Here is a 72,089-nt window from a genome sequence, read left to right on the forward strand (position 1 = left end):
CAGAGTAGGAAAAGAAGAAAAGTCTTAAAATTTATCATTTGAAAAGCAGCCAGTCGGTATGTTGAGCTAACAGTTAACAAAGCTTAAATGAGCCCAAACCACTCTGTTAAATGACAGTGCAAAGCAGCTCAATGGATTTTGGCAGCACAAAGGTGACTGCTGAGACAGTATACACATTCCACTGTGAAACAGACACTGCAAATTAAAAATCTGAGCCTACTTCTGTAGAAATTAATGGGAATTTTGTCACTGACTTCAAAGGGAGCAAGGTCAGAAATCCAATTTCTTGCTATGTTGACTCTACTGTCATTAGTGGCAAAGGGTGAAGGAGGAGGGCAAAGGAATGACTTTTTACTTGGATCTTACCAGCTTTGCTTTTCCCTAAATACTTTTATTTTAATTTTTCAAATTTTATTTACCTCTGAGACATACCTTGAAATGATAAGTACATGTCATCATAGATTGCTACCTTTCTAGGTGGAGACTGAATTAGCCTGACATCTCATAATTTTTTTTTCTTCCTTTGCTTTCTTTTTAAATAGCTATTTATAGTCAGTGACAGCTAGAAGAGAAATGTAGAACAGGACATCAAATGCCCAGTCTGTTTACTTAACCATCACATGTTCACTCATTGTAGAGAAATGATGGGCACCTTGTCTCTGTGTTTGCCTAGCTACTGTTGGATTGTGGGACACTGATATAAAAGGAAGCTTTGAAAACAGATATTTTCTTTTTTTTTCTTATGAATATATGACCTTACATCAAGACCAAGTAGAAAATAAGGGAAGAAAGAAAAAAAAAAGAATAATAAAAGATGAGATGAATATTCTGGCTGGATTAGACACAGCAGCTCATAATTAATTTAGCTTCTTGCTCCATTCAGTTGTAGTGAGAACCCAGACACCTAGTTTGTATACTTTGGGGCCATTTCAGGTCACCAGTGTGGCACTATCTTTCATATCATAGCCAAGAAAAAGTCTGTAAATATATGTCATAGGCTTGCAGAATGACACTTGATTCATTCTTACATGGTACTGCTTTAGAGACTATGTATTTTCCTCACTTAATTGCTTGACTTTTTCACTGCTATTGGACTTTAACAGTGAAACAAATCCAAGTATGTGCCTCCTGTGGCACTTTTCTGTTTAAATCATTTGCCCATTACTTTCTTGAACAATCAGAAACTCTTCTTGGCCAAATACATACTTAACAGCTTGTCCTTGTGTTATCTCGGTAGGGGTGAGATTTATTGCACGGAGGAGGAATCACAGTACCGCCATCTTACAAGACATGGTCAAAAAGTCACAGTTACAAGGAAAAAAGGACAACCTTGCCCGAAAAAAATTAAATCCTGTGTTTTTTACAGAATAACAGAATGGTTTGGGGTTGAAGAGACCTTTAAAAGTTATCTATTCTATCTCTGTATCATAGGTAGAGACATCTTTCTCTAGATCAGGTTGCTCAAAGTCCTGTCCAGCTTGTCCTGAAACAGTTCTAGGTTGGAGCATCCACAGCTTCTCTGGACAGCCTGTTGCAGTATCTCACCATCTTGTATACAGTAAAAAGTTTCTTCCTTTTATCTAAACTAAATCTACGCTCTTTTAATTTAAAAACATTATCTCTTGTCATATCATTGTAGGCCTTCATAAAAAGTCTGTATTTTTCCTACAAACACCCTTTAAGTATTGAAACATCGCAGTAAGGTCTCCCTGAAGCTGTCTTCTTCAGATTAAACCACCCCAGTGTCAGTGCCATTAAGTGATTGATTTTTCCTGAGGTTGGCCATCGGCTTTCTGAATCTGTGCTTTCCCTCCCCTCTTCTCCTTCACCCAAGAAAATTTTGTGGAAACCAGGTTATTCCTATTTTTTCTGACAACATTGTCATCTGCTTACTAACTCTATCCTTTGCTATACTGCCTACATGGAATTAAAATTGTTCAGATTATTTATTTTTTTTGCCTTACTTTAAAAAATGTAAATCACAGAATCAAACTCTATAGTTTTCATATTAAAGATTCAGCTCATAAAGGATGCAGCCTTATTAGAATAAAAATAAAAGAAAAAAAGATATATTTTAGATGTTACTTCAACTTTCTACTCATCAGACTGTTTATTCTCTCTCTTCTGCCTTGTGGATTTTGTAATTCTAAATGTTGGAACTCTCTGGAGCATGGACAATATGATACCAAATTTATGCCTGGCATAATCTAACACAAAATTTTGACTGTCCAAAGAAAATGACAGCTTACTCTTTTTTAATGAGGGAATGAAACATTAAATAGTGACAGAGTACCAGCTTGAGGAATGAAAAATTACATGCAAACAGTTACCAAAACCAGCACTTTTCAACAGGTTCAGAAATATCCTGTGAAGTGTGACGCACTTGAGTGCTTTCTGGAATAACATCTCATGTTTCATGAGGCACTGGAAAGCACAGCCACCTGCTTTTGAAACTCTGTATGGAAGAGAGGATCAATGCTTTTGATGAAAATTCCCCCTCCTGGGACTGCAAACTGGTGTGTGATTAAAAATAATTCACCTGAGTTTCACACAGAAAGGAAAAGCTTGCAAGGGAATGTAACTGCCTTTGGCACAGACCCTGGCTGCTTTCACCTAAACACAGACCTTTAATGGCAACTGTTCTACTTCATCACACACATGCCCTTTTTCTCAGTGAAAGAACTTCTATCATTCCCTTGGGCCGATTCAGACCCAGAGCATTTGCCCTGAATGTTGCACTCACAAGGTCTAGTGACACACTATGCAGCAGTGCCTAAACTCTAGTAAAATGTTTGCAGAACATGTGTCTCAACCAAATATATTTATTCTAAAATATGTTTTCAAAGCCAACAGGTTTTATGGAGAGTACAGTTCTGATGAAACTTTTTGAGGAGAGGAAACCTGAAATCACCTGAATATAAAATCTGCCCATTTTTAACTGAAATTTGAGTTTTCAACCTAATACTCCCTGGGGAATACACTGACAAGTGGACAGAGAACTGCAAAAAAACAATTTAGAAGTTTCAAAGATGTCACAAAATGAAACCTTTTACCTCTAGCTAGTCCAGTCCTTCCTGTAGCATTGATTTCATCTTGGCCTTGCTTTTTTATTTTTCTGTCACTTCACATGGGCTTGGATTTAACAATTCTGACCTGTAATATATTTGAATGATCATTAATACACCAAATCCAACCATTATAGGTTCTTCTTATTTAGCTTTTTCAGCTTTTGGGGTGATACATGTAGGCTATCACTCTTAAATCTTTTTGAATTTTAAATCTAAATTCTTCATAGACTTTTTAGGGACTTTTCCTAAGTGGATTCCAGAAACACAGGACTTTGTGTATCACAAGGTGAAAATAAGTGCTTTGGAGGAAATTATTTTTTTCCCTTAAAATCACTTTGTGATTGAGGTCCTTCTTGCTTATTTTTAAGATACACACCAAGGAAGGAATCAAAATAACAAGGGCGACACAGAGCATTTGGAGAGCATGGCAAATCAGTGTTAAAAAAAAGTGAAAACAAAAAAAGATTGAAGAAAGAAACCTCTGGAAATAATTTTTTTACCTCCCTCCAAAAAATTCTGTTTACCTTTTGAGATGGTATGTTTGCTACCACAATTGAGAATAGACAGTGTCCTGAAGAATGGAACTTCATTGCTGGAAGTAGGAAAGTCTGTGGCAAACAGGTAAGTGAATGCATCTCATATATTTACACAGGCCACTAGCCTCTAAACCCTCGCTCAGTCCCAGTCTGTAAATCTTCAAAAGTAGGAAAAGAAATCTCTTACTTCGGTGGTTTTACACCTCCCTATTGAAGCCTGAGTAATTTTTTTCATCACTGAATAGATTATTTCTCTTGTTATGGGCTTTTCTAGTTAGGTGATGTTGTTCTATGAAAAAAACAGTTTTGCATCCTTATGTTCATGAACACCTGGACCTGTCTGTAATGTCTTTGCTTTCCAATTTAAGAGACCACAGCTGCCACCGTAGAGCATGACATGGGTAATATTCTTGTCAGTCAATATACTGTCAATCAAATCCTCATTTCATTACTTTGGCTTTGTACTTTTGGCAGGAGACATTAATCTTCCTTACAATCAAATTTTATGGCACCTAAGGTTATGCTTTCTTTTTTTGGATTCCATGGTCCTCCTTATGCAAAACCTCTCAAGTGAAGCCAACACAGTAACTGGCACATATCTCTCAAACTCAGAATGGTACTTTTTGGTAAATGCAAGCTGAAAGTTCTCATCAGCTTCGCTGTTCACTGATGCTTAAAATGAAAGAATTGCATAGGATGATTGCTCTCCTCTATTGCTCTTCAATTTTATTCTGTTTCACATTTCACACTTACAGATTGTGTCCTTACTTTTCTTTCCTGAAAGGGAAAATCCCTTCATTTCTCTCAATATTGGAAACCCCTTCTTCAGCATTTGAATAGACCAATACACAGAGAGGTTGATTCTTAAAGACTTGGAAGCATTGTGTTATTTAGTGCCATCAAGTGCATCCTAAAAATAGTATGAAATATGTTACTCATTTCTAAATTGTAGAGAGCAGTAATATCTAGAGCCTAGTAAGTTTTTCAGAAACAGACAAATGCCCATCTCATCTCCTCTGGCTAGTTTAGACATTTGTTTCTTCTTCCTCAGAAATGTGGTATTTAACTTTGATCCTTATATTATACACAATGATGAACAAATTCCTGGTACCTGAGTCCTAGAGTGTGACTGGAGTATTATCTCTTAATAAACATGTTGAAAAGGACCAGGTCCTGCATCTATATAGTGTGCATGAAAGCTTTGCAAGAGAAGAGCTGCCTGGAGGTGAATCTCATCACAGCATGGTCTTTTACCTGAACCGAAACAACTACTTCACATGCACATCTACTGCTGTTGCTTTACCATCATGAGCCATGACAGCATAGCTCCTCAGCATTTCCCACTGGTATTGCTTGCCCAAACACCCCATCAGAAAAGGCATATGTGGAGGACATCTGCTGGTTTTCTACCCTCTTACATCTCATCATGATGTGATAGTGAGGCCTGTTATGAAGGATATCTGGCCACTAGTTCAAGTCAAGACCTTGGATCTTTAGATAGAGACCAGAAATGTAAGCATAAAAAAACCTCACAAACCCATTATTTATCCTAGAAGCATCCATAGGCAGTAGCAACCTTTGGATCTCATGGGATGTTTCTGTACTTAGAGTCATAGGATGCTAGGGGCTGGAAGGGACCTCTGAAGATCGTCCAGTTCATCCCCACTGCTAATGCAGGTACACCTAGATCAGGCTGCACAGGAACACATCCAGGTGGGATTTGAGTCTCCAGAGAAAGAGAATCCACAGCTTCTCTGGGAAGCCTGGTCTAGGCTGGGTGTCTCAGTCTCCTTGTAACAGAAATGCTCTAGTTCTCTAATCTTCATAAGCCTCTGTTGAACTCTCTCCAAAAGTTCCCTGTCCCTGTTGAACTAGGAATCACACACAGAATCACACAAAATTAACCAGGTTGGAAAAGACCTTCGAGCACAGAACAGGGAAGAATGCTCCAGATGAAGCCTCACCAGGGCACAGTAGAGGAAGAAGAGAACCTCTTTCACCCTGGCTGACCCTAAGGCTAACCCTAACCCTAGCAGCTTGACCCTGGCCCTAATGGCCTAATCACAAACCTAACCCAAATGGCCTAAGCTTGACTCTCACCTTAACCCTAACTCTTATTAATGTACTCCAGGATACCATTTACCTTCTTGGCCACAAGGGTGGCTCATGGTGAATTTCTTGTTCACCAGTCCTCCCAGGTTCGTCTCCACAGATCTACTTTCCAGCAGATCAACCTCTAACCTGTACTGGAAGGTTCTTCTTTTCATTTGTCTCCTTCTGCTCTACCCTTCATTCTGCCTATATGATTTCTTGGTTGCCTGAAGGCTATCCAGGAAGGCTCAATGTATGCCATAGGCTGCCAAATGTATTTGGGAGTGAGGTTGCTGCATACACTGAGAAGCTCCATTCCTGTAACACATTTGCTATCTATCACATTTCTCAAAGTGGACCTGAGGCAGGCTTTGTGACTGGCCATGCTGTGGATCATAGAGACTCTGTATGGTACAACAATGGTTTACCATTTACTTCATAAAATAGAAACTCATTAACCAAGGGACAGGCTAATAACAGTCAATAATAAATAACTGTGTCAAACAAAAATGGCATCTATATCATGCAAATAATGCAAATGCAAAGATAATAGGATCATCAAACTTCTTACCAATGGGAAAACTGCTTTTGCTCTTCTACTATATGATAGATTTCTTCTCTGCATTATATACTACTATGATATCAATTTCAGCCCTTATATCTTCAAGTCCCCTTGTGTGGGAGGGAAGGGGCATATAGAAAAATATGCTGTCTTCAGACTGAAAATTTTGGTACTGTCATTCAGTCAAATGGACTGTAAAGGACTCTGATTATTGTGCTGATGACCTTGCACTATTCACTTCTCGTCTGAAGGTTTGCCTGCCCAAAAAATAAGTAGAAAGATCCTTACTTAAGTAAGCTTTTCAGATGAACATCACTGAATAAGAAACACTTATCACAATTAAATTAAAATATAGCATCAGAGAGAGAGCCCAGCCAGATAGCATCCCACAGAATTATTCTCCCTTTTTAGCAGAAATGAAGAGAATACCGTAAATTGATGTCATCTTCACAGCAGACACCAAAATAAAACAATGTTTGGAGTTTTAAAATTTCAAAAAGAGTATTGCAATTAATGTTTATGCATTCAGTGTAGTGTAATTTCCATCTGATCACAAAGAAACAATCAAAGCGCTCTTAACTTTTAGTCTTCTTTCCCACATTTTTCTTGTTGGTTTAATCTCCAAAATGCTCATAACATTTTGGAACCATGAGCACTTGGATTATTTGAAAATAAAACTAACATTGCACAGTGTAAATTATTCAGAACTAAAAAAATACAGGGTCCATTTACTCTTGACTGTCTGTGAGCAGCTCAGCATAAGTGATTATGATTGGCTTGTTTTTTTATTTTGTCATTCTATTTACAATCCCTCATCACATGCAATTGTGTAGTGAAAAGTATACAGCAATTTGACATAGCCATGTCTGGGAAGATGGTTTGATAAAGCAGGACTAAACAAATCCCAATTTAAAGTGCTGGGACAACTGACTTAATCAACATAATTACTTTGTTCCCCTTAAAATTCTGTGCATTTTTTAGATCTTATCTTCTCTGTACAACTTTGAATTCAAACATTTTTAAAAATATTACCAACATGCAGAATATCAAAATATTTAATTTTGGCAACATCAATTTTTATTTTAAAACAAAACTATTTAAACATGTTTTGACTCAGACTTTTGGCCATACTTCAGCATTAATTCACAAAAACCTTGGACAACTGAAGCTTAATTTTTTTTTTCAAGTCCTAGTCACAAGTACAAATGTCCTGCTGTGATTTTGCCAGTGCTTCTTTTATCAATCTTGTCTGCAATAAAGTAGTGCATGAGGGTAAAGGGAAGAAACTGAACCAGTATTTTGCTCTCTACAAAGCTTCATTTTGAAAGTATTACAGGGCATAATCCAAGTTTTGTCTGCTGGTGTGACTACAGCTGTGATTTCTGTCTTTGTGATTCCTCTGTCAGCTGTCCCTTCTCATATCTTGTTCATTCATGGCTTGGACAGGTGCACTCTGTGCTGGGTTAAGAACTGGCTGGATGGCCAAGCCCAGAGAGTGGTGGTGAAGGATGCCATTTCCAGCTGGCAGCCAGTCACTGGTGGTATCACCCAGGGATCAGTGTTGGGTCCAATACTGTTTAATATCTTTACTGATGATCTGGATGAGGAGATAGAGTCCACCATTAGTAAGTTTGTAGATGACACCAAGTTGGGGGCAGGTGTTGATCTATTAGAAGGTAGGAGGGCTCTGCAGAGGTAAATTGACAAGGCTGAACAGATGGGTACAGTCCAACAGGATGGCATTTAACAAGTCCAAGTGCCAGGTTCTGCACTTTGGCTACAACAACTCCATGCAAAGCTACAAGCTGGGGTCAGAGTGGCTGGAGAGCAGCCAGGCAGAAAGGGACCTGGGGGTGCTGGTTGAAAAGTGGCTGAACATGAGCCAGCAGTGTGCCCAGGTGGCCAAGAAGGCCAAGGGCATCCTGGCCTGCATCAGAAATAGTGTGGCCAGCAGAATCAGGGAAGTCATTCTGCCCCTGTACTCAGCACTGGTTAGGCCATGCCTTGAGTACTGTGTCCAGTTCTGGGCCCCTCAATTTAAGAAGGACATTATCATAGTATCAGTCAGGGTTGGAAGGGACCACAAGGATCATCTAGTTCCAGACCCCCTGCAATGGGCAGGGACACCCCACACTAGACCAGGCTGGCCAGAGCCTCATCCAGTCTGGTCTTAAACACCTCCAGGGGTGGCACCCCAACCACTTCCCTGGACAGCCCACTCCAGAGCTTCACCACTCTCATGGTGAAGAACTTCCTCCCCACATCCAGCCTGAATCTCCCTACCTCCAGCTTCATTGCATTCCCCCAAGTCCTATCACTACCTGATATCCTGAGACGTCCCTCCCCAGCCTTCTTGTAGGCCCCCTTCAGATACTGGATGGCCACAATTAGGTCATCTCAGAGCCTTCTCTTCTCCAGACTGAACAGCCCCAACTCCTTCAGTCTGTCCTCATAGGAGAGGTGCTCCAGCCCTCTGATCATCCTTGTGGCCCTTCTCTGGACACACTCCAGCACATCCATGTCCCTCTTGTAATAGGGGCTCCAGAACTGGGCACAGTACTCCAGGTGGGGTCTCACCAGAGCTGAGTAAAGTGGGAGAATCACCTCCCTTGACCTGCTGGCCACACTTCTCTTGATGCAGCCTAGGATCTGATTGGCTTGAACGTGTCCAGAGAAGGGCAATGAGTCTGGTGAGAGGTCTCAAGCACAAGCCCTATGAGCAGAGGCTGAGGGAGCTGGGGTTGTTTAGCCTGGAGAAGAGGAGGCTCAGGGGAGACCTTATTGCTCTCTACAACTACTTGAAAGGAGGCTGTAGACAGGTGAGGGTTGATCTCTTCTCCCAATCAACCAGTAACAGAACAAGAGGATGCAGTCTCAAGCTGCAGGGGAAGTTTAGGCTTGAGGTGAAGAGAAAGTTCTTCACAGAGAGTAATTTTCCTTTGGAATGGGCTGCCCAGGGAGGTGGTACAGTCCCTGTCCCTGGGGGTGTTCAAAAACAGATTGGATGTGGCACTTGGGAGCCATGGTTTAGTTGTCATGAGGTGTTAGGTATTAGCTAATAGGTTGGACTTGATGATCTCTGAGGTCTTTTCCAACCTGGTTGATTCTGTGATTCTGTAGTATCTTCTTTTTTTTCCTTCTTATTCTATACCCAAACATTGTCCTCCTTTTCAATGGAAAAAAAATAGTGCTTCTTCTTCCCCCATCTGTGATGTACTACCAAATATGGGACTGAATATGTGAAACACCATGTAAGACTGAAACATCATCACCTTGATTAAATTATCATTAGATTTCAATTATGTGGGACAAGTTACAGGCATCAATTTTGCAGACTGAAACCTATCTTTCATTACTACAGTTCATCTTCTTTTACATAGAATTTCTTTTTTAGTTTTAAGGACTTTACAATATTTCTCTCTGTGTTTGCACACTCCTCTAAATGAATGTCACTGTATAAAAATATTTTGCTTCTCACAGTCATGTCAAAAAGAACCACTGATGTCTTACCATCATGTCAGACTCCCAGTGTTTATGGAGAATCTTCTACTGTGCAACAGTCTTCCTGGTCCTTATGTGCCAAGCAATTCCTGTTGGTTGCTATATCCTAAGGGCAGAAAGAAATGCAGACATTTTATCAATATATCCCATCATGTTGGCAGAGCACAGCAGGCACATTCCAAAATTAACCTTTAAAGAAGAAGTGAGACATCATAGCTCTTCTCTAGTATATTTAATTCCAGCACTGTCCAGAAAGATTTGCTGCTTCTCTTATTGCATTCTTGTCATTGATATTACCATAATATCCTACACATTTTACTCCCACCTGATGCTTTACATATTGTTTTCCCTGTCTGACCCTAGGGATATACATGCTTCTGCTTTTCATCTTAGAAGTTCAATCAGATTTCTTTTTTGTATTCACATCTCAGTGTGGATGCAAACACATTCCTTGCAAAATGCATTATTTGACTGGGAGAAGAAAACCACCTTTTATTTTGTTAAATCTCCTACTAAGATCAATATGACTGCTGAATTTTATCCACATTCCACATACATACCAGGAAGGAAGACAAAATATCACTCCTTGCAAGAACCTGCTTCTAGAAGCCTTTCTCCCAAGTGTTCTTCCGCCAAAACTTTTTTCCTTCAGGCAACTGTGAGATAAGAGAGTCTATTGCAGAAAACCACTGTACTGAATTATAGGAAACTGTTAGACATAATTATCCAAGTTGTGCCCTAACACTAGTATTCAAATAACAAGTCGTAAGTTATTCTTTCTAATGCATGCTATGTATTTCTCAGTTACCCACTGAAATTGTATTTACAATGCCACTGGCATAAACATTTACCATCAAACAAAGACAAATGCATAGGCTGTTTTATGGATTTATTTGTGAATTGTTGAGTCTATATTAAGGTCCACCAATGAGCTTGGGGTATTACAGGCAATGAACACACAATCAGAAAAAAAAAACAACAAAAAAAAAAAAAAAAAAAAAAAAACACCCAACCCCAAACCAACCAAACAAAAACCAATGCAGATAGAGAATAATACATTTTTCTTCATAGGGTTGGAGTGAATTCCAAACAGAATTAATAGTAAATTTTCCATTAACTTGAAGGAAGCTGGAAAAGATCAGTGCATCGTCTTTGCAATATTACACTTGCTTTTAACATAATAAAGAAAATAATTTAATCTTGAAGTATCAGCAAGGCAAGATGTGTTGTGGATTAAATTCAGACTCAAATTAAGTTTAATACCCTGGTACTATGTTGCTGCTATGTCTTGGTACACCAAAAACATGTTAATAGGTTTCAGAGAAGCTGTAATGAGTCCTGATTCTGCCAGACATATCAGGTGGATCCAGATGGACTTTAGTCTTATAATAAGCCTTCCCAAGAAGATCAAACCCATATCTGTACAGGTGCTCCTGCTACCACAGTGGGAAGGAGAGGTGTGGAGACTGCTGCCAGTGAAAGTAGTTCTCCCTAATACATCACAGTGACATCTAGCATTTATAAGGCCTATATTGTTTTACTTCTCTGCCTCACTCACAGTGAGAGAGGACAGGCAAAGTATTGCAAATATATTGTCATATCTGGCAAGAGAAGGATTTTCCTATTTCTGCATGGTGCTACTAGGGAAGATGCTAATAAAGTCTATGAGGAGATAGAAGATTTTGTGATATTTCAGACCCCCAAAAATGAAAAAAGGATTCCCACATGGAATTTTAGAAGAGTGATGCATGGGATTTTCCTTGCTAAAGGAAAGCCCACCATTTTGACTCTGGTGTAGTTTAAAGGTTTCTAAGGAGAATGGTGGTTTAGGTGTTTAGAGTCCTAGGTTGAGCTTCTGGTGCTACCCCATATTTCATCCTTCTGTCACATTAAGCATTTAATCTCTTACAGCTTGGGTTCTTGCTCTGTAGAGAAGGCTTTACTACAGTCCTTTACCTCACAAGCCATGGTTAGTATGACATCAGAAGAAAGCTTAGGTGTCTTGATCTGGTTGTGATATAGCCCCCAGTGCAGAAGTGGAGAAATGAGAGAGTAGCATCAATAATGCATCCACTTTAATGTTTGCTTATGACATTTTCTACCCTCTATTCTCAATCCAGGTATCTGTCTTGAAAATTCAATATTCCTCTATCCTATCCTAATTTCTGATCTGACATTGCTCAGTATTGAGTTTTACCTTCTCATCAGACTCCAGAGGCAGCAATAGTGCAATCCATTCTGCATTAGGGAAAGACATCAAGCATTTAGACATTGACTTTTACCAGCATGGCAGAATCACATTACAGAAGAGTTTTCATTATGAGAAGTAGCATCATTGGCTTAGTAGAGCAACAAACTGTGTGCCTACTGTGTGTCAGTCTGGAGCCAGGATGTAAACCAAGGTCATCTATGCACAAGCCAAACTCTACGCAGTATTTTCACACAGGAAAGGGTTTGAATGAGAGCTCGTGGCCTGTTCAGTCATGCACAGATGTAGCCTGGGATACTTCACTGGCATGAGAAAGATGTTGTAGGTTTCAAGCCAATCTTCAAAAAGAAGCATGGCAAGCCAGTTTCATTTTTCCTGTCAAGCTGCTCCAAAACCTCTTTGAATCATTATGCTAGCAATGTCAGATCAAGATTTTTTCCCACTTGGACATTTTTCTGTGTCTACAAAAAGTTTTATGTGTCTACCATGTTTCAAATTTGATTTGTAAGAATTTATCTTAAGAGTTTCATTGTTAAGTTTCAGGCCTGCAGTGTACACACCATACATGTATAAGGTTAATGTGTTAAAGTTGAAAGTCACAGCCTATCTTGCCTTACACTTTCAGAAATTGCTGTTGACTGAATCATTGCACTGCCTGCCTGCCAGCACTATGATTCCTCCGCTCCTTACTGAAGCCAAAGAAGCAGAAGCTCTTCAACACTGCAGTCCAAGCCAGGCTGGTACGCTGTATTATGTCTATATCTGTATTATTATTTCAGAGCTGAACTCACACAGCTACCCTTTACTTTTTCACAGCTTTAGGTTATGTTTTAATTCCACCATCAGTAAGTTCCCTGCCTTAAATGGCATTTCTTTATACCCCTTTGCAATGCAACCTTTACAATGTATCATCCCTGAAGTAAACCAACAGTTGTGTGTGTTTTGTGCATGACAACTTTGCAAATGAATGCTGCTGCTGGACAGTTCAGACTAAACTTCTAGCCAGGGAAGTCCACATTTAATAACAGGGGGGAGAAGCATTGTTTAACAGAGTTGTTAGATTGAGGTGTTAGATAAAGTATTTTATGCATACTAATATTATGAAAAGGCTTTTTGAATACTATTTTAAAACTCTAAAAATGTAGATGGTAGCTTCTAAGGAGGGTTAGCAAACTGTCAAAATGTGACTCCTAGCATTCATTGTGGGCTATTGTTGAGGACAGATACTTAGGCAAGAAGGTCCCTTATTCTGAAACAATTTCTCCACTTTAAAGATTCATTTTAATCATGTATTTTGCTGCTTATGCATATATTTGTGCATGACTAAAATCAATCTTATGGCTGGCTTGGTGATTATAATTTTTTATCAAGAATAATAAAAGCTGCATATTCCCACAGAAAACATGTCCCTTTTATCTCATTTCTCCATATTGTTTTCAAGCATTTTGTGATACTAATTCTCCCAGGTGTGAGCACTGCTAAAATCTAGCATCAGCCCATATGTCATGCAGAAAGCCTCAGAGACTGATAGAATAGTTATGTGTCATTCTTAAATTTCCATGGATACCATATCCTGAGGTGTGCAGTAGGCCCATCTGATATTTACAGCTGGTTGCTTAACCTTTGAATCTAGGCGTCATGCTGGTACAAAATGGAAAGGCAATAATTACCAGAATTAGAAAAAATAATGGGAATTTATTAATGAATCATCTTTCCCCTTAAGCTGTACTGTAGCAAGAAATAATCACAATGATAATGAACACTGTTATTATTGGACCACATTATGAACACCAGTGATTTTGCTTTTACTGTCAGGGGAATGGTTCATTAACCACAAAGAACACTTCACATTAGGGATTCATTTTATCTGACCAATTTAGACATTGTTTAAGTAATTTTTAATTAAAATTGGGATTCTGCATTTTTGGAATGGTGTAGTAGTTCAAAGGAATTATAAGCACAACTGCTACAATCAAGTTGTTAGTAAATGTTTTTGTTCCAGATAAGGGTTGGACAGTGGTCAATCTGCTAAGCAGCTGTTCTGGCTTGCCCTGCAGTTTTAGTTCCAGTGTATAGGGGGATGGATGAGAAGAGGGGAAGAAGAACAAAACCTTTTCATAACATAGGAGATTTTTATTTTTTATTTGGCAAAAGGTAAATAAAGGAAATTCTCTGGAAAGTGAGTTATAGACAGAGAAGAAAGCATTTCACTTGTAACCTTAATATCAAAAATTGATTTCTTTTGATCAAAACAGCTGGATGTCACATTATTTGTTGTGGTAAATATCCTTCTGGGGATGAAATTGGAGCTGGGAAAAAAGTTTCATTTGTATTGTTCACAATATTTCATCCCATTGTGGGATAGTACAAAATTAATGAAAATTGCCTTTATTCTGGAGAGGAGCTCTAACCTCCCAAGCACCAGGCAAGAAAGGTGTCAGTGTGGTATCTTAAAGAGGATTCAGATTAAATGCCCAGTCAGTGTACATATCATATAATTTTATGGACTTTTACATCTCAACACCTGCTGAGGATGTCACAATTGATAGGTGGAATTCACACCACTTTAAACCTTATTTAAAATGAGAACCAAGCACATTCCATGACTATAGGTACTTTGTCTTGTAAATAAACCAAACTGATCTGCCATCATTATGAAATGCTAATTCAAGTTTATTTAGATGAGACATAAGTGAATTTTCTGTGAGTGTCTGCACTGCTTTCACTTACTTGACAGTGAAACTGGGCTCAGAGACAGATGCAGTTGGGGAACCTCACTGAGCTGCGGTTGACAGGGTTCATTAGGAGGGCTTTAAACTAGGTCTGAAGGGGGTGGGTGAAGACATCGGTCCCTCTGCAGAGGTAAGAGTAGGGCACAAGGTAGGGTCAATTGAGAGGTCGGGAGCCCAGCTGCAGTGCATGTACACCAATGCACGCAGCCTAGGCAATAAGCAAGATGAGCTGGAGGTCCTAATCCACCAGGGCAACTATGATATAGTTGCCATCTCAGAAACATGGTGGGACAACAGGCACGATTGGAGTGCTACACTGGGGGGCTACAGGCTCTTTAGGAGGGATAGGCGAGGGAGGAGAGGAGGAGGGGTGGCTTTGTATATTAGGGAGACACTTTCTGCCTCAGAACTTGAGGTGGAAGATGAGGGAATTGAGAGCCTGTGGGTTAAAATCAGAGGGCAGCCCAACAAATCTGACATCCTGGTTGGAGTCTGTTATAGACCACCCAACCAGGATGAGGAGGTTGATGAATTGAAGTCATATTTTTGTGGCAATGTATTTCACATTTGTATTCCTCCACAGGAGACAGTTGTTATCTAAATGGGAGAGAAGACACAAAACAACAACAAAAAAAGAAACAAAAAAAAAGGGGGGGGTGGGTAGGGATATAGGTGGGTATGTTGGGGAAATGTGAAGGAGAAGAATTTCTGATGATTCTTTTATTTACTAAATGTGTTTAAAATGCCCTTCCATTCAGTGAAGATGAGAGGCATAGCCTGTGACACTGTTCCACTCAGCCTTGCTGTACTCAATGACTAGTGACTTGGATAAAGGAACAGAGAAGTAAGTGGTCATCCTACATGAGTGCATTACCATCTAGCTTCAGTTTTGATGTCACAAAAAGTTTATACGCACAGAAGTTAAACAGGATTTCTCCTTCCCTGAAGATGTTTAGTGGACTAGATAGATCCAAATATGACCTCTCTGAGGTGTTCTGTAGACCTGGTCAGCCTTCCCATTTGCTCTGACATTACAGTTGCTCCAGGATATTTGTCCTTTTTCTCTAGGACTCTAAATTTACTCCTGGTGGTAGGCCTTCAAACAACACATCTCTCAGCTCCTGATCATATAAGCCGATAATTTCTTTCCTGCTAATAGTTTTTCCAGAGTGCCCTGTTTTTCTTTACATCTTCTATCCAGTGTCCATCAAATGCTCACTACTTGCATTACTCTGTTAGTGCCCTTGGAGTTCAGACTCAGGTCTCCACTTGTCTTTATGGAGAGCTGCCTCTAATTCACGTTTTGTCTTCATTGCAGGCAGCAGACCTTGCTTCTGCTATCAAAAAGAGAGCTCTTCTGTCTAAAATAAAACATATGACACGCTCCCAAAACTGGCAGATAAAAATGGCATCAAAAAATAAAGTGTCCATGCTTTAAAAGAGGGGTAATACAATGATCTGCATAACATGGCAAACAGTTACAATATACTAAATAGTTAATAGTAAATAATTCCAGATAATTATATGATGCTGACTGATATATGTGAAGCAAACCAGAAATTTAAAAGTCATGGTCAGGAGCCTAGAACAGAGGAGAGAATAGCATGACATACAGAAAGACAATCCAGAAGTCAGAAGAATAAAATCTTCCACTAGAGCATGGTGAAAAGGTGGCAAAGAAGAAAGCAAGGTGTGAAAATAGAATCAGATGTTCTGATTTCTTCAGTCTTTTGTGGTGATTTTCAAAATGGTATCACAAATGCAAATCAGATGTGGGCATCTAATTCAATTTATCTTCCTTGAAAGTTCCAAGAATGCAAATTTGCTCAAATTAAGACCCAGAAAAAGAGGTGGTGGGGGCTGGAAGAAGAAACACAAAAGCTTAAAAAGATTGATACTTCTTTTCACTCATTTTCTGTATGATGAATTGAATTTCTGGTAGAAACTAGGCACTTTTGCAGATGCTTATTTAATGCCATGCAGGGGAGAGGGAGTAGATGTGGGCAAGAGAGGTGAGTCATACCTTGCTCAAGAGGGAACCTGCTGTGATGTTCATAATGAACTGAATTAAGTTCAGAAATATGAAAGTTTCTTTTTCTCTTCTTCCTACACCTTTTCTTTTCTCTGGTCTGACAGACACCCAAATTCATGACAGCTTCTTAATACTCATTTGTACCATTGATAATTAGGCCTGAACATAAACCTAATCCTGCAAGATGATAAATTATTCCTCATTTTTACATAAATACAGTAAAAATTTAGTTGTTTGTAGCAGAGACAAGAACTTCTCTCTGCGCTGAACTGGAAACTTGGCCACTTCTTCCAGCTGTGGTCCAGACTCGCTGTGGCATATTCCAGATTTAAAGATGTGAAGGCAGTTATCTGGCTGTTTCTGTACTGGAATATCAATTTCTGATGATCTGAATATATACCAGACTGTTTGGGAGTTCAAATCAGAGATGAATGAAACACCAGAATTCTCTGTCACTATAAGACTGGAAGTTGTCTGAAGACCTTGCCATCTGCTGTGTAGAAAATAGGAGATTTTGATATTCACAGGAAAAATACTCTGGCAAATTTATGGAAGATGTGTGATTTCCCACACCCCAACCCCACCCCAGCCCACCCCCCACACACACCTTGTTGCATTATTATGATTTCTAAGCACATTCAAATGTCATTTGTAAGGTTCAAACTGAAGTTATTTAAAGAGGGGTTGAGACATGGTTGGTGACAGAAATTACAGTCCTCTCTCTTTGAGACCCTTCCAGGAGGCCTTTGTGAATATAAGCCATCATTGTAATTAAAAATAAAAGCTGCAGTCTGGGATGTTTTATGGGGCACCATCAGACCTTAAGTTTCACTTCCTCCCTTATTTATTTATTTTCTGTGTGAGCCAGTTGTCCATGCAGAACATGACAGTTAATTATGCCTCTCTGTTTCCCTCTGACAAACAAAGCACAAGTAATGCCATCAGGGCTTAAACTGTTTGCTTTTGGTTTACAAGGAATTAGAGCATGTGTGCACTAAATTTTCCCATAAAGGTCTTTCCTAAAGCTATAGACTGGGGAAATAATACTAACAGCTGACACTGTTGATGCAGAGCTCTCTTCAATAACCTTTAAATAAATGTCCAATATGTTTTCCTTTCCAGATAGGCTTTGCTCAAGGTGTATCTACACAGGCTTCAGAAGCTGATGTGAGTGAATGCTACTTCTGTACTTTACCAGCAAAACACTTCGACATCCACAGCAAGTCTGACAGCCTCAGCTCCAGGTCAGAACCTGCTTATGCCTTGCCTGGCCCTGAGCAGGACAGTGTGCACATTGCACACTGAATTCTGTTCTGAGTTCAGGATGTTTCATTGATGGCGTCCTCCCCACAACTCCAGCACTTTCTTGTCTTGGCTGAATTGCCTCTTTTCCATATGCTCTTTTCTAGTTTGTAAAAATACCAGTTATGTTCAAAAGGGCCAAGTCTCTGTGAGAAGACTGAGAAGTCACAGATGGGACAGATTATTAACCTGTCTGCAGCTGTTTAGGTACTATTGACCAGAGGAAGTGCCACAGATCAGTCTGATGGCATCAACCAGTATCATACCTAAATTCCCATTTAATCAGGCCAATAGGAAGTTCATTTCCTATGATAGTGGTTTTGAAGCAAGTCTTCCCCAGTCCATTTATGCAAGGCTCAGGCTGTCTGAGACATGGGATATGACTGCTGATTCAGATCTCTTGACAGAGTTAACCACAGAAGAACCATATGAAAGTAGCAGGATAGGGGAAGATTGCTAATGCTTTAGATTTTCTGTGGAAAACCAAGAATCAATGCCTAAAAATATTGCATGTACTTTATTAAAGAAAAATCCAAAAACATACAAGTACAGAATCTAGCTCTAGAATCTCATCATCCATAGATTATGGAGCCTGAGAAAACACTGCCGTGCCAAAATACTATTGAATGCTTGCCCTTTTCTAGCACACACTGGCTATGTAATTATATATGCTGGGGGAATTTTTCCATGCATATTTTGAAAATAAAGAGTAGTCTTCAGCTTCAGGCTATTGTCTGTAGCTATTTTTAAAACTTGAAACAATTAAAAAAAACAATAAATAAAATCCAGAGCACATTTGTTTAAGGTGCAGAGAGGCTGGAAAACCCAGCAACAGATTGAAAGGAAAAGACACTGCAGGTGTAATATTTAATGGAGTGTTAATTGTGCAGTGGCTAAAAATAAATAGGCAGCCCAGAGGTTGGTTTTGGGTGAGTGGTTGATTGCAAGTGCTAAGCTCTACAATTAGCACTAAAAACGATGACCTCATTTTTCTGTGCTGCAGTTTGTATTAGGAGTTAGGTGGACTTCACTGTTCAAACTCCTTTCAAACACCTACTGAGGAGAATAAGAAGCCACAGGCTGTGGTTTCTGGTAGTCTACCTACTCTCACTCCAATATTTAGGAATATGAACCACTCTGTAATCTCAAACCCTCATATCTTATATTCAATGTTAACTGAACTTCTGTTTAAGGACAAACTGAATTATTTCAAGCAGAAGGGTAAGACCACTTTAATTAATTAATTAGCATTTAATTGTTAACATTAGTCCTAATGACAATCTATAGGCAGGAAAGTCTTTCTAGCGCTAGACAAGAGCTTTGACAATGTATGTTAACACTTGAACTATGAGACTTGCACCTGAGAATAGCCATACAGCATAGTTTGTGTCAAATTATGTTGCAGGTTTAGAGCTGAACCAACTCTACCAAATAGGCCCTTCTTCTTTATGCTTGCAAAATATTAATCATCTACAATGTTCATTAAGCTCATTTATTCAAAGGAAGTTTTTTGCAAGTGCTGCAGATCCATGGATTGTCTGAAAGCTCCATTTTGTGACTGTTATTCTGAATGTCTTCTGTTCTAATTCTTTATTTATAGTTTGTGGGTAGCTGCCTAAAATAATAAGATAATGTTGGTGTTATATGGCCATCTGCAAACCAGACCAGGATTTGACAAGGTGCCTTTTTGGAAATTCCCACTGCACGCACATCTGCAGTTGGATTTGCATAGACCTTCTTAACTCCTTGGATATTATACTGTGGTGAACAAAATTTCATTGCCCTGATTATTTTGACAGAGCAAATAAAAAGACACAGAAACTACAGCTAGAGGAACCATAAAACTGGATGCATTAGATAAACCGGTATCATCAAAGCAAATCCTTTAGCTTCATTTAGAGCAATGTCTCTGTATCTACTGGTTTTGCCAGATTTCTGCCACGATTTTGTCTTTCAAGAATCTAGCCTTATTGTTTACATTGCTGCTGTTGCAACACTATAATGCAACACTATAATGCAACTACTGCCTATATTTCTAAAAGAAGGCATTTGTATGTATTTGTGTTTTCATTCAGGAAGAAGTGCAGGATTACCTATATCAGAGCCATAACAAACCTACAAGAGATTTGTGCTGTATCCTGTTGTTGCTGTAAGAATGCATTTCTACTTGCCTGTTCTTCTGTTTTCTCATCAGCTAAAGCATCATGATGTTAATACTGAATATCACCTGTGAAACATCATCCTGTAAGCACAAAAGAGTAAGTACTTACAACTGTTTGCACTTGAACTGGCCTGTTCCTTCTCCACAAATTAAGTGAAGATGATAAAATAGAATGGAATGGCCATGTACTGAAAACACAGCCCGCTGAAAAGGTCAGAAGCTTAACAGCAGATTTCTGTAATTTACAGGAGGCATAAGACATTAAAAGATACTGCCTCACTCGTGTAACAAAGATTGTGTCAAGAAAATAAAATAGTACAATATTTATCTATTCTCATGAGAACATTCATCAAAAGATGAGGAAGGGCTTTGAAAATCATTCATCTAGCACTAAGAAGACTTTCTATCGGTACAATTCAACACAGAAGTGGTTTTGGAAGCAGAGCAACATCTAAAATCCTAAAGGATTTAAATGAACATAGTGATTCTTTATTAGCAGTCACAGAGGCATAGGATCCCACTAAATAAAGCATTGGAGAAACCTAATGCCGGCAAATTATCTCTGCTTTGGGGGTGTCTCAGTATAGGGTGAGACCCAGCGGGTAGGAAATCATGTGCCCATTCAGGCTAGACACCTCACAAGTATGACTTGCCTCCTGTGTTAGTGCCTGCCTTAGCCACAAATGGACCACAGTGTGGTCCACCCTATCGCAGCACCCAGAAATCTTGGTTTGCTCTGGAAGGATGCCAAGGGACAAGGCACGCTCACAACTGTGCTTTTGTCTTTTGCTGCATGCCCAGTGTCAGTCACTTCCTTGAACCATTCCAAGAAGCTGTGGCTTAGCATGACAGATGGTGTTTTCAGCACAGCCGCTTCTGCTGGTTTTCATTAAGAGGTCCTCATGGAGTGTTAGGCCAACCTCTGAACGAGGTAACAAGGCCTCTTAATGAGGCGGCAGCTTGGGAAGGCAAGGTATCTTTGTTCTCTGGCAATAACTACACTACCTCAGAAGGGTGAGAAACTCCCTGCCTTTAAATACACTGACCTGTGCTCATTTGTGTTTGCCATGTAAACCCCTTCCTAAAAGACTCCTGCTGATGCTGTCTCTGACCCTTCCAGCCCTTTTCAGGTACTTCCCATCAGACAAATTGCAAATCTCACTGAAGGGATGGCTGGGCATTTTTCAGGTTCAGAGCCCAAAACATATTCTGCTTGCCTGTGTGAGCATGTTGCTCATATTGTGGCAGCACAACACTTCTAGCAATCATGTGGGTGACTCCCTCACTATCTGTGCTTGGCCCAAGGGATAATAATAAGTCTTCTGAAAGAAATCTGACCAGTATCAAACTTTGTTGCTATACAAAACTACTTGGGAAACTGTGTGTAAGTAACTGCCCATGTACCAGTCATGTGGAATATTGAGTGTTAGAGTATTGAGAAAATTCAGGAGTGTGGCAAAGCACACATTGCTTATTTGCTTAAATCTTTCTTTTAACTTCAACTTTGAGAGCTCCCATCAGTTATCAGAATTTTATAAGCTTTATTCTGACTTGCTTTTACACTTAAGAAATTGGCTATGACTCTACCAGGCAGACCCAGACCTGCTATAAGATGGTAGAGAATTGCTTAGACCTGGGAGAGCGATTCAATTCTTTCAGTAACGTCCTTCACTGCTTCCTTCAGGACGTACAAAGATAATTCAGACACTTCACAACTTCAGAGTCAATATTTTCCCCAACAGCCTTCCAATTTGTTTATTGATTAATTCTAATGTCAGTAAAGTTCATATCATGAAACCAGGTTTATTAACCCTTCTCTGTAGAAAGCTCTATGCCTTTCAAAATGCATTTAGATAGTTTTGCATGGTCAGATATGTTATTTCAGATGTGGGTTTGTTTTATTTTCTGAGTTTATATAATTTTTGCCCCAATATACAATAGCTTTTTTAATTGGTAATGCATAGTTATTTGGTTCATGAAAAAGACAATCTATCATGGATTTTTAATTGCCTCTGTTGTTTATAACTCAAAATACTATCTATTAATCATTTGTGAGCTATTAATACCAAATTTATAGCCTTTAAAACACAGAGCTGAAAAACCAAGAAGACATTTGAAAAAAATGCTTATTATGTTTGGTAAAGTCCAAAACCAAGACAATAGTATGGCATATATATAAAATAGGTATTCTTTTGACCAATGCATATGTATATAGCAATAAAAAAAATCTCAATAATTCTATATTTAAGTATTTTTACTATTTTTATATAAACTAGTTATGGAGTGGTCAAAAGAATACCTATTCTTTCTTCATAGCTGCTGTGTGTATTCAACACAGTATCTGTATATATACATATATATGTCTGTGTATGTGTGTTTCCAGACTCCTAAGGTTAAAGAATTTAGTTTCATCTTTCAGGTTATAATACAATCAAAAATATGTTGATGAATTTGAATGTGTTGACAAACTCGAATGTAAACATGCTTTTCACTAAAACATTTTGATAATGTAGGGAAACCTTGGAATTTTTAATTAAAAAAACAAAAAAAAACCCAAACTTTTTTTATGTGCAGGTTATTTTAACATTTCTGAAGGCTTTTACCCCATTTCTGAGTGAAAAACTTGCGATTTTGGTGTTCCTCATCAAAAGGAATTTTTTTTCCCCAAAAATGTTCCAATAGTATGGAATAAAAATTTAAAGTTTAGTTGAATAGTTCTTGGTTTCACTGTTTTGACCAAAGGTTTTGTATCTTACTGTTTCCACAAATAATCCACCGTGACTGTTTGAGGCTGTGCCTTTAAGAAAGGGACAGTACTGGGACACTGGCTGAATGTTTTTGTATCAAAATGAAAACATGATATTCTAAATGAATTTCATTGGTAGATGGGCAGAATGCAACTTTAAGTTTTAGGGCAGTTGGAATTTTTTTCTCAGTTTGGGTTACAGCCTGTTCTGCCTGCCTGCTTCTCAGCAAACTAGCTGGAGCTGACCTTGAGATAAGCAAAACTAATCCTGCATGTGCTTTTGAAGCTTAATAACAATTCTTTTCCTTAATAACTTGCCTTTCTTTCTCTCTCTGGCCCCTTTTTGGGAAAAAAGGGAGGTAGGGGGAGAGAGAGGGGGTTACAGGGAGGGAAACCCTCCTCCCCGAGGAGGGAATTTTGTTGTGTTATTTTTCTTTGCTGTATATTTCTGTATGTATATTGTAAATACCTGTATATATTGTGTTATATATAACTTGCTTTCTATAAATGCTTGTAAATATAGTCTGCTTCTCCGACTGAGTTTAGCTGTGGTTTCTTACTCTGTGGGGGAGGGAGAGCTAGGCCCTCTCTCAACCTACCACATCCACACTCTACAAGGTACAAGGTTTCCCTTTAGGATTTTAAACCTGCTCACATCTCTTAGTCATAAAATTCTTCCCATAGTTTCTCAAAGAGGATAATGAAAGATTACTATTATGAAAGATTAATATTAGAAGTGGGAGTCAAAACTGCAGTTGTATAACTTGCTCTTTGTCAGCCTGTAAGATATATAAACTAACAAGTAGCAATAAAATTAAGTCTTGCTGTTGATGGGAAGTATCTGCTACCAACACATACTCACCGATAGTTTTCATGCATTTTATAATCTCCACAAGATTATAAAGATTATGTCCATTTCATAAGAGAGATTTATGTTCTGTTTCTATTAACATTTCTAAAGGGAAGATAATCACATACACAAATTACTAATGGTCTGTAAGATGCCACAAGTTGGCTCACACAATGGTCGGAATACTTAAAAGCCAAAACATTTGCATGTTTTTGTATCCATAAACAAGGAAACAAAGAAGGTGGGACAGAAATGAAAAACTAGTGGTAGTTGCTGCACAAGGTTGTTAGTAGGATTTATTCTATTCCCCTTTCATTTTGTTCTGCTAAAACTTGAAGACTCTTTCATTAATTAAAAAAAAAAAAGGTGATATAAATGATAACAGACAAAAAAAAAGCTGAAAGATACGAAGACTTTAGCTATGTACACTTTTCAAAGACTCCCCTTTAGAAATGTATAAAAAGACATCAAACTAAAGCTACACATATAACTTTAAAAGCCTGAAACCTAATATCATTTGAAATTTAACAGTGGAAGTCCATTTCCATCTAAGATTTAAACCTACACGGCTAAATTCACTGTAAGCCTTGCCCCCAAATTAAAGCAAGGAGTTACATCCTATATTAAGCATATTTTAGAATATAACTTCAATTTCAGATTGCTTTTATCTATCCCAGTATGAATAACATTTATTTCTTATTCTAAGAACTAAATTAGACATATCATATGAATAAGAGACAATAAAATTTAGCTGTAGCAGTTAATAATAACTTTTACCAATTTTTTTATCCTCAAATTAAGTTAGTACTTAATCCTTAGAAGCAAAGCTAGTTGAAGGACATGTAAATAAATTGTGGGACATGAATTATCATCTTTTTTTCAAGAATTTCTTTCTGGTAATCCTGATTCAGGAACTGGAATGTGATTCACAAGTAATGTTCAAAATGTGTTCATTCTTAATGAGGTCTATCTCATAACATGACATTATTTTTTCTTCCAGATGATCAATAGGAATCTCCACTGACTTAGGTTTTTCTTTGCAAAACATCCTTAACTGTCAGTCTAGTTTCCAGTGCATGAACAGAAATTGACTAGTCCAATCACATTTGAAAGCTGTTATTATTTACATTTGAAAGTGGAGACATAAAGGCTGAAAGTATTGATGGTTTGCACCTTTTCAGAAGAATGTGCTGCTTGATACTGACTACCATGATGGTCAGCTTAGCTGACATAAAAGGGCTTTTGTCATTATAAAATAAATTTATTTCACCCTTATTGATATTTCTTACTTTGATTTTCCCTACTCTATGAAATTATAAGAGTTACATTAAATTGGGAAACATCTGGTCCCGAGCCCGCACGCGTGTAAATCTGCTGCCTAATTGATCGTGACCATATCACATCTTTTCCAGTACGATTTGTCTACATGAGGTTATAACAGCTGCTTAAAGGGTATTAATGTGTTAGCAAACTTGATTTAAATCCTATTTGTTTGTGTAGCAGTAGGACCAATAAAGGCAATTGTCTATTTAGCATTGTCATATACATATGGTTGGGTGAAGTGATTTGTCAGATTTTGTACCAGGAGCTAAGGATGCATAAATACCATCAGGTGAAATACTTCTGATTTAGTGTTTATTCATCCAAAAGGGGACTTCAGTGAAGAATACCGGGGGTGAGATAACAAAAGCTTAAAAGAAAAAGAACAAAAAACTTAGCTAGTTCACTCTCAAAGTATATTTTTGAGAGTAGTAACATATCTGCAAATGCATTTTAAAATAATTTCCCATATTTCTCATATCTGTAATTTGCTTTATATTTCCATTTCCAGTCCTTTTTTTTCGACCCACCAAACCTAGCCAAATGTGCACAGCATCCACAGACGGTGACTCCTTAGCCCTGGTGCTCCCACACTGTAGATGGGAAGTGGCAGAGAGGTCCTCAGAGATGCTTCATCCCCTACCTTGGCTCTTAGAGGTGGGACTGCCATCCCAAACAATGTACAGCAGCAGATACAGAACCGAGGTATGTTCAGGGTCAAGTCCCCATTTTATGTTCATCATAAATATTCCCTATTCTATGAAGCTTGCACTTTTGGTTCGTGTAAGTAGCTCCTTACTTACTTATCCTTCTGCTTCCCAAACATAGCTGTACAGCAACAGCCAGCAAGATCAAGGCTGAAAAAGACTGTATAGCTGTCACTCTTTAAAACTGCAAAATAGTAAGGGGGGTGGGAATCCCCTCTGCAGATACTGGTTTGTCACATTTTATTAGCTCTGATTCCTAGAGGGAAAACCATGTTAAAAAACCACAGACAGGATTTTACTCTCTACCATAATAACGCTCCAAGTACAAAAGGTCATTTGGAGATTGGTTTCTTTTCTTTTATATCAAGAAACAGCTATGCTTGAATTCAGTTTCTCGGAAGACAGCTAACTTGGTCATAAGTGTGCATCTATCATAGAAAACTGCAAGCATGACCAGAGGCACTCTGGACTTGGACATGTCTGTACTGCAAAGAAATGATGGTTCTCTTTTTCATGAGCAGAGATAAGCTGAGTGTTCCAGCATAGCTTGGTGGCTCCTCACACCATTTTTCAGAGTGTTAAAAAAACCCTAGAAAATGTGTTCATAATTGAATGAAAACTAGTCCAGAAATACTTTTTAAACATTCACAAACCTTTTCTTCCTGAGTGTAGTCTCTGTTGACAAGCTGCTGTTGACCAGCTGCATAAGAACATATGGCCACAAACCACCCTCTGACCACTAGTTCAACTGTGAATTAGACCCATAGCCTATACAGTCCAAGTCCTTGCCACTGAAAGGGTAACCACTAGTGTCATCTCCCCTTTGTGAGGCTTAGAAGACTGGCCTATTGAATCCTGGTAAATGAGTTTTAGCTAAAATGCTTCATTATTGTTTGAAACTAACTTGCAAGACAAGCAGGCTTTCTGGGAAAAAAAGTAATAGATATGTAATTATAATGCAAGTTAATCCTCTCCTTATCACACGAAATAAAGTGCTTTTGTGAAATCACTGTATCCATGCTCTGATGACTGTTGTGTTTACTGGATGGAAAACCCAAATCTCCTGGAGAAAAAGCTCAAGATACATAATCAATAACCTTGCAAGGCATTCAGGATACATATTCTCTAAGGAGCTGCTTTAATCAAACACATCCATGTCTCTTTTAGGATAAATCCCTGCTGTCAGCTACACTAGAACAGTATTTTCAGCTCTTGTTCTCATAATGTTAGTCCTACATGACAGTTCTGTGTCATCTGACAACCCTAATCCATCTCAAGGTTAGAATCTATTTTGTATTTCAAATCTCCCAAATCTCTGACCATTTAGTTTAAGTAGGATTAACATAAGCACCATAAACCACAGAGAAGCAACGAAAGCCAAGATTATGCTTTGATCTGCTCCAGTAGACATTTGCTAAACTCCAGCTATACAAGCAGCAGGGCAGAGCAGAACAGGAAAGCACAAGCCTCCCAGCAAAGCATTGTGATGGCTGTGCATTGGTAGATTACCAGATGCACTGTGTGCTTCAAGAAAATATTTTACTGAGAAAATTAGCAGAATACCACAACTGTTCCTATCAATGAAACAGAAGCAGATTTTGCTTCACCACAATCATAAGTTAACCATCTAGGCTAAAATCACTCAGGAAATGTTCCTCATTATACTGGAATTTGAAGTTATTCCTGGCCCTATACGTTCGCTATTATGCATTTGAATGAAAGTATTTGTCTACTTATGAGTGGGAAGATTACCTTTAGTGATTTTTATTATCAAACTCACCTGACAAAGTCATGTAAATGGTGTCTGCATCCCAAAATCAAAGCCAAAAACCAAAACCAAAGCCAAAGCCTGCATCAGAGATTTTAAGGTTAATGATGAAATTGCTCAAATTCATATTCCATTTCCTGCACTTAGCATTCACTTTACAGGACAGCTTTTGTGATTCTGTGCTCATATGAGGATAGCACAAAAGGAGCTATATCCAGTGATAGCTCAAAAAAGTATATTGTCTTTTTACCCTTTTTTGGCAAGACCAATCTAAAGAGAAAAAATATCTAATATTATTACAGTCAAAATAATTTCTTCTCAGTCAGTTGTAGCTTTGTATATTGAGTCACATTTTAACAATACTTTACTATTCATGTTTTTTCTGCAATAATCTGATTTTCAAACGAAAGCTTTCCACCAAAGACACAGTGCCAGTATTAATCTCACACTTAATACCAGTGTGAAGGTTGTACATATTCTGAATACAAGCTTTTGCCAAGCAACTTCCAGGACACTGTCTTGTTGCCTGATGCCAGAACAGCAAACAGTCTGAAAAAATATGGGTTTGTTTTTTACAGCTTCAGAATAATGATGACATATTTCTTTTTCCCTGAGCTAACTAATATGCTTCACATTTTTGTTCTGGGGTTTTTGTTGGGGTTTCTTTTTGGTTGGTTGATTGGTTGGGTTTTTCGGTTGTTTTATTTTTAATGCAATAGTGTTGATTTTTCTGTCTTTTGAGCTCAAATAATAGTAATGAGAGAAAAGAAACATTTTAAAAATAAATACAGATTCATTTTAAAAAATGGAAATTAAAAACAGGAGAAGAAACTTCAGCCTTACATTGCTTCTGGTACGTTTTTGAGGAGGATAGTAAAGTACAGCACTGGCACAAACAGTGGAGTGACCCATTCAGATGGGTATAGGGACAAAAGTAGAAGGTATAGAGAAACTGCAAACTCTGTTTTTTTATTTTATTTTTTTTTTAAGTTATCATCAAAAGGAACTTCAGTATGCTGTCTCACAAATAGGCATGGTTCAGCATTACTGAGCTTTAGTGGCTGAACTTGAGGCAGCTCCGTGCATCACTCCGGGTTTGGCACACAAAAGCTCCTTGTAAAAGACAAGACAATCCCTTCCGTGACCCACAGAACAGTGTCAGGTCTAGCTGCAGAAGACCTTGCAGATACAGCAGGAATGGAGTTCCTTGGAATTATTCAGCAAACCCAGTGGATTGCAGTGATTCATGACTGAACTGCTGGCTTCTGTCCTAAGGCAATATAGGTAGGCAGAAGATGCTTTCCCATCTGTGCTGTTAATGAACAGTGGGAGTGTTCAATGCATCTCTGAAGGGACATTAAATCCTTGGCAGTTCCTTGCACTTGTGCAGGGAGTGGGTCTCAAGGCATCTAACTGAATTCTTCTGGCAACCAGTTCCCATCTGTCCCTGTTCCAATATGATGGATCGCTTGCAGCCAGGTCACCTGGCAAGGTCTTATTTGGGAATGTGAGGGGGCAGCAAAGATGCATCATTCTTGAGTGCTTCCTGAAACAGCTATTGATACACGATTGCCAACAGACTAGGTACTACCAGAATTAGAAGTAGCTACATTCCCTTCCCTATTGAGTGTGCAGCAAAGTGCGGCTCATGGGGTAGCAATCCTGCCTTTTTCTGACATTCCCAGTTGTCCCAGTGTGCTGCCTAGCTGCAGAGAGCCACACTGAAGGATGCCCTAGAAGCCAATGCTCCTCCTGCTATGGAACTGGATCTGACTGCTCCATCAGTACTCTCCAACTGGTAACCAGTTGGGTGAAATTATCATCCTAACCTCAATAAGACTTTTCAATATTTTCAATGTTGTAATTCCATTGGAATGCTTATAAAAAGGAAAAGGTAGGAAACTTTGAGGGATTATGGCATTCTGCAATACAATAAAATGAGATTATTTTCCTTAATAAAAAAGGGCTTTTCCAAGTCTTGCAACTCCAAAGCTCTCAGCTCTCCTTTCAGTACCAAAAATCTGCTTCTGTTTGTTTGGGTTTTTTTTAACACATATGCAGTAAAATGCTCAACTGAGTCTCCCTTTGTCTTTTCGTCTCCAAAATGCTAGTACTTTGTCCCACAATATGATGTCATAGGAAAATTGCCTTTGCTCTACAGATCTTTTGAAGGAATTAAGGGAAAAGAAGAGGTTATATCACCTTTGGAAAGGGGTGTGGTAACTCAAGATATGTTTAAGGATGTTTTTAGATCATGTAGGAGAAAAATCAGAGAGGCAAAAGCCCAGTTAGAACTTAAATTGCCCACTTCTGTGAGGGACAATAAAAAGCATTTTTATAAATATATTAATGGTAAAGAGGGGCAAGAAGAACCTCCACTCATTTTTTACTTGGAGGGGAGTAGTGTAACTAAAGATGAGGAAAAGATAGAGGTACTAAATACCTTCTTTCCTCAATTTCCAACAGTAAGACAGGAAGGCTTCAGGATAACTGGATTCCTGGGGGTCAGGGAGCAGTACAGTCCCCTTAAATCCATGAGGATGAAGTTAGAGACTTGCTGAGCCACCCAGTCCTGTTTAATATCTTTATTGATGATGTGGATGAGGAGACAGAGTCCACCATTAGTAGGTTTGCAGGTTGGGAGCAGGAGTCAATCTGTTACAAGGTTGGAGGGCTCTGCAGAGGTACCTTGACAGGCTGGACAGAAGGGCAGAGTCCAACAGGATGGCATTTAATGAGTACAAGTGCCAGGTTCTGCACTTTGGACACAACAACTCCATGCAGTACTACAGGCTGGGGTCAGAGTGGCTGGAAAGCAGCCAAACAGAAAGGGACCTGGGGGTACCTGTTGACAGTAGGCTGAACATAAGCCAGCAGTGTGCCCATGTGGCTAAGAAAGCCAATGGCATCTTGGCCTGCATCAGAGACAGTGCATCCAGCAGGAGCAGGGAAGTAATTGTGCCCCTGTACTCAGCACTGGTTAGGCCACACCTTGAGTACTGGGTCCAGTTCTGGGGCCCTCAGTTTAAGAAGGACATTGAGATACTTAAACATGTCCAGAGAAGGGCAACAAGGCTGGTGAGTTGTCTCAAGCACAAGCCCTACGAGGAGAGGCTGAGGGAACTGGGGTTGTTTAGCCTGGAGGAGAGGAGGCTCAGGGGAGACCTTCTTGATGTCTACAACTACCTGAAGGGACGTTGTAGCCGGGAGGGGGTTAGTCTCTTCTTCCAAGAAACCAGTGGCAGAACAAGAGGACACAATCTCAAGCTGCACCAGGGGAAGTTTAGGCTTGAGGTGAGGAGAAAATTCTTCACAAAAAGAGTAATTGTCCATTGGAATGGGGTGCCCAGGGAGGTGGTGGAGTCCATGTCCCTGGGGGTGGTCAAAAAAGGATTGGATGTAGCACTTGGAGCCATGGTTTAGTTAGTCAGGAGGTGTTAGGTATTAGGTAATAGGTTGGACTTGATGATCTCTGTCTTTTCCAAACTGGTTAATTCTGTGTTTCTTAGCTGACTTCTCTGGGTGACAGCTAGATCAACTCAGACATGGTTTAATTTAGAAACTCATGTGCATTACAACAGCAACTCCTTCTCCTATTGCCATGTCAAAAACAAACAAGCGCTGCTTTTATGTAATTTTTGTGTCTTTTCAGGAAAACAAAGTCTGAGTGTAATTTGGATCTATCAAATATTTCTTTCACTCAACAGCTGTCTTTAAATAGACCTTTTTCATACTGAAGATGAATCTGATCATTTTAAAGGTGAAGTTGCATCTGTTGAACTGTTATTTTGCTTTCTGCATGCTAGGAATTCAACCACGGGGTTTGCACATCAGTTAAAAAAGGGTTGTGGCCACCAGGTTACTGCTTTTCTCAGACTTTCTTACTGGATAATTCCTCTTCATATAACTAATGTAATACTTAGTGGAAGAAAAAGAGAGAGAACGATGGCATTCATGTCATTTTACATGTTAATGTGATTTGGGGGTAGATCAAGCAAGAAGTTGCTATTCAATAAATTTGACTTAATAAAATTCAAGATAATATAACTCCAACCTCTTTTCTCATTTACTTTGGTATAAAGCTAGACTACTAAGGTGATCATAAAGGTCTTTTCCAGCCTAAATGATTCTATGCCAAAATAGTACTTCATGTCATGGTAAGCAGGATGCATCACATAGGTTATTATCTGGAGGAACAGAGATAATTCACCAAAAAAAAAAATAACCAGGAAGAAAATTTCCTGTGCCCATTTTCACAGCAGATTGCTGGTCTGCTGACCCTCCAGGAGCCTCATGTCTTAGCTGGGATTCTGATTTACTAAAAGTTAGGCAGTGTTAATATCCCTGAATATTCTGTAAGCTCTGTATATGCAGCCTTCAAGTTATAATCGATTTTTCTTTCCCTCTTTTATTTTTTTTACTGCTCTGCTGAAACTATAGAAGCACCAACCTGGAGTGCATCCAATAGCCATTGCTCCTCACAGATAATAAAAACTGACCCATGGCCAACAGGAAAATGGAGTTCATTGACAAAGGAATTTTTTTCTGTTGGGCTTCGATAAACCCATTTTCTTCTCCTGTTCAGGCCAGTGAGAATGGGGCTACAAAAATATCCACTGCTTGGATCAAGCACCTCTGTCATGGTACCTCATGTCGACAATAGCTCTCTCCATTTCACATAGCAAAAATCTTCCCACATTCACTTTCAAAGCCTATCCTTGATGTGCCTTTATTCTTTTTTATTCACATGAATAATCTATGAAGCTATTGATGCCCTGCACTTACAAGCGTCCATTAATGCTGACCTTGACATCCAACATATATTTTCTTCCTTTCTTGGGAGAAGTTACTCAGGTTAATCTAGTATCATATGCACTCTTTCAAAACTTTTAAATCTCTTCCAAAGTTCTACCTATTCTGTATATAAAGCCCACTTAACTTTAGGATCTGTTTTGCTGTGACTCTCATTATGGTTTCACCATCAAATTTCAGATATTGCCTGACACTTTTATATATAAAGGCACACAGCATTTTTTTTTCCTTGCATGTAAAATGTTTTTTAAAAGGTCCTGGACCACAAGTTGGGCACATTTGATACTTTCCTTATCTTTCTTTGATGCTTGAAGGAAGCTATCGGAATTTAAGAAAATTAAGAAACAAGATCTTACTTTGCTTGGCAAGTCAACAGCTTTCTATTTAAAGTGGTGTATTGGAGAATCTATGTCTTTATTCTCCTAGAAGTTAATCCAGTCAGACTGGAAACAATCCAAAAGTACTCTGAAGTCAGCAGCAAGTCTCTCCTTGACTTGTCTAAAAGAAAACTTTCCCCCAGAGAGAGAGAGAGAGAGAGAGAGAGAGAATGAGAGGAAACACCTATTAGAATGCTTCACATTTCCTCACTCTGAACTAGCTGGGCTGGAGATACAGAGAGGACAGACAAAACCCATTAAGTACATTGAAGAAGATTCATGGTGTCTCGATTCTTTCCACCCGTTATTATGCTGGCAGTTTCAAAAAGGTGTCAATTTTCTGTGCCAAAATATGGAACTAAAACTACAAATCCTCTTTTGGATGCATAAGATAAACTATTTATTTGTGATTCATGATGAAAATATACCTTATGTATGAATATAAAAGTATCCAGTTTTGTGTTGCATAGAGAATAGCCTTATAAATAACTCTTACATTGAATTGCTTATAGTTCTCAAAATTTGTATGCAGGATAAGTCCAGGACTTGAAGTGTGTTTATTATTTAAAGGCTTGTTTTGATATATCAAGGTCTCTCCCATTCCTCCTGATCATGCTTTCCTTTGAAGGTTCACTACCTGATTGAAATGAGAATTTCCATCCACTGCATCAAACAAGCAGTGATCTCTCCTGAAAGATTCTGTGTGTAATGGTACCATGTGTGATGTGACAAGGGAAGGGAGGGTGAAAATTTTCTCACCAATCTCCCTACTCATCTCATTCTGTGCATTAACATTGAATCTGTTGTATTACAAATGGTAGAATTAACCCGGCCTTGGTATTTTGCTAGTAAGTACAATTCAAGCCCAGGTCATAAATGGTCTGTATACTAAAGACAGAACGAGAATCCCAGAGAAGATAACAATGTACCCAGTAAGGTCAAATACCTTTATGTTGTCCTTTACTATATCTCTTCACTGTGCAAACTTTGGGGAGGTCACCATTTTAGCTGCTACTCTGGGACCACAGAGTTTTCTAGAATTCAGGTAAACCTCTTTGAGAAATGGACAAATGCTATTATGGTCAGTCACTTTGCAATTATTTCACATCACAGCTGCAAAACAAATCCAAAATTCACAACCATCTTTCTAAAAAGAAGGTGCTAGTTTTCTCTTCTGCCACATAAAAGCATAGCAACACATGGATACACATGCATTCTTTGTATATATACGTTCAGCAGCTGTGACGGCCAAGCTGGACTAATGTGCTCATTGTTCGTTGTCATCCCCACCTCAGTTCATGGAAGAAATGGAGAAATTGCAGAGGATCCAGCAGACAGCAACCATGAGAGTTGAATGTAGGCCATAATGTGATCTACACAGAGATGCTGGTGGTGCATGACTTGATTAGGCTGAGAGGTATGTGCTTGAAATCTGTTGCTGTTTGAAGGGTGGTTGCAAGGGCAATGGAGCCAAGTGGTGTTATTTAAAACTAGGCAGTGTAACAAGAGATGATGGCCAGACTGTGGCTGGCAAGCTTCAGGCTGGGTGTTAGGAAAAAACACTTCCCCTGGAAAACCAATATATTTCTGGAACAGGGTGTCTGGATAGACTGTGAAATCTGTCTTTGGAGGTTTCCAAAACTCTGAGTGGGCAAAACAGTGACTCAGTGTTAACAGTAGTACTACTTCATGGAAGCTGGTCTAGGTGGTCTCCAAGCAGGCATCTGATAAGGCTTCTAGCCCTGGGGAGCTGTTTCTGTTAAAAGAACAGAAAATAAACAAACAAATAAAACTCAGGAAAATGTTAGTTGTGTTTTTTAACATACTTCAGGAATGTACTTGAATATGGTGGTGATGAAAAGAGGACAGAAAAGAAAACTATGGTCTTTCTGCTGAGTGTCAAACTTCAATGCTTCAGCATGCATGCATAGAAGGAATAGCTGCTAATAACACAGAACAAACTTAATACATCTTTGTTACGGGCAAGTGTCAGCATTTGTGCCTAGCAATCCTGTTTGCTTGCTAGATATGTGGATCAAATTGTACACAAACTAGATTTGAAGGCTCTGTTTTAACTTTTAGTTAATAAATGAACACACATTCAAGGACATTTGAACAGAATTAACCGGGTTGGAAAAGACCTTTGAGATCATCAAGTCCAACCCATCACCCAACACTATATAATCAACTAAACCATGGCACCAAGTGCCTGATCCAGTCTCTTCCTATACACCTCCAGTTATGGTGACCCCACCACTGCCCTGGGCAGCACATTACAATGGCCAATCACTCTTTCTGTGAAGAACTTCTTCCTAACATCCAGCCTAAATCTCCCCTGGTGCAGCTTGAGACTGTGTCCTCTTGTTCTGGTGATGGTTACCTGGGAGAAGAGACCAACCCCCACCTGGCTGCAACCTCCCTTCAGGTAGTTGTAGACAGCAATAAGGTCTTCTCTGAGCCTCCTCTTCTCTAGGCTAAGCAACCCCAGCTCCCTCAGCCTCTTTTCATAGGGCTTGTTCTCCAAACCCCTCACCAGCTTTGCTGCCCTTCTTGGGACATGTTCCAGCCAGTCAATATCTTTCCTAAACTGAGGGGAATTTGGTTTGTGCTCAAAGGCACAAAGACGCTAAAAAATGGTTTCAGATGGTGTTTCAGATTGTTCTGCATATGAAGATCCAACTGACTTATCTTCATTGGTGAAGAATGAGGTTGATCATCACAATAGTCTACGTAACCAAAACCAGTGGATTTTTGACTTCACTGTATTGCATTACTCGGAATTGGGTCATGCAGTATTGTTCTGGTTTCGTTGATAGCTTTTGATGACATCAGTGTTGTGACCCAGAAGATTTTGTGCTGTACAACTGAACATTTAGCTTGCACATAACCTTGTATCATCTGGTTCATTGGTCTACTTCTCAAATATTCAGCACATTTTATTTGCAGTGGACAGAAGATGTACATCAAATGCCTGACTCGAGATTGCTGAGTCTGTAGAAGTACTGGGTTTGATGCAGAATATTTGACAAAGCCTTTCATATAAAAATTCCATCACTTTTATAATGTCACATGACATTTCCTTTATTGTTGTCCCTCAATCTATCATGAAGCATTTTTATATAAACAACATTAGAAAATGTTAGTAGGTCAGCACAGCGCAGCAATGAAAGGTTTTGACGTCTGAATTCATGAAAGATCTCTGCCACTGAAATATACTGAAATGAGCAAACAATAATCTCTCTCCTCTGATGTTTTTGCCACTAACTTCATAGTGATTCCACATGAGAAAAAAAAAAATCACCAAATCTCATGCATTGTGATTTCCAGTTTCAGGTCTAAATATTGTTATGATTATTCCATAAGACTGCATGCTTTGGTGCTGTGTAAGCACTGGTGGGCTTCAAGTAAAATCACATCCTGCCTTACTTCAACCATACCTACTATAAGATGCCATCTCTGCTCCAGAGATATTGTAATTACACAAGACAAGCAAGTCATATGAGGGAAGTTGTAGGGAGTATGAGAGGGTCTCATCGTTGTCAAAATGGGTCATAAATCTGGCCATGTCCTTATTCACTAAACTACATTTCACCCATTGTGTAAAAATATCTATCCAACAAGTACAAGACAAATTACTTAGAAAGTTGTAACTAAAAAGTGAAAGGACAAGTCACAAGGAGGCAAGGGGAAAAGGACATCACTCAGGTGAACAATACCTTAAAGGGTAATCATTAGTAGAAAGTAAATCATTAACTGCAGTTTCACACTCCGTGGTGTTCTTAAAACAATGTACTGTTCTTTACTTCTTTCATCTAACCCGGTATATTACTTCTTTCTTTGTTTTATGACACCAGACATTAAGAAAATTGCACTCCAAGGATCTGATTTATTGCCCAGGATTCTACTTGCATGAAAAAACAACACCAAAGTAGTATTTGACAGGTACATATCAATTCAACTCCTAAGGGGTGCATTTTGAGTCAGTTGTGTGAGGAATTAGGCATGCAGTTACTTACAACATTTACTTAAACGTGTGAGCATTTAGTACTTCTCCTTAGGAAATTAAGTTACAAGCAGACTGACTGTATGCAAGTACAAGGACAACCTGGGCACCCTGACTCACCCAGCACCCTACAATTGCAAACTACAGTAGCCCAAAGTGTTTCCACTAAGTTTAACTTTTATCTTGGTTCTACTGGTTCCAAGCCACTGACAAAAAATATTTCAGATTGCCTAGGGCTAGTCCAACCAGCATGAGCTCTTTATCAAAAGAATGATACCTACCTGTTCCTTTGCATGTCATCTTCAAAGCATATGCAGAAGATCATCTAGAAGAAAAGCTTGCAGAAGAAAAGCTTGCTTGTTATGAAGGCAAAGGTACACAACTCAGAGGATTTAGTATTCTACTGACCATAAGACTTCTTTTCCATTTTAGCATGATGGATACAAATACATTTAATTCAGAAGTCAGCTGGCAGGACAAGCTAACTGACTTGAAATTGTTGTCATGCCTGCCCACTAGTTGGCAGAAACAGAAAAAAATATTTACAAAAAGATGAATAATTATTTCATAGTTAAGAGTTACAGCTGATTGGAAATTTCCCAGGAAAACAAAGATGCAATAAAATGCAAGTTTGTTACCATCTGCTCCTCAAATTCTAATACTTTATGAACTAAGCCCTGAAATACCCCTGTTAAGCAGATAGATGTTTATCAGTCTGTTTTATAGAGGAATATCTTTGTGCTTTCCATTTGCATAACGGTGAATTTGATGCCGTGGAAGCACCTCTGGGACAGAATTTTAGGTGGCCAATTCCCACATAGTGTCTGGCACTCAAGCTTCTAAATAGCTCCTCAGCAGCACAATAAACAGCTGCTTTGTAGGTCAGACATTTAAAATAATCTATGAACACTGGTTGCCAGAGATGCATGCTGATACAAGTGATATACCCATAGAATAAAAAGAAGTGGATACTCTTTAAGAATGCCAGCTGAGAAATCTGACTATTATATATTTCAACATGTGAGAAAAATAGCTCTTTCTTCATTACAGAAGTGGCTGAGCAATGAATGAAGCATGTGTTCACACAGAGAATACCAGCGTGAAAGATTGTGGAATAATGCACCATGGATAATTTACAAGAAGTAATGCATACAAATAGATAGAGCATCAAATTAAGGCAGAAGATCTAATACCAGAAACCCAACCCTCTAGCCCCATGTGACACTGCTTAAGTTACTAAAACTGTTTGTGTCATTTCTCCCTCTCTCTTCTTTTGTCTGCCTTTTCTATCTAGACACTAAGCTTGTTAAAGCACAGCTGTATCTTTCGTCCTCACACAATGCATGGAACAATAACAGCCCTATGCTCAAATGGAACTTTTAAGCAGTAACATAATAGAACTAATTAATGGTAATGAGATCTATGGAGCACTGTACATGCTGCTTTTTAAAGATATCTATGTTGGGACAGAGCTTTGAGATACTTCATGCACACAGTGAATCATATACCATTCTTCCAGCTTAATTGCTACCACATAGACTAAGGAGGAAAAGCCTGCATACCTAGTGGGTAGGGAGTATAGCTTCTCCTGCATTGAAACACATTGGGAAAATCCTACCAGCATCAATGACTAGACAAATAAACACCTTATGGGTGGAATATATTGATGGCAGAAGCTTCTTTGTGTGCTCTATTTTGGTACAATATTTCTTCATAGAGTAATAACCTCACATCATATTAGTAATAATTCTTGTGATAATATTGACTTATTGATGACATTGACTACTTTTCCAGTTCAGTATAGATTGGGAAATCCATGACTTTACCATCTGATTTCTTCAAAGTGGAGGAAAAGTCAACCCTTTTTCTGGGGAAGAGTATTATTTTGTCTGAGCTAGTTAATTACCCTCAACATATTAATGTGTATTCATGTACACATGTATTCATACATGGCTTTTCTATGTCTTCATTGCAGTGATCTAGAAATAAACTTGGCTAATTTTCTGCGGAGATCTTCCTTGGAGCTGGTTAAGGGGATTGAATGGCTCAAATCTCAGCCTTTCTTGGCTGTTTTTTCCAGTTTGATGAATGAATGGTGCCACATCCAGCTGGAGGCCAGTCACTAGTGGTGGCCCCCAGGGATCAGTGCTGGGCCCCATCCTGTTCAATATCTTTATTGGTGATCAGAGAGAGGGGATTAAGTCAGTCATCAGTAAATTTGCGGATGACACCAAGTTGGGAACAGATGTTGATCAGTTAGAGGGTAGAAGGGCGCTCCAGAGGGACCTTGACAGGCTGAAGAGATGGGCAGAGTCCAGCATGATGACATTCAATAAGTCCAAGTGCTGGATGCTGCACTTTGGCCACAACAACCTCATGCAGCGCCACAGGCTGGGGTTGGAGTGGCTGGAGAGCAGCCAAACAGAAAGGGACCTGGGGGTACTTGTTGACAGACAGCTGAACATGAGCCAGCAGTGTGCCCAGGTGGCCAAGAAGGCCAATGGCATCCTGGCCCGCATCAAGAATAGTGTGTCCAGCAGGAGCAGGGAAGTCCTTGTGCCCCTGTACTCAGCACTGGTTAGGCCACACCTTGAATACTGTGTCCAGTTCTGGGGCCCTCAGTTTAAGAAGGACATTGAGACTCTTGAACGTGTCCAGAGAAGGGCAACAAGGCTAGTGAGAGGCCTTGAGCACAAGCCCTACGAGGAGAGGCTGAGGGAACTGGGGTTGTTTAGCCTGGAGGAGGCTCAGGGGAGACCTTCTTGATGTCTACAACTACCTGAAGGGAGGTTGTAGCCGGGAGAGGGTTAGTCTCTTCTTCCAGGCAACCAGCACCAGAACAAGACAGTCTCAAGCTGCACCAGGGGAAGTTTAGGCTCGAGGTGAGGAGAAAGTTCTTCACAGAGAGAACTGTTAGCCATTGGAATGGGCTGCCCAGAGAGGTGGTGGAGTCACCATCCCTGGAGGTGTTCAAGAGGGGATTGGACATGGCACTTGGTGCCATGGTTTAGTAGTCATGAGTTCTTGGGTGACAGGTTGGACTTGATGATCTTTGGTCTCTTCCAACCATATTGATTCTATGATTCTATGATATTAACTAGGGTAAAGCAGGGAATAATCACAGATAATGGTTCAGGCACCAGAGGGCACAGGAAGGTGCAGAGAGGGAAAAGAATTAGCATATTTTGAGTAGGGACCCATTAGTCTTTCACATGGTCTCTGTTTCAAAAGAAGTGGATTGTGATTTTGCACTTTGGTTGGGTGAATCCCAGCAATGCTGACTCTGGAAACAACAACAAAATATGACTTCTTGTCATTGCTCCACTACTTAGGGTCTGGGGTCTTGTATTTTTTAAACAAGAAACCCAATTCAGCACACCCAGTACTGCTCAATTCAGTGCCTCAACTGTGACAGTTTCCTCTGCCGGTGCAAACTCACTGCCAAAACAGCAAATGCTGCACACACTAATCCAGGCCTATTTCTGCTTTAAGTAAAGAAATCATAGATCAACATAGCTCCCACTTGGACTAACTTTATTTAATGTGGGCTTCATGAAGAAAAGGATGACTAGGGGAGCATATTTTCCTTGACCCAGTTTCATCCATGGGCTTGTAAGCTTTCTTTATTTTTACATTAATGGTAATAGAAGAAACTGGAGTGTTTGAGTGTGTTCATAGTAGTAAAAAAATGTTGCCAGTTTTTTTTTACTGTCAAGGGTGGGGGGTTTTCCACTTTTCATGGACAGCTATTATCTGTGTTCCATTTAGAATAGGAATATCACAGACTTTTCTCTTAGCTCTTTTATCTTTACTCGTTTCTTATTATGAGTATGTTTGGAAGTGGAAGATTTCTTTCTGAAAGAAGTTATTGTCCTTATTCTATTTGCCACTTCCTCTTGACCAGCCTTCACATTCCCACAACAGATATATGGTGATAAAACTCTACGTGCAGCCTTTTGATCTTTGCTTCATTATCTATTTGAGCAGCAGTCACCACTGAATTTCTTCTGAACTGATACTACAGGTCATTTTCTATTGGAAGAAGATTGCTAATTTAATAAGATTCCAGTAAAAAATTGTCCTTTATTCTTTCTAACTCATGTAGTTTTTAAAGACTACCACCTTCTCAGAAGTGATGCTCAATAAAAATAAAATAATTTTTTAAAGTATTTTTAAGATTAATCCTGTCAAGAATCTCAGGCTCAAACAGACTCAAAACATTAAAACATATTAAAATGTCTTTGTAAGCCTCACCATGTTCTCTCTTTCCAAACTAGCCCATTCTGTTTACCTTTGAGTCTCAAGTTTCTCTTTATTGTAGTGGAAAACAATATTTCCTTCCATACAGCTTTCATCAAACTGGAAGCCAGAGTAGATAAAAAGCTCAGTTTCAGCCATTGCCTGATCACATCTATGAAGAAGTTAACCATTTTCAATTCTTTAGAGACTCCAGACTTATTGGAGTTTTTGACTCTTACCTGTTTATAACATTCTTTATCAGTTTGGAAAAAGAGGAAAATAATATAATGCTCCAATCTTGTTTCTGCAATGGAAAACCTCACTTGTAAGAGAATTCGTGACAACCTGGTCCTGCAGTGTAACCAGTTTTGTGTGAAGCAGCATTGTTTGGAGAGAGATTTTTCTTTATAGCACGTGATGCAGATGCTAAGACAGACACCAGCTTTGGAGAAGACAAGCTTGTGAAAAGTTGGTTTTGAACCTCTGCTAAGGTTCAGAGATCTAAACACATAAAACTTGGGCTGTTTTTCAGTCCCAGTCACATTGAATAGACTTATTTAATTGTTCTCTAATTGCTAGATGACTGCATTACTCACATAAATAATGTGTGTGGACCAAACACTCAAGCATTAATTTCTGAAAAATCATACCAGATATGGTCTTTTTGCCAATATTTTTTTGAATGTAAATCAAATTCACTTAAAGATTTCTACAGGGGAAAAAAAAAAGTCAGTAATGTCTTTTTTGCTGGATTAATGACAAATTGACTAATGTGTTCTACCCACTTCATGCCATTTCAGTGACATTGAATAGCTTTAAATATGGTTTTAATGGCATTATTGAAATGCTGTTGAACAACCAGTGTGTTGAACAACAAATCCATCCTTTCAAGCATAATGGATTGTATAGGGTCATTTCATGTTTCTTATACCCAAATGAGATTAACACAGAGTTTTGTTTAAATGTGAGCTGTACATAAGTTTCAGCTCTGTAGCCATTAGTCAGAAAAAGCTGCTTTCGTGTTTTCTGTTCAAGTGAGTACTAGAGGAACAGCCCAGAAGGAATCATAAATCATAAATAAATGCATTTTTGTGCACTTCACAATTCTGCTGATCCACAATTGTTGGCCACTGCTTCACATGAAAGCAATGAAATAACTTAGTATTGTAGAGGGATGATGGGATGGACATTCTTCTATGAGATACATTACCTGTTATCCATGTCTGTGTGCAAATTATCACAAGGTACTGCGAAGTGAGGTAGGACATCACTGAATTTACCGACTTTTTTCAAAGTCTACAACACAACCTAACTCATACTGAAGTCTCACCTGTAGGACTGCTTGAGAATATTTTTATATATTAAGCACACACTTTTTATGCTAATGAGCCCTGCTTTGCAATGAGTTGATATAAAATGTAAACAACTTTTTTACAACCACTAGCTGGTGGACAATTAGCAGCCTTTTCAAATACCTTTTCATGAGTTTATTAAAGAGTTCATTAAAATGCTGAGTCCAATGTATTTAATATTTTTCCCCTGCTTTTCTGCAGTAAAGCATCTTAGTGTAAGTAGGGAACGAATGACAAGCTGAAATGCTTTGCATCCCAATCTGCCATTTAAATTAGGCGGGAATTACTAGAAATGAGTTTCCGGTACTTTAACAGAGCTAAAGTGTTTCATAAGCCATGTCAACACAAAGGATTTGGTGATCACTTCAGAATAATCATAACACTGCTGCTCCTTCTGTATCTTTAAAAGACCTTTCAGATTTTTTTCTCTATTTCAAGCAGTTTGAAAAGCCCAAATTCTCTCTACCAGCAAAGAATGCTCAACTGCATGCAAAAATGAGAGGTGTTTTTGCATTGCTCTTTTATCTAGCTCAGCGGAAACACTACCACTAAACACAGGCTTGAAGGGAGTGAAAGACACAATTTTGGAGTAAAAAGGTAATTTTTTTAAAAATTCCATATACCTCAAATCTTTTTCCCTTCTTTTTGGAGGGTAGCTGGGACTGATCTTGGAATAAATCACTAAACCGTTCTGTTCTCTGTAAGTATCATATACAAAGTGATGATATCTCATCCTAATACCCTAGAAGCTTTACTCACTGTTTCTCATTATATCTGTCTGCAGAAGAAACACGCCTGAAGTCCTCCTAAGTTATCCATTACCTGTTTATCTAGCAAAAAAACCCAACAATTTATGGGAGAATTCCCTTTCCAAATCAGCATCCACATTTTTTGATTGATTTACTTGCATATTTTCCATATATTACTGGCAAATTATGAAGTTATCTGAAATTATGGCTTTGGCAAAAATTCTTTTATCAGGTTAAAAGAAACATCTATAATTACAGTGGTGGAACTCTGACAAGCTGATGATTTTGAAATTTGGTTAGAATTGATCAGTGATCAGCTATATGCAAGGCATTATTATTATTATTGTTCTGAGGGTTATAGCCTGAGCTCTAAATATGTGCCAAAACCACTTGTCTCTGTAACACTTCACAACTACAATTAAAATCTCTTCAGATACTGATTTTCTGAAATCTCCCTGAAATCTAAGAACATTCATATATAAACTCTTACTTTAAAACTTGCACTTATGTTTGGCATGAGTATTTCCAAATCTCCTTGGTCTTTGGACATGTTGAGCTCTGGACAGAAGCCTTCATAGTTCTGATTTATGTTTGTGTGTTGTAAGAATCATGCTGTGGGATCTTGACAAATCACTAGGTTTTGATATCTGTGCTGCTGACTTTTTTTAATGGATAATGTGCTCAGGAAAATGGTTCTGGAGTTTGGTGACTGATCTTTCTCACAAAAGGTAGGGTGCAGCCTTCAAGCCTCTTGAATACTATTGAAAAAGTGACAGTGATTCCCAGGCTTAATGAAGCAAACTTACCCATGGTTCACTGGAACAACCCTTGGGAAATCTCTCATTCTCAAGGCTCAGGATAGGCAGCTATGCTATTCATGCATGGCTACCCGAGAATGAGATTGAACAGCGTTAGCATTAAGGGTTTGGAACATTGCTATATGATCCAGGCATCAATCATTATTCTTGAAACTACTTGTCATGTGTATCAAACTGGGATTTTGACAGGTTTGAATGTGCCTGCTAGTGTTGGCTCACCAGGCTGGTAATCTACTGTCTTCTGCTGTGTTATGCTTTCCAGGTTTCCTGATGAAATTTGGAGCTGAAACTGCAATATGATGATGACACTGAAATACAGAACATGATAAACCCTGACCATGTATCTTGCTAAAACAAAGAGCTCATGCTCCTAAATTGATAGGGTTTTGCAGTAGAATACACTAGCTATACTAGAAGGAATACAGTCAACTGAGCGAGTTAAAATAATTCCATAAAGGGAGCGGAGTAAAACGTGGCAGCTGCAGTGATCTTCTGCTGGTCAGGCACATACATCCTTCTGCTTTAAGACTGCCCTCCCACACTGAGTTTTCATTGAACACAAATGCGTCTCAGCCAGAGGAAAAAAAAAAAAGTAAATGAACAAGTGGCAACTTCTAACAGTAGGTGGCGTCCCTGTAATTCAGTACTAAATCAATGCCCCCACTCCAGGGGACAGAGCACTGTTGTGCTCCTAATCACATGGCTGAAACCTAACCCAGCTCTTGACCACTTGTACTCACAAAGATTTTTCTTTTTATTAATTTTTTTCAGCGTTCTTTTTTTCTCCTGACTGAAAAATCTTTGCAAAATTAGCATGCACATAATGTTATTAATTACAAAACACTGTGTACACTTTCAAACTTTAAAACCATAGGCATGTAGAAAAAAGGCCAAGAAATGCTCTGAGAAGTTGTTCATCTCACCTCACTGCCTCCAGATAGGATAAGCTGTACCTAGAGTGAAACAAATAATTTTTGGCCATGAGCAAGAGAGAGAACAAGCAAGAAGGATTGCTTACAATTAAATACTATTAAATTGTTGCCATATTGTATTCTGGCTATAGCTACCTGCACTATCAGGGAGAATTATTCCATTAAAAAGAGAATGAACCTCAAGTTATGTAAATCAACACACCCCCACTGATCTTAAGCAATCTCAGCACCGGCTGAGAAATTCATAATTTATAATTCAAAGTATGTAGGCCTAGGTAATCATCTAGATGGAAAGCACTATTTTAATATAAATCCCTATGAATCTATTCTCTATTATTTGGCAGATACTGAATTAAGTTCGAACAGAAAAGCATGTTTGACAAAAGAAAGGCAGATGAGAGTCTGTGAGTAGAGGAAAGCAGACTGTTGGAAAAGGAGGGAACAATGGCTTTTATTAAAATTGCATTACACAGTGAATATTGGTTAAAACCAGCTTGGCTATTCATAGAATCATAAAATGCTTTAGGTTGGAAGGGACCTTTAAAGGTCATTCAAAACCCCTACAGTGAGCTGGGACATCTTCAATTAGATCAGGTTGCGCAGAGCCCCATTCATGCTGACATTGAATGTTTCCAGCACTGGGGTTTTGACTACCTCTCTGGGCAACCTGTGCCAGTCTTTCACTACCCTCACATCAAAAAATATCTTCCTTGTCTCTAGTCTAAATTGACCTTTTTTTAGTTTAAAACTATTACCTGTTGTCTTGTTGCAGTAGGCCCTCCTATAAAGATTTACCTCATCTTTCTTATTTATAAGCCTCCTTTAAGCACTGGAAGGCTGCAGTAAGTTCTCCCTGGAGCCTTCTCTTCTCTAGGCTGAACAACCCCAACTCTCTGAACCTTTCTTCATAGGAAAGGTTTTCCAACCCTCTGATTATTTTCATGGCCCTGCCCCAATGGATCCATGTCACAGAAATCACAGAAATATTGAGGTTGGAAAAGACCCTCAGGATCACCAAGTCCAACTGATAACCCTACTATACAGAGTTCACCCCTAAACCATATTGCCAAAGCACCACATCTTAACAAACTTTAAACACATTCAGGGTCAGTGACTCAACCACCTCCCTGGGCAGCACATTCCAATGCCTGGCCACTCTTTCTGTGACTTTTTTTACCCCCTAATGTCCAGTTTGAAAATCCCAGAGCACCTGGGCTCTCTTGGAGTCTCCTCCTACCCCAGGTGCGGCCACTTTGCCCTCCCTGCCCATTCCCCTTTTTAATTCTCCCTAGGAAAGGCAGAAGCCCTAAGGTGAGCCCATCTGGGCTGAAGGATTCTCCTCCTGTCATCACGGGTGAGTTCCCATGGTGCATACTGGGGGGGGTGGGTGTGTGTCCAAAGGCTGGGGGGCCTCGTGGCCTGCCGGTTGGGTGGGAAGAGGGTTCATGGTTACTCCAATGTTATCCATGAGTACTGTCTGGGCCTCCTTACTGGGGCTGAGCTCCTCTATGTGGTATCTTGGTTGAGGGTCTTACCCCCGGTTCTGGGATGGGTGTAAAAATGGTGGTGGTGGAGCAGAAGCTGCTTAGGCTGTCTGCCACTTAGCTGCTGAGAGAATACAGAATTAACCATGTCTTTGCTGAGATTTCTGAGCCAGACACAATACTCCTTAAGTATTATCAATTTTCTGATAATAGCAAGGGCGTTGAGAAGCATTTCTAGTAGAAATATTGGGAACTGCAAAGCATTTCATGGCTTCCACAACACCAAAGCTACATGCCAGGAGCAGAGACCCTGTTTCACTTGCATTTCATATTGTGCAATATTCTCTGGTGGCTTTAGCAAAAGCTATAGTTGTTGCTATTTCTAGGTTAGAGGATGGACGAGGACTAAAGGGACATATCTTCTTGTGTATGCAAGCAACAGGACACAGCTGGAAGCTCAAGCTGCAACCAGCACAAACTTCTTGACACAAGGAAAATCACTTTCTGAAGTGACAGCATCTGAGCAAAGTCAGCAGGGCAGCTGCAAACTTCAAGCACACCTCAGGCTGTTTCAGCTTGCATAGAAACAAAAGGTTCACACATACAAAAAAACCCCAAAACACACCAACACCCTTTGCTGCCACTTTCTCCTCTTTTAGGGGCTGTACAGAAAAGATCTGAATGGGAGCTACCAAATGGCATTCACATAAAGAGATTTTTGATTCTTCACTGAACATTAACCCTAGCATAAGGATGCTTTTGTCCCATCTTGTGCATTGTTTGCCCTCCATTTCTAGACGTGGCATCCAAGGATCCAGTCTAGAATGCCAGATTATTTCAAAGACATTCCATCCTGTGGTCCAAAGGCTATGAGATTAATCACTTCCATGTCCATAACTGGATAAATGTTAATTTGAGTTTTTAAATTAGAAATAAGAGTTGCCGTAGGACCTGGCAGACCAACAAAAGGTGCTGAAAAATAGTTGTGTGTTTCTGATTATATTAATTCAGAGTTCTTCTGAAAGACCTATAATTAAATGTTCTTACAACTGAGTAAATTCTCTTTTTAATTTTTTTCATCTGCATTTTTTATGCTCAGTATCAATATTGTCTGGGCTAATCCATTCCTCTTACTGCCTCTAATACTTAAGCAACATGCATTGCATTTGAACAGTACCTCTCAACTGAGAGGAGAATAAAACCTCTTTCAGGGTCTGCACTGCGCTCTTCTTTGCAGTAAGAACTGGAAGGCAGGCCTCTGAACAATATCTTTTAGAAACTTCCATTCTCATTTTGCTGTTAATCTTCTGGATTTGGTGAAGTGACAGTTTCATGTGTTTCATTGCTATAGTAACAGTAACACAGAAGCCTTCCTAATTTAAAGGACTTTAGAGATGCTGAAGGAGATGGTTATGTGGAAGATGAAATTGTAAATAGATAAGAGAGAATGAATCTCTCCTTGAAATCTGAAGAATCTTTTATAATTTTATGAATTCTGAAACATACTTTATTTTTCTTACTTTGTAATGGTCTGATAGTCCATGCTAGAAGTGGAATGGCTTTTGTCCTGGGCCCTTTCATAGTCACAGAATATATCTGGTTGGAAGAGACCTCAAAGATCATACAGTCTTTGCTTTGAAATCTTAAGATCATAGGAAGAAGAGTGAAAGTTTTGTTATCTACCTCTTACAAATGAGGAACTGAGGAGCAGACAGATTTAAACTAAACATCGATCTCCTGAGTCACTTTCTTCACAAAACTATAATTATACTGAATAGAAGTGTGAGAAAAAGATCACATTTATGCAAGTAAAACTCCTCTTCAACTTGTAAGGTTTTTTTTGGTGAACTTTAAGAGCACATAGCTTATGAAGAGTACTCTCACTGCTTCTCATAACTTGCTGATAACAATTCATTCAATACTACTCGGAGGAATAAAAAGTAGGGGTACAGTACTCCTCTACCATTTAAGGGGTCTTATATGTAATTTATCTAAACTTGCTCATTTAGATGTTGTGTAACATCCCCTCAGTTACACACAGACTTCAAAATACTTTATCATCCTTATGTGATACAAACACAATGCTTCCTACTGCTGGGTGTTTTTCCTGTTCATTATTAGTACTATTAAAATCTCCAACTACTAAAAGATCAGCAGTTTTCTAGACTTTCAAGAATTTGCTTCTCCAGAGAATGATTCTTTCAACTTGTCTTAGTATGAGGTGAATCTTCTTATAATTTCATTTCCTTCTTCACTATTAAAGCAGCTTAGTTGGCTAGACTGGGACAGATGGGTCTGAGCAGCTATCCGAAGGCTGAAATTGATGTGTCATGTCTATTCCCTCCAGTGGCTCTGTTGCTTGAAGCATTAGAATTACATATGTCTTGTTCTAATGAACAAGTTCTTACTTCTTCCCTTCATGCCCAAACCTCATGCATTGCTGAATGACCACGTAAAGAAAGATACTGTTTCACTCTTTCTAAAGACAGAAAAAACTTTGGTTTCCAACCCAGAGAAGAATTTTGACAAAAATCAAGGATGTGTATAACTTCCTCTGCAAACTTTGGGGGTTTTGGACATTAGGTGTTTTCTTTCTCTCTTGCTGCAAAAGTATTTTAAAAGTAAAAAAAGGGCACACCTAAAGAACTGTGAAATCTTGGTGGCAAAATGAGGTATGTTCAAGATTGAGCACTAAGGCTTTTATAAACTCACCATAAACCAATATCCAGATATTTTTAATGTTCAAAACATCAACACAAATATAATATTGGTTACACTAGACAAAGAGCAACTTACTGAGAAGAAAAATTAATTTCACTCTTCCCATATTACAGTGGTAAAATGAAGATATACTGAGTCAATAGAATATTCTGAGTGAGGACAATATTCTTATTTGGGTTTAGGTGTAGAATTTTTCAAATAAGAGAGCAACTTTGCAATTAAGCTGAAAATTAATGGGGTCAGGATAATAATTTTATCTTATTCGGTTTCCATTTCTCAATATAATGCACAATGCCTTCAGCAAATAAGTAGAGTAGTATTTATCCTAAATACAACTGAAGTTTATCATGACAACAGATTTTTTTTTTTTTTTTTTTCCTTTATATCCTTTCCAGCTAACTTCATGGTGATGAAGATGAATCAGCTCCTGGTATCAGTGCCAAAGGATTTTCCTTACATCTGTTTTATTGACAAATATTTTTTTTTACAGGACAGAACAATGGGCGAAATCAATTCGCACACATGACAATCCTTCATATTATGACAGAAGGATGGGTACCAGCCATTAATCTCACCTTATGACAGCCAGGGACTATGCAAAATGAGTTCAGAAAAGGGAACAAAATGCCAGTGGGACTGTAGAAAGAAGGTCAAGTTCATCTCAAATGAAGAACAAAGCAGACAGGACTGGATGCTCTCTCACTTGTGTGAGCTGGTTTGAAATTGTTGCAGTTAATTAGACAATTCCAATCCAGAATCCATAGCAATGCACTTATGACACTGTAACTGAGTTAGAATGTTCTTTCTCAGTTAAATGCACTCACTGAAGGCAAGTCAATTCCAGCTTAGAAGGGTGGTGCTAAATTCATTACATGTTACAGATATTTCCTTATTTCTTCATCACAAGCTCACTTTTAGTATTCACTTCATGTTTATGTAGTGGACTGATAAACACCCCAGGGATAGACACAGGAATGGATCTTCAATTTGATGTAGAAAGCAGCTTTGCCAGAAAAACTTGAAGTTTGGGAACCAAAGAGTGATTTTTTTTTTTTTTTTTTTTGGTCTGGCTTTGCCTTTCTCAATGATGTACATCCATATAAACACATCCTTCACTTGGAGAAGTAAATGACTTATATCTTGTTGAGGACTGGACTAATACACAATAATTGAAGGCTATCATAAGCACCTAGGAAATTCATAGAAATTCACTGCATATGAGGAGCTGAAGTGGGTTCTGTACGTTCACATTCATAATCCTCTACATAAAGAGTTTTCACATTTGAATGTTAGAAAGCTATTCCATATTAGGATACACTCTGGTGTCTGATAGGACAGAGCCTAGATGGTGGATACAGGAGTTCTTTTCACTCTGTGGTGAAACCATAGCGCCAACTCTGTGTGGATAGAATCATTGAAGTTCTATGTTGGTGTGAGAAATAAGATGTTCTGTTCATGTCTAATATTATGTCACAGTTGCATCTTTGATTTGTAGCACATGGTTTCTTTAAAGAAAGATGAATCTTCATTAAGAAAATAAAGTCTATGACATAGCTAAATGTGTAAGTGCTCTTGGCCAAGAAGGTAAAAATTGACATTTCTATCTTTTTGTTGTTGTTAATTTGGCTAGGAGAAATACAACTGACTTTTCATTTTCTCACTTTTCTACTAAGTCACTCAAATCAATATGTAAAGTCATACTGCACTTTCATGCCAACACAAAATAAAGTTTGACCCTACGTTCCTTCCCTCAGAAGTGAGAGACTTTAATCAAGATTAGTCAGCCAAAGGAAATTCACTCTTTCCTCAAAAAGAGAGAGCATGAATCAAATATCTGGCTAGTAAACTAAACACTTCTGAAATAGGAAATAACGGTAATGACTCTCCCCTGACAGCCAAAACTAAACCAATGAATTGGTCTCTTTTCTGTCCTCACATGGATGCAAGTTTTCCTTAAAAGTGTGCCCTCTGAACTGCTGGCCACACATCTTTTGATGCTGCCCAAGACAAAGTTGGCTTTCTGATACGCAAATCACACATTGCTTGCTCTTGCTGAACTTCTTGTTAACCAACACCCCCCTGTCCTTCTTCATTGGTGGTCTCTGCTTGGGCATTGATCTGTTGATCATAACTCCTTGAGCGTGATCATCCAACCACTTCATTCTCTATGTGACAGTTTAGGCTGTGCCTTTAAGAAAAGGATAGCTGCAAAATTCTCTAGCTGAATGTTTAGGTAGAAAAAAGAGAATGAAGATTAATTCTAAATTAATTTCATTGGTCAGACATGAGATGTACCACAGCAAATATCTCTCACATTGTTTTCTCTCACTCACTCCAGCTTCAGTCTGTTCTGACTTTTTGTTTCTTGGCCAGAGTGAATGCAACTGACCCTGGACTGAAACTGATAAGAGAAAGTCACTTTCTTAACAACTGTTTTGAGCTAATGAATTTCCCTTAATATCCTTTTCTCTCTTTTCCTCCTTTTTTGCCTAATTAACTACTAGGGGAAAGGGAAGGAGGGGGAAAGAGGTTTAGGGGGGAACCTGAAGTGGGATCCTCCTGCAAGGGAGGCTCTGATTTGTGTTCTTTACTGTAAATTCTTGTATGATATTGTAAATACTGTATATTTTGTATATATTCATTGCATTTCATTATTGCTTGTAAAATACAGCCTTCATTTGCTTCTCCGACTGGGTTAGCTGTGCTTTATTGTTCGTGCGTGTGGGCTAAAGCATCACACCACTACACTCTACCAAGTGGTTGATCAAGTTCATGTTGTCTGTAAAATGGAGAAAGGTTCTAGTCCAGAACAGGGGGTAATGCTTTGTAGAAGCCTGTGTAGATGACATCAGCTGCAGATAACACTAAACTGGGTGGGAATGTTCAACTGCTTGAGGGTTGGAGGGCTCTGCAAAGAGATCTGGACAGGTTGGATTGATGAGCTGAGGTTTAACAAGGCTGAGTGCTGGGTCCTGTATTTGAATTGCAACAATCCCGTGTAATGCTACAGGCTTGGGACAGAGTGGTGGCAAATTTGCCTAGCAGAAAAGGAACTGGGCATGCTGGTTCACAGCTGGCTGAACATGAGCCAGCAATGTGCTCAAGTAGTCAAGAAGGCAAACAGCATCCTGGGCTGTATCAGGAATTGTGTGACCAGCAGGAGTAGGAGAATGATTTTTCCCTCTGTTCTCAGCACTGTTTAAGGTGCACCTCGAATACTGTGTTCAGTTTTGGGCCCCTCACTACAAGAAAGATGCTGAGGTGCTGGAGTGTATCCAAAGAAGAGCAACAAAGCTGGTGAAGAGAGAGAAAAAGTCTTCTGAGGAGTGGCTGAGGGAACTGGGATTGTGTAGTCTGGAGAAAAGGAGGCTGAGAGGAGACCTCATTAAAGTGGATGTCCATCACTTCTCTCTAGTATCAGGAGATACAAGAGGAAATGGCTTGAAATTATGCTGGGGAGCTTCGATCACATATTAGGAAAAACATCTTTACTGAAAGAGGGGTCAGGTCACTATCCCTGGGGGCGTTCAAGAGATGTGTGGATGTGGCACTTCAGGACATGGTTCAATGTCTATGGTGGTATTACTTAAGGGTTGGATTCAGTGATCTCAGAGGCCTTTTCCAATCAAAACAATCATGTGATTCTGTTTGTCAAGCACAATTTACCCTTAGTGAAGCCTTGTTGGCTGCCATAAATCACCTCCTTGGTTTCCAGGGGGATCTGTTCCTCAGTCTTGCTGGGCACAAAGGTGAGACTGATAGGCCTATAGTTCCTCAGATCTTCCTTTTTTCCCTTTTTAAAAATGGGGCATTTGTTTCCCCTTTTCCAGTCAGTGGGAACTTCAATGAACTGCCATGACTTTTCAAATATGATGGATAATGGCTTATCAGCTTCATCCATCATCTCCCTCAAGACCCAGGAACACATTTCATCAGCTCCCATGGACTTGTGCACTTCCAGGTTCCTTACATAGTCTCCAACACGATCTTGGCCTGTAGTGGGTGGTTCTTCATTCTCCCAGTCCCTGCCTTTGCCTTCTATGACTCAGTGTCTGACTATGTGTTATTTTTAAAAGACAAGTTGAAACTTCATAATTTACTGAAATTTTCCTCAATTTTTTTGATCTTTACTAGCAAAGTTTTAATGTTGTTCATTTCAGCCTGTTTTGTTATTTTTCACATGCTAGGTTTTAATTTCTAGCACATTTAAAAGTGGGGGGAAAACATATATATATATATATATATATATATTCATTCATTCTAAAGTCTCAAAGTAATTACAGCTTAAACAATCCAACTATCAATTAGAACATTAACTGCCAAAATGAACATTGCAGGACTACGTATAGATATCCAGTGCCTTGAAACAGTACCTATCAGTAACTAATGGCATTTCTAAGCAAATCTCTTCCACAGTTTAAAGTGTAGTGGCTCTTTATAAACTCAAAGAATTTTGCATTAGTAGGCTGATGTCCTTTAGATAGTCTCTGATGGTTTATTTTGTGAATTCTAAAAATAAAGTACTGAATGTCTTTTATGTTTTGGGGTTTTGCCTTAAAAAATGGAGCAAATTAAACACTAATGAAAAAGCAAATAATATAACCCCTACTGTCCCATACACAGTTTCTGAACAAACTGTGATTTATTCCTTTGTTTCTCACCATTCACCACCAACACTCACGCTGTAAGGGTCCAGTCCTTCAGAGGTGTAAATCAGCAAAGCTCCAGTGGCTTTAGTGCAGTTATGCAAATTTACAGCATGATCTGTTCCCTTGTTTTATATTTCTCTGAATGTATGAAGCACACAGGAACGCTGGCAACACTTTGTTATGAATTCATTATTCATCATTTATCTACACCGAACTGTCTTTTTCATCTATTAGTCTTTAAATATTCTAAGTCTTTCCTTATCTACCCACACAAATTTTCCTGCTGTTTACCTTTCCTCTCACATCAGCAACTACTTCTGTCATCTTGTTATCCATACTCTAATTTTCCAGTCCAAATCTTTACCAGTATTACAAGTGTTCCAGATGCTTAACACAAAAGAATCAAATTAATTTTCTTATTAACAAAATATTGGATTTTTATAAGCTTAATTAGTCTGCCCTACTAATACACCATTGCTCTAGCATCCAAATCCTTCTGTTAAACAAAGGCTATGTCACTGCTAGGAAATGTCAGTCCAGTGAGAAATGTAATCTCACTAGTCCAGTACTTTGCTTTTGATAGTGACCAACATGTTTGTTTTGTTTTGTTTTCTTCAGAGAAAGATATAACACCTCCAAAGCAGACAAGTCTGAGTCCAGCAGCAGAGTCTTTAGATCTTTTCTGCCTGGATTGTGCTTTTTATCTTTTTGCACTCCATTAACTGGAGATAAAACAGTAATATTTGTGCAGAACCGGCAGTCCATTTCCATGAGCTGTGTCAGCCTTAAGGTGCCAGTGATAGAATGTGTGAAGTCCAGCCTAGAAAACACCTTCCAGGCAGAGCAGATGAGGCCTAGAATACATGATTCAGAGGTCTGCACCCAGAAACCCATTTGGAGATAGGTGCTCGGGCATACTAGAATATCAAAATCTGGTAAAAAAGCTGCTGTGAGCAAATGGGCCAGCACTGTTTGCAGCTCATAATTACTGAAAAGCAGCTTGCAAGGAAAAAGTCAGCTCAAGAGCGACAGAGGTGGCAGCTGGGATTCTGCCTCTTTCTGAAAGCACCAAAACTTGGGAACTTTGCCTTCCCTTCATCCAGAACGGACTGGCTGGGTGAGCAACAGCTGATCCACCTTTCAGTCTGTCACATAAAGCCATCATATATAAAGTGATTGCAACACTTCCTCTTATTAGTCTTTAGTGACACCTTGTTGTTCACTCCTCATAGTGTGGGCCCACTGAGAGGAATTTGATGGTACCTGAACAATAACAATCTCTGTTTTGTTGCCTCATGCAAACAGCAACCTTCTTGCAGCATACTCCAGTACAACAGCTACCTTGTCAGCTGCATTGTGGTGTTCTTCACATTCCTCTGCAACTTGACCCAGACTCAGTGGTTATGTCCAAGGACATTAGTCTAAGACACTTTTCAAAGTATATTTCCAGTTATCTGTTGCAGCTGGATTGTTTTTGTTTCTCTCCTAGCTATCAGGGCTCCCTGGTCTCCCAGATGACAGACACACTTTTTAAATTGTGAAAGTCGCATTTTCTGGCCTAGAAACAATCATCTCCCTGAAATGGGAAAAATTTCATCACTATAGTACTTCCATTTTTGTGCAAGAAATAGTTCCAATAAAGTGAAGAATTTATTTTTTCTTCTTTTTTTTTTTTTTTAAATGTGAAGGAGCTCCATACTTACCATTGTTATGAGTAATCTTGTTAAGCTTTGGAGCAGCTGGACTCATATGCAAATATTTGCTTACCCTCTCCATTCTGCTTTCTACAGTAAATATAATGCCTTTTTTTTTTTTTTTTCATGTGGGAGTGCCAGCATAAGCAGGTACTATCTAAGAGCATAAAGCTTAGCAGAACAATTATTGGCATGTCTTCCTGAGGAATAAGCTTCCCTCCATGCTTTTCTAAGAAGTATAAAGAAAATATAGCCCTTCCTCTCCCTCCATTAAGACAGAGCAGCCTCTCCAGTTAATGTTAACTTCATGATAAATCACTTTGTTAAAGGCAGAGAAGAGTAGGAAGACCTAGCTTTCTTAGTCTCTGTGGTATGGTAACTGGTTGTGTTTCAGAGTGGTCTAGCTGACCCAAGGGCAAATTGTCAGATGCACAGTACAGGCAACTGAAGAACAAGAGTTTAGACATCTTAAGATCAAGACATGGCCATTTGGCATTATGCTCTGCAGTGCTTACATGTGGGGTGTCTGTCCCTCAAGCAGTGTACAATCTTTCTATATATCTATATTTATTATCTAATATGGTGACAAAGACTTCACATGGTGAGGAATTAGGGCTTCCTACTAAAAAGGAAAATTGCCAGTTCACTCATTTGTGTAAGTAATCACCTGGTTGTCACAGGCAAAACTACCTCAGCTGGGTGGATTTTACTTTAACTTGCTACCAGCTAATGCTAGCATTTAAATATCAGGTTTGGTATCATGGAGGAAAAAAAGTCCATCAATTAAATGTTTGGGAATCACCTTTCCTGCCTCAGCATGTCCATTTGTTCCCAGAGAAATAAGTTCAATAGGAAGATCAGGTAATTCCTCCACCTTAAACAGCCAAGAGCTGAGGGAAACCACATTGCCATCCCTGGGTGACGAGGCCCAGCCATGGCAATCCCATGTGATGGAGCCCAGCCCACAAAACGTGCAAGTCTGAATACCTACAAGACTAAAGGAACATGCATGAGTGGTAAAGGTATCACCAGAAATACTTGGATGGTGTAGGTGGCCAGCTAAATGTAGCTGTGAGATAGGTGCTCTACATAGTCCTTTGCAGTTTTGAATGGAAGAAAAATTTTTATTATCTAAGCAAGGCTTTTGTGGATAGCAGTTTTAAATTTAGATGTCTAAGTTTTACCTCCGTTCCACTTGGACAGTTATGATCCTAAGGGCTGGTAGAACAAACTGTGATATTAAATTGCAGCTTGAAACTACAATGAGCTTTGCAAATAGATTTACTTTTTTTTTGCCCCCCCAGAGTAAAAAGGCTGTAGTTTTAGCACACACAAGAATGTTGTAATGTAAAGGGTTTTTTAAGAGTTTCTATTTCCATAATGAGACTGAGAGTTAAATTCATTGGCACTTATTCATTGGCAAAGAAAAATAAACAAAGACAATATACCTTTAGTCCGTTCAGTCTCAGTTTCTCCTCTGCCTGCCACTCATGCAGCACTAAAGGGCTGATCTGTTGCCTACTACAGTCAATGACAAAACTCCCAATTGATTTTGAATAGAGCAAAACTGGGTCCATAAGTTCCTAGAGATTTCTTCTGCCTTGGTGAACAGATAAAGTGCACTTCAACTGAAGTGCCGTCAGCACACAAGGCACTGTTCAAACATTAACTGTTAAGCTTGTTAACACATGTTACCCCTCTGACTGACAGCAACCAGCCATCCCCTATGAATGTTAGCAAATTTAAAATGATGGTATGAACAGAGTGCTGCTGAGTCCTAGGAAGCCATTTTGTCCTCTTCACTGTGTCATTTCTTTTTAGTTATTTGCCTAAGTAAAAATCTCCATCTGGCTATTCACTGAGAGAATAAGGAGTATCTGTCCCCCACTACTTTAACCAAAGCACTTATGCATGCATACAGTTATAAGGAATTTCCAGGAAGGACTATTCACATCATGCTAAAAACCAGCTATACAGGTAAGATGTGGATGGTGGCCCAGATTCACACACACTGGAAATACTGTTGCTAAAATGCATTTTTAATAATAGGATTGTTTCATCTTAGAGTGGCAATACCAAAAGGAAACCACTAGAAAATCCTGAGATTGTACCCCCACTTCTTGTGATGGAATTTTATTATGGTCAAAGTGCTTTAAAGGAACTAGACTTTTTTTTTTTCTCTCCTCTCTCTTTTTTTTGTTTTCTTTATATTTTTTCCCCTCCATGATGATTATATTAGGCAGAGTAATCTAAACTCATGCATGGAGTGTGTATTGAGTAGCATAACCAAGAAAATTTTACTGCTTGAAATCTTAACCTTGTAAGACTTGGCAATAGGAGAAGTACATACTGGGTGGGTAAGAGCACCAGAGACTTCAGCAGAAATTCCAGGAAAACCTAGAGCTTAGCACTGGGGAAAAGGGTATGGCACAAATAATGTGGAATGCCCTTAGAAGTCTCTCATGGTACTTCTGAAAACAAGCAACACATGTTTTTATTGTCATGAAATGGCATGATAGCCCCAGTGTCCAGAAGCATATCTACAGGCAAGGGCACCCTGCACAAGTCAAATATCAGCAACAGAACAACTTAGTGAAATCTTCCGTGTAAAACAGGGTCTGTCTGCACATCAGAGAAACTTGAAAAGTCCTGTATAACCTGCTTTTAGATATTCCAGGCAGTTTCCAGGACAGCTTCACATGTGGAGAGCACAATGAGCTTTAATAAGGAAGACATTTGAAGTAGTCATCATGTAGCAGCACAAGCACAAGCACAAAGACTAGGAAACAGGGCTGCTGTCTCCCTGCTCAGCAGTGGAAATAAGGTCCATTCTTTGCCTTGTTAGTCAGTCTATAAACAATCACAGCAGCTGGCAAAACATAAGCTGGAGGAAAGGGTGCCTGAGCAATAATGATTGAGAGGACAAAGATTACACTAAGATAAATTCTGCACTGAATCAATGCTGGCACTGTTCATCTGTGCCAGAGGAGGGAAGAGAAGAATTTGAGAATCACCCTCTGTATAGCATCCAGAGGAACCAGTACTCAAAAACAAGAGTGAATCAATATCAGCACACATCGTTATGAAAGAACACAAATTCATATTTTTATTGTCAGGGAAATTCCTTGGATGGATAAACCTGTGGAATTGGAAGTGCTACTGAGAAAAATGTGAGCTGTGAAAGACAAGATAGAATCATAAATTAAACAAGAGATTCTAGAAATAAATGTGCCCTCAGAACTGCCACTATGACTAATTTAGCATTATAAGTACATAATGCAAAGCCTGTCTTTATTAGATCACGAAGCTTGGCATCATAAACCAGCAGGAATTTTAGATGTGATATAAAAAAACAGAGGGCATGCAATGAATTTGAAAAGCTAGGGTACAGTGCAGGGCTGATCTGTAGCAGAGGTACTGGCAACAACTGAAGTTGGCAGAAATAAACATTTGATGCTTCTCAGCAGTTGTGAACAGCAACAGGTGGAGCAGGAAGGAGGAGCAGGCTTTTAAACAATGCCTGAGATGGGCCACACTGGGCTCTGCTGCAGGTATCTTTGTGCTCTGTGCTGTTTCCCATGGCACTGCTTCTGCATGCAAGTCCTTATTCTCTCTGGTCCCCTCAAGTTTTACTGACAGTGCTTTGGAAGGCACCACAGTGGAGCACTGAACTCACCTGAGCCTTCCCAGGAAACCTGACTATGAAGTTAGAGGTTCCTTGTCTGTTTGGTTGTTGAACGGGTTGACTACAAAGGCAACATATTTACCCTGTTAATCCTTAGACACTGTAGCAGAAAGAAAAATTGAATGGCACACAAAAATATCATGGGGTTGGGTTTTTCGTTTGCTCATTTTCTGTGGGTCTATCTTTTTACCTTAAAATTTGTAGAATAACTGACACAATCAAATACCATATCAGCTATCAAGCCCACACAGCATTTACACACATTAAAGCACAGATATACAGAACACACTTTGCAGCAAAATCTCAAGAGTTGTCTAGGTTTTTTAATCTCTCTCCTCATCATGTGGTACTGGGCAAAACTCAACAAATGCAACCTGAGATCTCTATCTAAGCTGCTTGTGTCAGCAACACTTGCTAGAAATCAATGTACATTTTCTGGTCAGTCTTGCTCTCTGATGTACTAGCGATGCTTTAAAAGTCTTTAGAGGTTTAGGGGGATAGCTTGAGGGTTTGGGCATTTGTTTGGCTCTTTTCTTTTTCTTCTTTTCCTTTTTTTTTTTTTTTTTTTTTACTAAGCTATGGAGTGAGGAAAAAATGGAGGAGAGAAGTCATAATGATACTCTCCAACAAGCATTATGGTTTCCTTGCAGGCTGGTTTTAAGTCAATTGCCATTAAGCAGCAATTCTGTAGCAGTGTCCCTCAAGCAATACTTTAGTGACAAAAAGCACTGGGAAGCACAAAGACTATGCAATTAACACAGCTGTTTATCTATGGATATGCTTTGTCCGCTAGCAAGTGGTTATTTTTTTATGGGCAGAGAGATCAAAGCTTCTGCCAGCTTGTTTGGTTTATCTCTGAAGCCACTTTTAGCTGCACTCCCCTATGGAATTCAAATTCAAATTCTCCGGATCCTCACCTTCCGGCACAGTGATCTCCACTTCCAGTTCCCTGTCCCCAGCTCCTCTGTCGAAGTTTTCAACGGGATGGTTCTATAGATTCTAATTACCCGAGAGAAGCTTGCAGTACTGGAATTCTCAACTCTGGACTGTCCTTATGTCTCCTGCTAACATATAGCTGACTAACATATTGCTGGTTCTAAAGTGGCTGATGAAACAGCTGCTGTAACAGTAATCACCATTCATTTTTTAAAGTGACGGTTAGCTCAAGACTTTATGTACTGGCATTGTCATATAAAACAACACATTTTTCCGGGCTTTGATTAATAATTAACTTCCAGGTTTTGTTTAATGAGCTCCATGAGCCTTACCACTGGCAATACTGTACCTCTACTTTTCAGATGCATACAAATAGCCGAATGTGTGGTGCTGGCTGTGATAATCATGCGTTAGGATGAACTGCACCCATGGCGTCAGATCTCCAAAAGAGATTTCAGTCGTTATATGCTTCCTGACTAGTAGTCTAATTTCTTCCCAGGTAGCTCACAGGGGAGAGAAACTGCACACCTCTCTGGGAAGTGGTGAGTACTGCCTCCTGCAAGCAGGGATTGGAGTGATTCCAGAAAGCTACTTCATTTGCACTGGCATTTCTACTAAATGAAGCAGTCTCTCTCCAATCCTGAAGGTTCATTGCACTCTGGCCTTAGTGCTGAGCCTGAGTGATTGCTGTAGCCATTAGATAATGTGTGCAGAAGCAGTAAAATGGTGTGGAAATGAAGGTTTCCCAAACTTGTTTTCTCACAGGGACATGGACTCCCTAATCTCTGGGTGCACACCATGGCAGTAACTTGACAAGGACATCAGTTGTAACTGAAAACAAAGGTTAACGTGTATTTAGCAGGCTCTCAACTTACAAAACAAACACACAAACAAACAACAACATAACAAAAAACAAACAAGGAAAAAAAAACCAAACACACACAAACTCATCCAATTCTATAGAACTGTAATGGTTTGGCCCTGGCCTGCAGGCCAGATGTCCACCAAAGCCACTCTATCACTCCCACTCTTAAGTGGACAGGGGGAAAAATATAACAAAAGCCAGTAATAGGAAAGCAGCAATTTTAATAACACTAATAAGCAAACAGCAATAGACTGTACAGAAGCAAAAAGCAGAGAGAGAGATGTTAGTGTCTACATCCCATCAGCAGGACTATGGTCAGTCTTGGGAAGCAGGGTTCTCTAAACTTGGTGGTTACTTGGGAGGATAGACACCCTGGATGAATCCCCCACTTCCTCCTTTCACTTCATTCTTATATCTGAGCTGACATGATATGGTATGGAATACCTCTTTGGCCAGTCTGAGTCAGCTGGCTCAGCCATGTCCCCTCCCAAGATCTTGCCCACCCCTCAATGTACTCTTGAGTCAGGGAAATGTTGAAAGGACACAGCCTGGATACTGGATTCAGCCGTAGCCAAAACACTGCTATGTTATCAACTACTGCTGCAAAACACAGCACTAGAAAGATGCTGTGAGGAGAATTAACTCCAGCTCAGTCCAACCCAATACAATCTCCACCCCTTATTCCTTAGCATTTGCATCATGCTCAGGTTCTACACATTTCAATACATTTCACCATCTCATTTGAGTCTCACACTAAGAAAAAATAAATAATAATCCTTTCTTGCTTACATTTGCAACCTGACCTACATACTTAAACTATCTCAATATCCAACACATAGAGAATTATATCAATGTCTCAGTCCTCTATTAGAAAAATGTTCTTCTGCTCCTCCAGATGTTACTTGGGAGTGTTCAGGACAGGAGAAGCAGGGTATTCAGTTCTTGGACACCAATTCCAGCTGGTTGCAACCACTGTGCCACCCTTGATCTTTGCAAGCCTTTATCAGTCTGGATCCTTCTTATTTCATTACTTTCTGCAACATGCAGCTCACCTTACTCACATTTTAAATTATTTTTCCCACAGTGTTAGATCTCTTTGAGGCACACACTGGGTCTCCTCATATTTTCTCATTACCCACCAAGTACATCCAGGCCCCTGACCAAAGACAATCCCACAATCGAGCAACCCACACTGCCTTTCCTAGCCACTTTCCCATGTGTACTACAGGGACTTTATTTCTCCCCACAGTGTGCAAGGGTTCTGTTTGGGCAGAACCAGGATGGTTAGCAGATCCTCAGGAATTAACCAGCCAAGTGGCTTCTGCTAAATTGGCATCACAAAATACTTTCCACTAGCATTAAACAGCATCTCTTTTTTCTCCTCCACCACCACCTCATGACCACCCAAAATTTGTTTTCACTGTTAAGAACAATTGAATGTGATGACTTCTGAACATGTTCAGGCACAGGCCCTTCTAAACCGGCAACACTCTGCATGCCTTTTTGTTAGGCGATCTCAGCTAACTATTCAGTATGAATGCTAATTATTTAAGCCTCTTAGCACCACTACACAGAAACAAGATACAGGGATCACTCTCCTCTCCTTGGCAATATTCTGGTCTCTGGATAGAAAACAAATGCTGTTTAACAGTGCTCAACACATCACACCTCCGCATATAGCAAGGCTGGGATGTGAAGGGTGTCAGGCAAAATGTAGCAGATTTGCAGAAAGGGTGGTTGTCAACACCTCCGTTCACAGCAAAAGGGCTCAGTCATTGGTGTTTGCCATGCATTTATATTCCTACACAGCCTGGTACATGGAGAGCCTCCATGGCTCCCCTGTCTGCCTTTGCGAGGACCACACATTCTTGAAGCCTGTAAAGGTGTTTTTCATGGCTTGTTCCAGGTGAATAGTGTCACTTACTTTAAAAGCCTGTTTTCTGATGCTGGGGTAAATAGGAATTGTGTTCCCCATGCCATCTGCAGTGCAGGCCTCCTAGGGCCTGAGGTGCATTTGTCTCTTTCTAAGAGTTCAGTTGACAGAGGTAAGGATCTTCAACTGATAAAAGCTGTTGTGATGTAGGATAGAAGCAAGGACCTGCTCTGTTTCCTTTGGAATATAATTGTAAGCAAAGCAAAGAATGGAATGGAATGGAATGGAATGGAATGGAATAGAATAGAATAGACCAGGTTGGAAGAAACCTTCAAGATCATCGTATTCAACCCATCATCCAACACCATCTAATCAACTAAACCATGGCACCAAGCACTCCATCAAGTCTCCTCCTAACCACCTCCAGTGATGGCAACTCTACCACCAAAGGCTTTGTGATGGCTCTCATCTGTGCTACACCACAGCTGTGTAGCAGCTGTCTGCACAGAGTCTCTTTGAGACTGGCTGAACAGACTGCCCGTGGAACTGCTTCCTCATTCCAGATTTCCTGAGTGACTTCTGGACTGTGTGCAACCCCAATTAGTATCTCCAGGCCCAAACCTGGCTCCTAAGAATCTTGTCTACTTGTTGGTGAGGATACCCATCCTGCTGGCCTCATTGCCCCACTCAGCTTCTGAATTCCCTTCCTTTGTAGATCTTGCTTCTCCCTGACAGGATCTGCCACCATATTTACTCTAGGAGGTAACAGAGCACAGCACAACACCTTCCTTGCACAGGAACCCAGATTATACTTATATATAGATTATATACCTAGTGCATGCCACTGGAGACAGGACTGGTGAATCATCAAACTGTTCATGCATCCCAAAGCATGGGTTTTGATGTGTCTTGGCAAAGGTAAAAGCCATGAGACAAAAATAAGGGCCATATTACTTTATAAACTTAATGTTATTTTCCAATAGAGTGTTGTTGTTTTTTTTAAGCAGCACAACAAACATAAAATATTCAGCAGTGGGGTAGGCCAAAAATATTGGGCAAGCACTGACTTGCTATTTCAACTGCACCCATTTAATATTCTTGAAGTGCAGAGGCATATGTTTCTTGGTGATCCTCTGTCTTTCCTCCATTTGAGTAGGACTTTTCATCTAGAAGCAGGGGCTTACATCAGACATTTAAACACTGGCCATCACTTGCTGATTAGCTGCTTAGGGGCATAGAATACATTAGAACTGAAAAACGCTTTCCGTGAAAGGAGCCAACAATCCTTTACAAAGTTGAGCATTCATACCATTAGGTTGGCTCCCTTCTGGGCTGAATTTCAGCTGAAGATCTAAATTATTTAAAAGAAATAATTTTGTGGATGGTGCCATGACATTGATGCTTCAATCAAGTGGCATTGATGCTTCAATTTGCTAGTAGATATACTGGACTCAGAAACTAGAAATATGTCACTCCTTTGGAGTTCTAGCCAAAACCTAACAGAATCTTTTGTAACAGTAGGCATTTTAAGGTATCCATGAATTAAACATTCAGCAGGCATTAATGGATCAATGTCATCTTAATCACCAATTTATCAGTAATTAGAAATTAAAATATGCAAAATAAATGGCATACAATAGAAGTGTAATCGGTCATTCAGTGTAAAAAATCATGTTAGAAATGTAGATTAAATACTCCTCTTTTTTTTTTTTTAAAGTAGTTTTCCCATGACTAATCAGATATTCCAGGTTTCATTACCATTTTGCAATATGTATTCACATTATCCGTGACATAGACATCTTTAATATCAATAACATATCATTGCATTTGTCATAGAATGATGGGACAAGATCGCTTGGCATGTAATACCTGAACATGATTCCACTTCTGATGTCTTCTCTTTGCAGAACACTTACCATTATTAATAATGTATGGCATTAGATTTTTGAGGTTGCCTAGCAAATGTCACAGCCAGTGCTCTGCTCAGTAAAGAATCCTTTGTGAGCCAAGCACCGGCCCTGTGTAGAGATAAGAAACTGACCTAAATGTACGTATGTTAAAATAAAGTCCCTCACCATCTCACACTGATAATTGTGTCAAAAAAACAACACCACCCACACTAGTGGGATATTTTACTTTGTGGGGGCACACACATTTCCTAATTCCTCACTGCCACCACACTAAACATAAAATTTATTCTAGGTATTACTCCTGCATGTAACCACCACATCTACCCATTCTCTAGAATTTTCAGCACAGGCCATACCTCTTCTCTCTGACTTGCCAATATTAATTTTATATTTAGATCTTTCTCTTCTGGAACCTGTGAATACTTCTTTGTTTTATTCAATTCACCTGGAAAGTTCTTTCCAAGTCTTGTATAATGGGGAAGACAAAGTTCTGTAACATTTCTCTGAAATCTCTGAAAACTCCATCACTGCTTTCCAAATTTCCCTGAAATAATTCCACTCAAGCAGCAAAAGTAAAAGCATCTATTCTGCTCTGTCACTTCCTCCAAGCAGAAAATAAACTGCAAGCAGATTTCCTATCCACAAACATCATATTTCCAAGGTAGCGTAAGGAGTGTTTTTAAGAACATCATCTCATTCTGCAGCAAAAACTTCACATCAATCTGCTGCTTGAGGCTAAGGTGTAGCTCTTATTAGCTAATGTATTTTGCTCAGTGTGGCAGTTTAGGCAGGACGCCTCCTGTTCCTGCCACACAAGCTATACTTCCAGTGTCCCGAGGGTCCACCCCAGTAGGTGGACACAGGAAATAGCATATTTCATACCCATAATATCCTGCACCCTATAAATCTATCTGCAAAGTCATTCTCTTCTTTCTTCCCTCTTTGCTCTTGTGGGAGATGTTCCCTATTGGGTAACAGTGGGGGAATATCTCAAGGTCTCTCAGGATTGTCTAGACCTAATGCCAGGAGGAGAAGGGGGAGGGGTGGTCTCAGACCTGGCCAGATGAGACAAGCCTAGCAGTGGGGGGTGGGAGGGTGGGAAGAAAGAGCCCTGGGGGTCTTGGGGATACCTTCAGGTGGGGAAAGGGAAGTGTTGGGAGGCTTTGGGGTATTCTGTAAGGGGACCCTGTATGCTTTGGGTTTCTTTTGTCACTATGCTTGTAGCTTTCTGTAAAACACTAATTGCTTTTCCATTTAAACTTTCCATCATTCTTTTGCTCCTTTCAGGGGCAAGAGAGGATCTGCCTGGCCTCGTACGAGGACACTCAGCTCTCCAGTTGTGATCTGATTGAAGATCTCTCTGGGATTCTCAAAGACTCTTGTGAACCTGACAATAGTATGACCACCTGCAGAGGCACATCTACAGAAATGCAGTGCCATTACATCACTATTTGTATTTCTCTTGTTTTCTTCTCATTCATCCTATGCCTTTTCTCAAAGTGGCTGCTGTAGACGTAATTAGGCATCCATGCTCTGCAAAGACAATAACTTAAGTAATAAATTATGCAATTCATGGGGTTATATCCCACACCTGATACCTTTCTGATTGTGCAGAAAAGTTCCAACCCCATAATAACATCCATTCAAGCTCAATTATTCTGAAGCATGTAAACAGTCCTACTTTAATCAGTCTGATTATTCATGTGTTTTTAATTAACTATGTAAGTGATTGCAAGATACGGTTCTTTGCATGTAAATCCTTCTCTCCACCTGGAAGAACAGTGGAAATAATATAGTTGTTCAGCATCACAACTGTTTAAACTGTAAGCTATTAGGTCAGTAAATAAATACATATACAGAAAAACATGTCAGCCACACAGATCCACACAGAGTGCTATCATGACACAAGATCTGTTCCTTTTTGTTTGGTTTGCTTTGTTGTTTTGTTATTAAACATCCTATCCTCACTTTACTGTGTTTTACAATAATTTTGATGTAAGAAACAAGGCATTTTCAATTTATTCTTTTTTTTTTGTCTTTGGGTTTTGGATGTTGGGGTTTTTTGTGTGTCTTTAAGGGGTTGTTCTTTGCTGTTCCTAACAATCCATGGCATCGTAGTGAAGATCTTCCTGCTCTGTGATTCAGTGGGTTAAATATAACTTGAAAAATACAATGCAATGGTTTGAAACAAAAGTACTACTATGTGTAGCATCTCAGATCAAAAGAAATATTATCAAGTTAAAGGAAGTACAAAGAAAGTTGGTTAGAATTATCATAAAAATTAATCTATGAAAAAGAATGGAAGACACTGAGCTTGTCTATCCTAAGGAGATTAGTAAGGCAGGCTACAAAAAATAAAGCATATACACTTATCAGTGAAACACTGGAAACTTCTGCCCTTAAGTATGAGACAAAAGGATTGACTTTAAATTCAAAGGAAGCAACTGGAAAAGATAGACATATTTTATGAAAGGAAGACAGTTTATTGTGTCAGGAAAAGAAGTTCCACACCCTTACTCAATGAATGGGTAAACAGTGAATGGAATGGAATGGAATGGAATGGAATGGAATGGAATGGAATGGACCAGACCAGACCAGGCTGGAAGAGACCTTCAAGATCATCGTGTCCAACCCATCATCCAACACTACCTAATCAACTAAACCATGCAACCAAGCACCCTATGAAGTCTCCTCCTAAACACCTCCAATGATGGTGACTCCACCACCTGTACTTGTTAGGCCACATCTTGAGTACTGTGTCCAGATCCGGGCCACTCAGTTTAGGAAAGATGTTGACTTGCTGGAACGTGTACAGAGAAGGGCAACAAAGTTGGTGAGGGGTTTGTAACACAAGCCCTGTGAGGAGAGACTGAGGGAGCTGGGTTTGCTTAGCCTGGAGAAGAGGAGGCTCAGGGGAGACCTACAACTACCTGAAGGGAGGTTGTAGACAGGTGGGGGCTGGTCTCTTCTCCCAGGCAACCAGCACCAGAACAAGAGGACACAGTTTCAAGCTACACCAGGGGAGGGAAATTCGTTTCTACAGGTTTTCACTAGTACCAAGCATAGCTATGAGGAAGAAACAGGCATTTACTGTGATAAAAATATCCAGAGATAATGAAAAAAAAAAAAAAAAAGTCACCTCATATTTCAGGGTTAAATCAATTCCAAGGCTTCAAACTGTTCTTTCATGCCCCTCCTTTGCAACACACAGGGCTGCCCACTGTCTGCCCAGGAACTGGTTCAAAGTTCCTAACTGTCATTATGTTGCAGGTATTCTTATCACACATTCACTCCAAACCACTATCAGCACAGAAACGTTTGAGGAACGAAAATCTTTTCATTTTATTGCTAAGAGAAAATAGAAGTTAAATGAAGAAAACCCTCAGGTGAATAGACCATCTTCATTTGTTCTGTATTACAGGTTGTTCCACATCAGCTTTTAGAGGGTTTTCAGCAAAACTTAGGAGAGAAAAGAGCATTTTACATATATTTAAAAAATTGAAAACAAAAAAAAAAAGAGGAAGCTACTGAATAAATTCCAAGTATCACTTTACCCCTCTGACTCTTACATCTATCCTGCACTGAAGTGCCATACTTAAAAGTTCTCACTAAGATTTCATTTACCACCATCACCTGAGGTGATTCACAATCCAGTGCTCTCACAATTTGCTGTCACATTCCAAATAACTTTCAGCATTCTTCCTGCAAATGTTAGCAAAGCAGTTCAGACATTTTGCATTGTTTTGTATATGTCAAGTGCTCACATCATTCAGTTTCCCTCTCAAGCTATTTTGATAGGCCTTCTGTTACTCCTTCCCAATGGTACAGGATATTTATGGGCACATCAGCATAATAGTATCATTAGTGTTTGTTGTGCAAGTGAGAAATAAGAGCAGTGATCGAAAAAAAGAGCAATTAACAGAATTACTTATTTATAATTTGCATTTATTCTATTTTAAGAAAAAAAAATCAGGAAAAATCCCTCAGTGATGAAATAATGTATCCTTCTGAGTTATTTAGGAAAGCAGCACACAACATCATATGGGTGGAATCACACGTATTCAGAACATTGACACACTGCTCTAAGGCCTACTGTGTAAAAGTTAAAAGGTAATGTGACTTAAGATACTGATTTATAAATGTCAGCTAGCAATTGTAACATAAAAACATATGCCATTGGTATATTAGGGTTTGCCTCTGCTGATGAAAATACAAAAAGGTGGAGGATGAGTGAAATTGTTACCACAGATTTGCAGGGGAAGGCTTCAGTGATGGTTCTGCATATGCTAACACCTGACCTGTGACCAGTCTCTCTGAAGGTCATGTTAACAGGAGAACAGAGACAGCATGTTCACCAGAGGGGCCTTGCATATCTCCATGCAAGTGGAAGAGCCAATTATAAAATTGGAGTAATTTCTACTATTCAATAGCAGATAACCTATACTGAGGGTCACACCCAGCCTGAAACTGGGGTCAGCTAAAATAGAAGAGAGAAGGATGACACACTGGCCCTGACAGATTTAATTCATACAAACCTAGATAAATTCAGCCAAAACCATGCTGAATCTAAACAAGAAAAATAAAAGCCCCCAAATTCCTATGCCCTTTATTTCTGAAAAGAATAAAATAGATCTTACTCTAAGAGCAATGAAAACTAAGAGTCATCCAAACCTTCTGGAGACTGAAATAGTTGAAACTGAGTTTGTTATATGAGCAATAGTTTAAATAAAGGAATAGCTGGAGTTTCCTCCTAATTGCTTAACACATCCTCATTACCTAAAGAATGGCCTCACACATGTTCTAACTAATGTTAGAATAGAATAGAATAGAATAGAATAGAATAGAATAGAATAGAATAGAATAGAATAGAATAGAATAGACCAGACCAGGTTGGAAGAGACCTTCAAGACCATCACGTCCAACCTATCATCCAATGCCACCTAATCAACTAAACCATGCAACCAAGCACCCTATCAAGTCTCCTCCTGAACACCTCCAGTGATGGTGACTCTACCACCTCCTTGGGCAGCCCATTCCAATGGGCAATCACTCTCTCTGTGTAGAACTTCCTCCTAACCGCCAGCCTAAACCTCCCCTGGCACAGCCCGAGACTGTGTCCTCTTGTTCTGGTGCTGGTTGCCTGGGAGAAGAGACCAACCTCTGCCTGTCTACAACCTCCCTTCAGGTAGTTGTAGAGAGCAATGAGGTCACCCCTGAGTCTCCTCTTCTCCAGGCTAAGCAACCCCAGCTCCCTCAGTCTCTCCTCATAGGGCTTGTGTTCCAAGCCCCTCACCAACCTTGTTGTGCAGTTGTCTTTGGTTGAAACAGGGTATGTGCTTTGTAGAGACTGCTTTGCTTAAGAAAACAACATGAAAAGTAAAAAAATAATATTCTTTTGTTCTGTCATTACCTTTTGCTGGCCTATTTATGTGCAACTAACACAAACTAGTAAAATGATGGGGAGCACTATGACGATCACAGGGCTATGCTTGGAGTAGATGTTAGAAAGAAATTCTTTACAATGAGTGTGGTGAGACACTAGAACAGGTTGCTCAGGGAAGTTGTAGATGCTCCCTTCCCCGCTTGGAAGTGTACAAGGCAAGGTTGGACGTGGCTTTGAGCAACCTGGAACTAGATGATCTTTAAGGTCTCTTCCAACCCAAACCATTCTATGATTTGGTGATTCTATGATTAATGTAGCCCAGAGAGGTAGAAAGTGAAGCATTTTGGAGCACTTTCGATCCTAAATAAAAACAAACAGTGTAGCACTGAAATTTACTCCAGGTTCTTCAGTTAATCATCATTTGATACTACTGTATCACAGCTATTTTGGTGTCTTCCTCTCAGATCAGGCTATAGTGTGTTTAAGACTAAGACATGCTTAATGGAAAACTTACACCATTTCTTTGCAGTAACCAGAAGAGTGACAGTAATAATAATTAATATCTCTGTGCTTCACAAACAGTGAAATCAGATGCGCAGTCTGTCAAGAGTCTGTGTATGTAATTTTTCCATTAAAAATCCTGCAGATAGAGCATTGATAATTGTGCCTGTGGTGAATCCCAATGAGGCACATTTGCCTGACATTGTTGAAGGGGCAAAATGAATATATGCATTTTAAATTTTTATGATTACATTTCTACTGAAGTGTGGGGGCCTGAAGTTTCATGACTGTTTTAATGCAATTGGTTCCACTTAGGAGAGATGACACGTTGAAATGTGATGTGCTGAATGTTTCCCAAGTAATTGGAGTTCAGTCAACAACACTGGGCATTGTCACAGGTTTTAAATACAAGGGCTTATCTTCCTCTTTTGTATTATGGGATATGATGCATCATTTTATACAACATCGTGATCCTAGGTGACAGTCTCTCAAACAGAAATCAGAAAAGTTTACTTCACTCTGCATACTCCTCCTTAATTTGGATCACACAGACACATTAGTGTGTACACATGTGTCGTCAACACTTCCCAAGTCCTTGTTCTCATAAATGGTCACATTCATTCCTGATACAACTGTGACAATTTGCACAGTATTACAGTCCCCTTAGGGGCAAATTTCAGCCATTGTAGGTGCCATTATCCTCACTGTTTGTGCCATTATCCTCACTGTTTGTGCCATTATCCTCACTGTTTGTGCATCCTTCCCCAGAGCTGATGGAGGGAGAAGCCACAAGAAAAGAAGGGACACTGTGAAAAAGCTTACAGCATAACTTAAGAGTGCTGCAAAATCAGCTCAGGGGGTTGTCATGGGAAACAGGCTGGCACTTACTGATTATTTCACTAAATGGCTTTCTTTCATGTTAGAACAGGGAAACAACTATGGCCGAGTTATCTGGCTGGGAAGAAAGATTCTGCCGCTATTGAAACCTTAACTTATGTCTCAAACAATATTCAAATCAAACTAAAGCAGATACTGAAAACTGAATGTAATTGTTTATGTTCTCCACTTTTTTGTTCTTCTGTAGACCAGAAGGTGTACTGAATTTTCTTACAGAAAATGTTGACCTGAGATTTTGTACAGCAGGGGACAGCTATCTTTCTGAATATTGGTTTGCTCTCCAAATTTGGTGAGCCAGACTGGGGTCCCATAGTTCTGAGAATGGGGTAAACTATATATTTCTGACATTCTACAAGAGGTATTTACGTGAATATTTTTCTTTACTTGGACTATTGAAGGGGCAAGACACAATTTAAGTTTAAAACATCAGAAATAGGGTTTAAGCACACCACTGTTCCCTACCTCATACATGTTGAGACATACCTTTGAGTATAACGCATTAGTTGAAAAACTAAGTTCTTCAGTAAGGTTTCTTTTGCCTTAGAAGGATACTGACTCCAACTATAATTTTTGCCCTGCAAGCAGAGTAAAGTATCAGTAAGGCTCCACATCTCTGCATGGTGG

This window comes from Dryobates pubescens, chromosome 2, assembly GCF_014839835.1.
Source record: "Dryobates pubescens isolate bDryPub1 chromosome 2, bDryPub1.pri, whole genome shotgun sequence".
In the NCBI taxonomy this organism is placed as follows: Eukaryota; Metazoa; Chordata; class Aves; order Piciformes; family Picidae; genus Dryobates; species Dryobates pubescens.